The sequence below is a fragment of the Moschus berezovskii genome, chromosome 1 (genome assembly GCF_049115385.1).
Source record: "Moschus berezovskii isolate FMDL1 chromosome 1, NW_MosBer_1.0, whole genome shotgun sequence".
NCBI lineage: Eukaryota > Metazoa > Chordata > Mammalia > Artiodactyla > Moschidae > Moschus > Moschus berezovskii.
In genome coordinates, this window is record NC_142460.1 from 158,559,047 (window position 1) to 158,614,548 (window position 55,502).

Sequence of the window (55,502 nt, forward strand, 5' to 3'; positions counted from 1 at the left end):
GAGGAGCTAAACCCATGTGCCTTAACTACTGAGCCTGCGCGCTAGAGCCTGGGAGCCACAAATACCAAGCTCCTGTGCTGCAGCTACTGAAGCCTGTACATCTAGAGCCTATGTTCTGCAACAAGAGAAGCCCCTGCTCTCCACAACTAGAGGAAGCCCACGTGCAGCAATAAAGACTCAGCACCACCAAAAATAATAAAATAACAAATTATTTAAAAATAAGTAGATAAAAGGACATACTTTGATAAACGTAGGCATGCGCACACCATAATCAACATAGTGAACATATGTAGCCCACCCCCAAAGTTTTCTCATGTCCCTTTGCAGTCCCTCCCTCCCAGGATCACTCCTGGACAGGGACATATGGGTGGCTGGGAGTCAGAATCCACCTGTAAAGGGCTTAACACCTCCTGCTTGTTTTGGTGAAACAGTGAGTCTTTGCTTCTAGTGAAGGTTCTCCAGATGCCAGGCTGGGAAAGATCTCGCAGGCCACCCTGGCCTTCAGCATTCAGTTTGAGAAGCACCTCCTTGTGGAAAGCTGCCTGACTTCCTCCTCGTGCCCAGATCCTCTCCTCCAGAACTCTCTTCTCTGCAATGTACTGGCCTCTTTCTCCCCGGCCTCCAGTGTCCCACGAGCTCTGCAAGGATGGAGACCCTTCGATTCAGAGGGCCTGGCTTAGAGCAGGGGCTCAGAAAATATTTGTTGAATGAATGCATGAAATATAAGACAAAAGAGATAAATGGAAGAGTGAACAGGTGAGCAAATAAAAGGTATTTTCCCAACATCAATGATACGATTGTACTAAAGATATAGAAAAGCAACAGGAGAGGCTGAGATGGAAGGAAAACTCAGAAGCACAACTGGAGCCATTCATTCCTTCTTAGAGGGGCCTGGGAGGTACATGTCCCTGGGATAAAACCTTGTCCCCAACATCCCCCCTGACCCTCTGGGACCCCAGGTCCACCTTGGGAGCCCTGGGCGGAGCTGTCCCTGGCAGCCAGGGATGAGGCTCACTAGGGGGCACCCTTCCATCACACTGGCCCTGCCCCAGCAGACACCGAAACCTACCCGGGCTCTTATCTACAAGGAACCTTGCAAATCTTGGGGCCTCCTCCCATTGCCTGTGGATTCTGACCAAGAGGGTCTTTCCAACCAGTGGTGAGCGTCTACCAAATCAGTATCTACTCAGAACTAGGTAGCTTTGCAGAAAAGGCAAGTGTCTGGGGTGAAGCTGACATTTCAAAATGATCTTCCCTCCTTTACTGCTTCAAATACACCAGCTCTGAGACCTCCATCCCATCACCTCCCTCAGCCTAAGGGCTGCCCAGATAAGAATACACTGAGGAGTGGACTCCTGCAGTTTTCTGTTTATTCACAATATCCACCTCTTTGTGGGGTGGGGCCGGTGGAGGTTCTGGGCAGTTATAGACCCCAGAGCAGGGGGAGTACATGGGGGTGGAGTACAGAGGCCCCTCCTCAGTGGGCCTTCACAGCCCACAGGAGTCATCTCAGCCCTGGGCCTGCAGGAGCTTCAGAAGCCAAGGGACACGGAGGGAGGTCAGGGGCTCAAGGGTGTGTATAATTTGGAAAGTCAGGGCTTCTTCAATTTTTAGGACTACACCCTCTTACCTCAATCATTGTGAGGTCTAATTTCAAAAATGTTCCAGCACTCTCCCAGCAGTCCAATGGTTAAGACTCCATGCTTCCATTGCAAGGGGCGTGGGTTTGATCCCTGGTCGGAGACTAAGATCCTGCATGCCACACATGGCTCAGATTTAATGTAAAAAAAAATAAAACAACAAAGACACGGACCAAGTGAAGCAACTGGTGCCTGATGGAGATTTGGGCCTGATGCCTGGAGTAGAAGGAGGGGTGGTGGGCGAAGGAGAGAGTTGGAGGGAAACCTGGGGTGGGGGAAGGTGGAGAATGGATCAGAAAGTAGACCACGGTGACTTGCAAAAGGACAAAGAGAAGAGGGCCCCCAGCTTAACTCTTGGAAGTAGAAATGGGAACTTCCATCCCAGTGTCCATGCTCTTCTCAGGAATTTGTTCCCTGCTCCGGATTCTGGTGGGCATCTTGCAACCCATAACTGGTCAAAGGACGTGTCCAGAAGGGAGGATTTCACAACTAGAGGTCTTGTTTTGATGTTGGTGCCTCTCCTCCACCAATCAACCATTTGGGAAGTAAGGGGACCATTCCCTTTTCAGCACAATGGGGGACCCAGGCTGCTAGAGTCCAGCTCAGAACTTGCCTTTATTTTTTCTGTGGGGTGCAGTGCAACACAGCTGCAGGGCCAGACTGAATCCATATCACACACGCAGACTCAGGCCTGAGCCCAGGCCCAGGTTATGTACGGATGAGGGTGTGTTCACCTAAGTTATGTACACACCTATGAGCCAGCCACTCCTCTGGGAGCCACACTCTCCAGAGCAAAGGCATCAAGCCTGGCTCACTCTGATACCTGGGTTACTTCTGCACCTTCTCTTTGCAGGCTTCTGGGTCCAGCCAGCCACACTGTCACCTGGGGAGAATCGTTGCCTGCAGGAAGAGGGGTTAAGGCAGAGGGGTCGGTGTGGACAGAGAGGACAAACCTGGGGGTTAGAAAGCACTGACTTTCTCGGCAACCCGCTTTTTCCTTGCTGTGTGTGTGTGTGCTGGCCGGCCAGCCAGCCTAGCACCCATTTCTGCACACCTGCCTCCGGCATATCTGAGCTGTGATGACCCTCTTACCCAACCACCCTGCAGAGCCAGATGTGGCTGCCAGCTCAGGCAGGCTCCACTGAGGCCCCTGCTCTTTGCCCTGCTCTTCCTGGGAGGCCCTGCCCTCCATCCTTCCCATGCAAAGAGAAGGCCAAAAGAAGAACAAAAATGTGTGTAAATTTCCCATCCAGGCTTTGGGAGCCCTCTCCCCATTCTGTCTCAAGAACACAGAGGTAAGCAGTCAAGGGGTCCCTTTTGGGGCTACTGTGGGCTTGCTCAATCCAAGATGTACCTCCCACCTCCAGGCACCTTGAGTAGACCCTTTCTGCAACCATTTCAAGAATGTTTGCAAAGCTTTTTGTCCAGTCTTCCCAAATGCTCCTGAAACACAGAACTGATCTATGCAATCTTTTCCCTGATTTTGTAACCAAAATGCACATGCCCACACCCATTCTCACACCTCCACCAAGTGTTTCCAAGAAGAACACTGTCCACAGGGTAAGAGGCCACCTGGGGACCTCTTCTTTCTTTCATTTCTAAAATCCGCACCTAGTGTATCCAGTTAGGACAGTAGCATGTTGGTCACAGCTCCTCTTGGTGAAGTGGTCCTTGGATGGTCAAATATCTCCTAACTCTGTACAAATAACATATTCTTTCATTTTTCTCAGCCAGTCACTTCAGGAATACCTTGAAAATACTGCCGGTTCCATTCTAGACCACCACAGTAAAGTGAATAATGCAATAAAACAAATTCTTTGGTTTCCCAGAGCAGGTAAAAGTTATGTTTCCACTATACTGCTGTTTGTTGTGTTGCAATAGCATTGTCTAAATTAACCATAAAAAAGCTGGCTTAAAACTCAACATTCAAAAAATTAAGATCATGGCATCCAGTGCCATCACTTCATGGCAAATTGATGAGGAAACAATGGAAACAGTGTCAGACTTTATTTTCTTGAGCTCCAAAATCACTGCAGATGGTGTCTGCAGCCATGAAATTAAAAGACGCTTGCTCCTTGAAAGAAAAGTTATGACAAACCTAGACAGCATATTAAAAAGCAGAGACATTACTTTGCCAACAAAGGTCTGTCTAGTCAAAGCTATAGTTTTTCCAGTAGGCATGTATGGATGTGAGAGTTGGACAATAAAGAAAGCTGAGCACCGAAGAACTGATGCTTTTGAACTATGGTGTTGGAGAAGACTCTTGAGAGTCCCTTGGACTGCAAGGAGATCCAACCAGTCCATTCTAAAGGAGATCAATCCTGGGTGTTCATTGGAAGGAATGATGCTAAAACTGAAACTCCAATACTTTGGCCACTTCATGCGAAGAACTGAGTCATTGGAAAAGACCCTGATGCTGGAAAAGATTGTGAAGGCAGGAGGAGAAGGAGATGACAAAGAAAAGATGGTTGGATGGCATCACCAACTCAAGGACATGAGTTTGAGCAAGCTCCGGGAGTTGGTGATAGACAGGGAAGATAGGCGTGCTGCAGTCCATGAGGTCGCAAAGAGTTGGACATGACTGAGCAATTGAACTGAACTGGACTGAACAATGTACAAACCTTAATTAAAGAATACTCTATTGCTCATCATCTGAGCCTTCAGCAAGTCATAATCTTTTTGCAACAGCAATACCAAAAATCACACATTACCATAACAAACATAATAAAAGTTGAACTATTGCTGGAATTACCCACAGACACACAATGTGAGCAAATGCTGCTAGGAAAAATGGTACAATGAAAGGTTACCACAAACCTTCAATTTGTGAAAAATGCAGAATCTGTGAAGTGCAATAAAGCACAGCACACTAAAACAAGGTACTCTTGTGTTTCAGATACAATGTTTGGCTTCCAAGTAAATCACACACACATACACACATTTGGGGGGAGAGTTTTATTAAAAATTAACAATGTCCCTGGATAGTAAATAGCTCTTTGAACTTATCAAGTTTTCTTGTCCCAATCCCCTCCAGCGGATCTGGCAATTGCAAACTCCACAGTGAGGGGAAGTAGAGAGGACCGGGCTGGGGTGAAAGTCAGCCTTGATTCTCAGGTCGGACAGGGCCCTGGGCTTTACACATAGAGGTGCGGAGAGACCGAGTGTGGTCAGGGCCCAGGAATGGCACACGGAGTTGGGGAAGTGCCTGCAGGTGGGGAGGGTCTGGCAGAGCAGGCTTTCTGAAGAAGGGGTTTCCACCAGAGCAGATGAACCAGCCTAGTGCCAAAGGCTGGGGAGGAAGGGTCGGAGGACAGAATTCCATCCAGAGGAGGAAGAGCAAGAGCATCAACAGCGGACCTAAGAGAGGGCCCCTGGCTGACAGGGGTGTGGAGGGAAATGAAGAAATCAAAAAAGAGAAGGAGCAGACGGAGAGAGGCGAGCTCCCAGAGTCTGCCCCGTCCACCCAAGTAACTTGGATTCTGGTGGCCACGGAAAAATTTTGGTTACCTGGCTTCATCACTTACTCTCTGTGTGACCTTGGCAAGCTAATTAATCTCTCTGAGCCTTGGTTTCCTCATTTATAAGACAGGGATGATAAAACAAAATCCCTGGGAGGATGACTGGAAGGGCTGGCGGGATGACCAGGCGGTAAGCGGGTGCTGGCACACCCTGCGCTCTCCGCAAAGGGGTGCCCCTTACTACCTCCTTTGGGAAGAGCTGGACAGATCGCCTGGCGGCGGGTGATTCAGCTGGTAAAGTGGGTCAAATTAGCCGGAAGATTTTTCATCCCAGATTCACACTTCCTGTGGAGACAGATCCGAAAAGGGCTGGCGAAGGTGTTTGTAAACAATAAAAGTGCAATTCAAAGGCTGCCGCCGGCGACAACCAGCGAGGCTCCCGGCTGGAAGCAAGAGTCATCTCTTCGCTTGGGGCACGGTCTGAATCGGGCAGATATGGACATCTTTCCAGTCTTCCCTCCCTGTACAACGCACACACACTAAGCCCCTCTCACCCCCAACCACGTCCAGCAGCAACACCCAGGGTCTCTCTCGAGGGCAGGCCATGCACATTCTCGGTGTCGTCCAGCCGATGGAGCTGGAGGAGTGAGAGGAAGGCCGGGTACGGGGCTGAGGGCGGTAAGGGGACTAGATGGATTCCAGCAGCTCCTAAGGAGAGCGGGGGTCGCTGGCCGGGGAGGGGCGCAGAGAGTCCAGGAGGCAGGGGCGGCCGGTCAACAGCGCCGCCTTCCCGGAGGAAGGCGGGGGCGGGGAGGAGGGCGCTGGAGGAGGCGGAGAGCTGAGGAGGGCGGCGCGCTACGAGGTTATTTGTGGTTCTCTTTGATCCCGAGGGGGAACCTGAAACTCTCGCATTCCTGGCATAGCAGCCGCCTCCGGCGCGAGCCGACCCTGGGGCTGCGCGCTGGGGCTGAGCCGCCAGAGCGTCGGCGCCTCCGCCGAGAGCACACCTCCGCCGCCGAGCCGAGCCGGGCCGGGCCGGGCAGGGCCGTCGGATTTGACCGCTCGGAGCACCCGCGGGCCGCTCGGAGCACCCGCGGTAAGAAAGGCCTCTCGGCGCTTCGGGGAGCGCGCGGGGCCGCAGAGACGCGCTCCAGCCCGGCCTTTTCCGGGAGAGGGCGCAGAAGCCGAGCGGACCCTGAGGGGCAAGGGCAGCTCCGTCGGGGGGCGCCTCGCAGGTCCCCTGGGAGCTCTCGCAGGCGGCGCGGGTCCGCTGGGGCTGAAGGACGGGACAGCCCGTGGGCAGATAGGAGTGGATGTCTGCGAGCGCGGATCTGGAAGGGAGGCGCCGCTTGGAGCTCAAGCTGCAGCGCCCGGGGGCTAATTTGGTTCGGGGGGGGGGGGTGGGCAGCGGTTACAGGTGTCTTTCCTCCCTAACTAGCCCAAGAATTCCTCTTTGTCTTCCTTGGAAAATCCTCTCCGGAGCCACGGTCTGGCTCTCACTTAGAAAGAATGCTGCCTGCAGTCCAGCCCGGTGACGTCAGCGCTGGGGCATTTGGAAAACAAAGAGGGCTCGGGAGGGAGGGGGAGGCGGATCCTTGACGCTTAAAGACCTCTCCGGACCACGGCTACCGTCGTCCGGCGGCTCCAGGCGCTGCGGCGGCCGCGGGGTGCTCGTGGTGAGCCAGGAGTCCGGGTAGGGCGGGATCCCTGGCTGGGGTGCTACCTGGCTTAGAGACCCTCGCTTTGGTTCCTTGGGCCAGAGTGAGCCAAGGTAAAGGCCGGAGTTGTGTGGTTGCTTAGAAGCGGGTGTTTCAGAGAGCCCCGCGCGCTAGCGCAGCAGGGGTGCACGATCCGGGTCGGGGGCGCGGATTTTAGTAACAGTTTAGCTGTGTGCATCTGAGAGATTTGACTGAGACAAACGAGGGGTGTAAGGCGCGGGAAGTGTTCCCTGCTCCCAGGCACACTGTTGGGGGAGGAGGAGGGCTGGAATCTGTCCGGAAAACTGCATTCCCCGGTCCTTCTCGGCTGGAGTCAGCCCAGACAGTGTTTAACTTAGGAAATGCCCCGTGGAGGAAACGCTAGGGCGAACTGATTGCTGTTTGTTTTGCCTCGGGTGACTTTAGAATCTTGCATCTTCTCTGTGTATGTGTGTGTCCTGTGTATGTGTGTGCCCCCTGTGTGTTGGGGGGGGGAATGATGGGGTCCCTGGAAGTCTGAACACAGAGATATCCTCCAGACCCACCTCCCTCTCCCCACTTCTGGCCAGCTGGGAGGAGGGAGTGGGTTGGGAATGGCTGCTCTGCCAGCCAGCCAAGCCCTAACTGGCGCAGGGCACTGGGGCTAGCTTTGTGGCGGAGGAGGGGCCACACGCCTCCCACTGTCCTCCTGTATACACAGGACCCGTGGAGGTGTGGGTTTTGTTTGGTCTTCCCTGAATCCCAGTTTGGAGGTTTGTGTTGGAGAAGGCTGTGGAAAGGAAGCCAGGTGAGGCCGGCAGCCTTCCAGGCCTTGAGCCACTGGGAGCGCAGGCTCAGAAGGGAACACCTTCCTCAGGAGTCGGTCTCCCTGCAGTTTAGGCACAGAGTCACCAGCCCCGGGTGCCTGCAGCCAAGAGCCTCCCGCTTGGTCCCGCACTCCTTCTGTCAGCTCAAGCAGTCTTACCCATGTCGAGATGCTGAGTGTCCATCCCCTCGTGCCTAGAGGACCATCAGGCACTTCCAAGGAGCAAGTGTGTGTGTGGCTGGGGTGGTAATCATAAAGTCAGAGACATCGTGCCACCCTTTCTTCTTCCTGGAGCACATGTGCACAGTGTGTGACTGGCCCACAAGCCTTGACGGGTGGCACCTTTTTGCCTCCTCTGCACAACCGCTCCTAGTGCAGTCTCTCTCATCTTTCATCCCTTATCCACCAATCCAGATGCATTTTCTCCTTCCTGTTCACCTTGCAGAGTGACTGCCAAGGTCATCCCACGACAGAGAGGGCTCAGCAGGGTAAAGGGTGGTGAGTTAGCTGTGCCAAGGCCATGGCTCAGGCATGCTTCATGATGTGGGGGCTGTTTGCCTAGCGCTTCTACCCGGCTGGCGCGTGCATGCATGTATGCTCAGTTGTGTCCAATTGTTTGCAACCCTGTGGACTGTAGCCCACCAGGCTCCTCTGACCCTGGGATTTTCCAGGCAAGAATACTGGAGTGGGTTGCCATTTCCTACTCCAGGGAATCTTCCTAACCCAGGGATCCATCCCACGTCTCTTGTGTCTCCTGCATTAGCAGGCAGATTCTTTACCACCTCTACTGGGTGGGACTCATGCTTTATCACCTTTGATAAAGTAGAGGTGGTGCAGTGGTAAAAAATCTGCCTGATAATGCAGGAGACACAAGAGCTTAGTGTTTAAAGCTGAACTAGGCCTGCCCTGGTGGCTCAGAGGTTAAAGCGTCTGCCTCCAATGCTGGAGACCCAGGTTCGATCCCTGGGTCGGGAAGATGCCCTGGAGAAGGAAACGGTAACCCACTCCAGTATTCTTGCCTGGAGAATCCCATGGACGGAGAAGCCTGGTAGGGTACAGTCCACGGGGTCGCATAGAGTTGGACACGACTGAGCGACGGAACGGAACGGAACAGGCCTGCCCTGGACTTTCTCATCATTCTCTCTGATGGGAAGCTGACTGTAGAAGCCTGAGGTTCCTGGTGTCTAGGTTCCTAGTATCTTTCTCTAGGCACAGTAAGTCTCCATGAATATGATTGTAATGGCAGTCCTTTGCCAAGAATTTACAGCTCACTGGGAGCTCAATAGCCATTGCCTCTTAATTCTCAACTCCACGAAGCTAGCATTATTTCCATATTTCCGATGGAGAAACTGAGGCTCAGAAGTTAGGTGACTTGCCTTAATCAGTAGGTGGCAGCATTAGCAGTCTGACAGACACGTGTGCCCCTCCGTCGCCTTGCCCTTAACCAGACAGTGATGGGAAGTCCCCGCCTTTCCCAGGCACTCCCACTGAGTGCTCTTCTTTTTCTCCTCCGCAGGTGCCACTGGCCTTTGTCCAGGCGGGTGTGCGCAAGCCCAGGGAGCATGAGGACGCTGGAAGATTCCTCAGGTACGGTCCTGCACCGTCTCATCCAGGAGCAGCTGCGCTATGGCAACCTGACTGAGACCCGCACGCTGCTGGCCATCCAGCAACAGGCCCTGCGCGGTGGGGCCGGGGCTGGGGGCACAGGAAGCCCCCAGGCCCCCCTGGAGATCGTGGCACCAGAGGACAGTCAGGTGCTGCAGCAGGCCACGAGGCAGGAACCCCAGGGCCAGGAGCACCAGGGCACCGAGGCCCACCTGGCAGAGAACGGCCTCTACCACCTGTGCCCACAGCCTGGCAAGGGCGAGGAGCTGCCCACCTATGAGGAGGCCAAAGCCCACTCACAGTACTATGCCTCCCAGCAGGCGGGGCCCTGGCCACACGTGGGGGACCGGGATCCCCGCGGGCCCCCGGGAGGCAGCCGGAGGCAGGATGAAGCCCTGCGCGAGCTGAGGCACGGGCACGTGCGCTCCCTGAGCGAGCGCCTCCTGCAGCTGTCCCTGGAGAGGAACGGGGCCCGCACCCCCAGCCACATGAGTGCCTCTCACAGCTTCCCCCAGCTGGCCCGCAACCAGCAGGGCCCCCCGGCCAGGGGCGCCCCCACTGCCGAGGGCCCGGAGCCGCGAGGACCTCCACCTCAGTACCCACACGTCATGCTAGCTCACGAGACCACCTCTGCCGTCACTGACCCACGGTACCGTGCCCGTGGCAGTCCACACTTCCAGCATGCGGAAGTCAGGTAACTGCCCACCTTGGTCTTCAGGCTCTTGGCTTCCTTCCAGTGTAGTTTTCCCAGGGTGTAGAGCCTCCAGGAGGCTGGTGAGCTCCAGAGGAAGGCCAGTGATACCCTCTCCCTTCCAAGATAGGAGCTAATGCTGGAAGGAAAGAGGGATTTAGCCAGGGTCACATGAGACCTTAGCAGCATCCCTTGCTTTAATTTGCAGACAGACACCATTGCCTAATTGGCTGTAGCCTTCAAGTAACTGGGCTTCCCTGGTGGCTCAGAGGTTAAAGCATCTGCCTTAGGGTTCTCAGAGGCTGTCAATTAGAGCAGGGTGCTAAAGGTTAGATTTCAGAAAGAACTTGCAAGGACTAGAGTTGGGAATCTTTCCCAAGTTAAGTGGGAAGACGGTGAGAACTCCTCTGGAGGCTTCTAAAAACAGAAGAAGTCTTTTCTTCTTTGCTGTCCATGATTTTTGGGAGGCATTCCTAAGTGGAGGCAAGGAAGAAAGGACCAGATGGCCTCTGTAGAGACCTCTCCTCTCCTACACAGGGGTGGGAGCTGCCCTGGCACTGCCATTCATTTCCGTTCATGTTCTTCTGTGTGGTCCATGGGGCAGGAGCCTGGAAGAAGGTTCTTGTTCCAGGTGAGCCCCTTTATGTAGAGGCTCCAGAGTAGCTGCGGTGGGGAATTCAGCTTTTAATTCTGAGAGTGAAGGGAAGCCTTTAGAGGATGTGATTTGGTGTCCCTTTTCAAAAAGTTTCCTCTGTTGCTTGTAGAGAATAGATTCTAGGGGCATGAATGGAAGCAGGGATACTCAGCGGGTGCAGGAAGCCCAGAGAGTTTTCAGAAATCAGGTTCCTAGAAATGAGGCTCTTGTTTGGCCCAGGACCTTCTCCTAAGAAGCTGGCACACGCCCTTTTCACATGCCCTTAATTCCCCCCACCCCACACACAGGGGTCCAGGAACCCCAGTAGAGGCCTGCTGAGTACTCAGTCACCTGCTTTCCCACCATGCAACCTTTCCCAGGAAAGATGCCTTTCTCTGCTCTCGAGAAATGAGTGATGTGATGGCTCTGGAATGGAGGCACCAGAGGACCGAGCCTGTGGGGTTTTGCCAGCCTCAAGGTCCCTCTGCCTTATCTCCCTTCTCAGGACTTGGTCCTGGAAGAGTTTCAGAAGCTGAGTCGTGGTTTCTTCTTTGGACCACGCTTATTGAGCCCTGTCAGGAAAAGATAATGTCGTGGAAAGGAAGTCAACTGTTTGCAGAACAAAAAATGTGGGGGGGTGGGGAGCAAGTGTGAAGGAAAGGAGGCTCTATTCTTTCTGAGAGCCCAGTCATCCCCAAAGAATGCCATTTGTGTCTGCCTGGCCTGCAAGTTGGAGGAAGCAACCCCAAGGTGCCACATTTAGCAGCACAGGGAGAGTTTGCATATTCCAGTGGGGTACCCTCTCAGCTCTCACTGGAAGCTCTACCTTGGGCAGGAAAAGAAATACATCTGCCAGCCTCTCCTTCAGCTAATCTGGTGAAGATTGTTTGCTGGGAACTGGCGGTGGGACTTAGCCTTAGGTCTAAGAAGAGCAGGGGAGCTGGAGTCTGGAGGGGGAAGGATGAGGGGAGGGATAGGGGAAGGGCAGGCATGGGTTCTGAGGCTATGGATTCGTCTGGGGCTTCTGGGACTTGGGAAAGCTCCTGGCGAAACTGAGATAGTCTAATTCTCTTACATCTGGAGCCACAGGGCCCCAGAAAAGCTGTGTAACCCCACATGCTCCTTCCCTTGACATGGGACCTTAAGGATGAAGACCTTGACATGGGACCCCAGTACCAGAGGCCAGGTGAACACTGTCCCTGACCTCAGGCAATTGTAATAGTTCACAGGTGGCCCCTTCACCCTGGATAATCCACTGTTTGGGTCACATTTACTCTTTGAGCAGAGAGTAGGCTGTGGTCTCCACTGGAAGAGACAGAGGGTGGGCTGCCACTGTGGAGACGCCCGCTGCAGGCCCAGCACTCCGCCAGGCAGATGTGGCCCTGACAACCTGCCTGAGGCTATAGACTCTCACCCTCCCGACTGAGCATGGTCCCATGCACCATGGACTCAAACACTGGAGCCAGAATTTGAATGCCTGATCTGTCAGACTCTGGAGCCCAGACTCAGCCTGACGTCTGTCTCACCACTCTAACCTTAGCCACAGTCTTCTAAAAATGTTTCTTCAAGGGGTGACGGGACTCAAAATAGGAGGGAGAAAAGCGAGTGTGCCGCGTGGGCAGGTGTGCGTGGAGGGCCTGATACCAGCACTGGGAACAGACACAGGGTAGCTGCTGGGGCCCCGGGGCCTGGAAGGTTGTGAGTTCAATCATGATGAGTGTGACCTCCAGAATCAAAAAAGAGCTGCCCTTGGCTGAGACTATTCAGGCTGATCCCCAAGGCCTGGACCATAGGAGGCTGGGCATGGAATAAGTGTGCTGATGGTAATGCCCTGCAGCCCTGCTTCCCTGGCCCTTGAGGGTCTTGGGGACATCACGTGGAAAGGCCTTCCCCAGCAGTTACTGCCTAATGCTGCAGGAAAGCTGTCTGCTCGGGAGGGCTGGGGCAATTGTGTGTGGCTCCGTGGTCTCTGAGGACCATCTCTTCTGTTCCCCAGGATCCTGCAGGCCCAGGTGCCCCCTGTGTTCCTCCCGCAGCAGCAGCAGCAGCAGTACCAATACTTGCAGCAGCCTCAGGAGCGCCACCCGTCCCCACACCTGGCCACCCTCAGCCCTCCTGGGGTGGAGGGCCCGGCAAGCACCCAGGCCTCTTTGGCCACCTCGGGCAGCGCCCACATGGCCCAGATGGAGACCCTGCTGAGGGAGAACGCCAGGCTGCAGAGGGACAATGAGAGATTGCAGAGAGAGCTGGAGAGCACGGCAGAGAAGGCTGGCCGCATTGAGAAGGTAGGCCCTGCTGAGGCCTCAGAGAAGCAGCGGGGGCAAGAAGGGAACCCCAATAGAGCTGACCAGGGAGGGGGCTGTCAGAAGGGAGGCAGAGGAGTCTGAAAGCTGGTCTGGCTGGGCTCCTCAGCTGCCCCTCGGGCCCCCCACCCCATCCCTCCTGCACCCCTCCCTGGCTGACTCCAGACAGCTGGGGAGCAGCCGGCAGAGCAGGCCCAGAGCACGAGCAGTTGCTGCCCAGTGGTGGTTAGAAAGAACCCATTCACCGACTCCCTTATGGTCGCACCCTTTCTGCACACGCCCCCTCCTGTGGACACCTCCCACAGAGAGCCCTTTGTATCCCCCACACAACAGCAAGTCTGTTCCAGGCCAGCCTTGCTCACAGAGAAAGCCCCTCCTCTTGGCAAAAAATGAGCGACTTATTGGAATCACGGGCCAGCTAGGAGCACGTGCAGATCCTGCCAGTTGCCAAGTAGGTGGGGCATCTGGGGCCAGGCTGGCCCTGTGGGGTGATGGCTGGAAAGGCACATACTCCAGGCAGCTCAGGCTGGATCCGGTGCTCCCTTCTTATGAGGGGTCACCAGCTGTGCACTCAGCAGGTAGCCTTAGGCTTTCTGTGACTGTCCCGTGATCTCCAAGATAGGTCCACTCGCCAGACCACGGTTGGAGCCTCAGTGCCTGATCCTGGTCCACTGTGCTCAAATTTCTCACTAGAAGCCAAACAAAAGGAAAATGCTTCTTTCTGGACACTAGGCACCAGGATGCTGCCCTTGGTCACTCTGGAGGCAGCCCCTTCCAGAGAACATGGACTTGTGTTCACTCAGGATCTTGGGACAGTTGAAGGGACCCTGGCTTGCCTGTTCCAGCAAGCCCTCTCTGGAGGCTACAGGCTGCAGCCTGTCCCATTCAGGCTAGATGGGTTTTCTGCTGTGGCTTTGTATCTTCTCTCACCCTTTCTGATGGAGAGTCAGCAATCAACCCTGGCCTAAGGAGGGGACCTTGATGCCACTGCCACCCTGGGAGCTCTTCCCTTCCTTCAGCTCTGCTTTCTGCCTCCTGCAGCTGGAGAGTGAAATCCAGCGGCTCTCCGAGGCCCACGAGAGCCTGACGAGGGCCTCTTCCAAGCGAGAGGCCCTGGAGAAGACCATGCGGAACAAGATGGACAGTGAGATGAGGCGGCTGCAGGACTTCAACCGGGATCTTAGAGGTGAGGACCGCTCACGCAGGTGGAGGGGCAGGGAACACCTCTGGACTGCTTGATTCCACTGTTCTAGGACATCATTCAGAATCTCTTGCCTCTGCAAAAATAGTACAAATCAACTCAAAGGGGACTAGACTGAGATTCCTTGGGGGCCACCTTAATAGAGAGATGCTTGTCTCTGTGTTCTAGACCTTGGGACCCCTCCTGGAGCTCTCACCCATGTGGCCCAGGGCGACCCGGGGCTTCCCTATGAGCCCACCCCCAGCTTGGAGAACGCAGCCTGACAGATAGTTCCCTGGTAGTGGTGGGCACCTCGGCAGGCAGCTTCACCTGTACTCAAACCTTTCTCCTTAAAACGTGTTTTCTTCATTTGAAACAGAAAGATTAGAATCTGCAAACCGCCGCCTGGCAAGCAAGACGCAGGAGGCCCAGGCAGGCAGTCAGGACATGGTGGCCAAGCTGCTGGCTCAGAGTAAGTAGGGGGCCCACTCAGGAGCCCAAACAGAGGTGTGGCTGGTGGAACTAGGAGAGCTCCTCTTGAGGAAGGGTTGGCCTCCCCTGCCAAAGCAGGGGTTGGAGTGTGGGTTTACTGAATGCCCACTATGCACCCATCACTGGACTGGACTCAGGGGGTGGGGGAGGGGGGGCAGCCTCCCAAAGGGAGCAGGATCTGGTTCCCTGTGTACTGGGGAGATCAGTGGGTAGAGGGACAGCTGGGGAGGTGTGCTGACCGTCAGTTCGGTGTCCTTTAGAAGCACTTGAGGGGAGCCGAGCACTCTGGAAACAAGTGGGATGAGAGAGCAGGAAGAGCCTGAGTCTCCTGGGGGGTGGACATGTGGAAAGCTGGGGAGCATGGTGAGGCTGGGCCATAACAAGTGAAAAATGGAGCTTCACGAACAGGGAAGCCTAAAGAAGGAGGTCAGGAGGATCCCCTAAAAAGGATAGTCAAAGGCTTCTTGAAGAGTGGATGAGTTCATTGTTGACTGGTCCATGCAGTCGCTCATTTGTTCCTAGCACAGCTGTGCTGAGCCCCTGGCAGGTGTGCAGCAGAGTGGGAACAAGTCAGGAAGGTGCCAGGACAAGGTCAAGACAGGTGGGGAGCTTGAGGAAGGAGCAGGGTCTTCCCACCATGGATTCCAGGGAACAAGCATGGTCTGGCCCTGGAGGCCAGTAATGGGGCGAGGGTCGGTCCCCAGGACCCTGAGAGAGAGGTTTTGTGGGGTGGCAGGTGAAGCAGCAGCAGGATAGCTCCAGTGGAGGTGGAAGCAGTTTGAAGGAAAGGGGGACAAAGGAAGCCACCAACTCAATAGTAGGAAGAAGCTGTAGCCGTCAGAGAGGCGGTTATGATAAGCTCCTCCTGTATGCTCTTACTGCCTGCTATAGTGATGTTTGAGTGTTTGCAAAGGAGTGCGCTGGGGTGGCTGGTGTCTGGGCAAGGGTGCCTTCGAGGAAGGAGGAACCCATCCAAAAGCTTACTGAGCTTAAGCTAGATGGCTGGGGGATCTGGAAGCAGAGAGGCAGCTTGAAGACTGAGTTCTGGCTAGCAGCACCTACCTCCTCGAGCAAGGCTCAGGCCTGGACAGGGTGGCCCCCAATGGGGATGGGGGAGTGCAACACTGCAGGGCTGAGGGTTGAGGGTGGGCAGGAGGTAGGAGATGACTGCAGGTCTCTGGGAAGGAGGGGATGGTGGTAAGGGCTGGGGAGTGGGGATAGCCCTGGGGGGAGCGGGAGTCTCATCATTGCGTCGGGAGAGGATGGGTTGCTGGAAAGGGGCAGAATGGGGCCAGGCTTTGCCAAAGAAAGGAAGTCACGGGCGGGTTCCTGGGAGCAGGCAGGGGAGGGGCCCGGGGCTGGCCAGCCTGGAGGCGTTTCCGCTCCCTGGGGAGTGAGGCTGTTCTTGGCTCCCGACTGGAGCCATTAATCTCGGAGCGGCGGGTGACCTGGATGCCGGGCATTCCTGAGCCGGGGCGTTCCGCTGCGCGCGCCTCCCCCTCCCCCCGCACTCCTGCCTGCGCCCCGCCCGCCACGCTGCGGGAGGAGGGACAGTGGGACAAAGGGACTGGGACTTGCTGGTGGGGCCTCGCTTTCCCCATGGAAGGCCTCCTGCTCCCTCCACTGCTCCCCAGCCCATGGTCCCCCTCTGTGTCTCCCAAATCTGCTCCCACCCCAGCCTGGAGGCGGCGGCACCCTCCCCCCAGAGTTTTATCCTGGTGGCTGGGGATGGCCAAGGTCTCAAGCCTCTGAGTTCTCCCAGGGCCTTCAAAGTCAAAGTGTTAAGTTACTCAGTCGCTTATGACTCTTTGTGATCCCATAGACTGTAGTCGGCCAGGCTCCTCTGTCCATGGGATTTCTCAGGCAAGAATAATGGACTGGGTTGCCATTCCCTTCTCCAGGGGACCTTCCTGACCCAGGGATCGAACCTGAGTCTCCTGCATTTTGGCTGATTCTTTACTGTCCGAACCACCAGGGAAGCCACTAGGGCGTTAGAGGTGTGCAAGGCAGCAGGAACCTTCTGGAAGCCAAAGGCTGGGTCCTTGGTACCCTCCCCGAGGGCTGAGGAAAGCCACACTACCCTTGCTTGCTCCTTACATCCAGGAGCAAGAATCCTCAGGAAACCAGAATCCTCAGGGAAAATGTCTGTAGTTGATCTCACCTTTTTTCCAGAGTCAGCGCTAGTAGGAAAGTGTGGCCCCTATCACCGGTGCCATCTGCTTTCCTACTAGGCAAGTAGGACAGACTCCCATCTCTGTTCAGGCCCTGCCCACCCTGGGCATCTGGCCGTGAGTCCTGAGGCCTGGTTCTCCCAGCCCAGTCCCTCTTGGACAGTTTCTTCTCACCCGAACCCCAGATTCTGAGGCTGTAAGATGGGACCATCTAAGACTGGGATGAGCTGCCAGCCTCCAGCTAACTCTATAAGCTGTCCATCTCTATGAAGCCTCCCAGGACAGGGCTATTGTCTCTGGGTCCAAAGTCCCAGTCAGCACTCCTGCCTGCCCCCTCCATCCCATTCAGGTGTCAGGCCAGCTCAGGATGAGAGGCCCAGTGTTAGTGAGTTTCACCAGCATTTCCCTTCACCCCAAAGAATGAGGTGGGCCTGGGCCCAGCCTTCAAAAATTCAGAGTGAACCAGAGGTGACCTGGGTGGCCTGTGTCCTCCTTCTCTGCCCCAGGGCCCTGTGTAATTCTCTTCTGTTCCAGAGTCTATACTGTCCTATCTGATAGGTATTTAGCCACACGTGGCCCAAAGATTAAAATTACTTAAATAAAATGAAAAATTTGACTCCTCCCTGGCACTAGCCACATTGCAAGTGCTCACTGACATATGCCTAGTGGCTGCTGCCCTGCTTGGCACAGTGTTGAGCAAGTCCATTACAGCAGAAAATCCCACTGTGCTGTGACACTGCTGCTCTAGAGATGGTGTCTTTGAGTCCATCAGGCAGGCCCCAGACTGGTCCCCCTCTGCCTTCCAGCAAGGCAGGCAGCCTGCACACTAGGAGTGAGGGTGGGGGTGCCTGGTTTCACAGAATAAGCTCTGAGGCCTCTGAGTACGAGGGCCTCATGCCGTAGCCAAGCAGCCTGGTTCTTCAGAGGCAGGCTAACTTTGATCCCCACCTGGTAGCACCATTCACCTCCTATGTTTCCTCCTCTTTAAGGTGGGGATCACAGATCCCAGACTGTCATTGGAGGCTTCAGGGGAATAAGATGTGTAAATGCCTGACTCCTGGGGCAGCACACGGTGGTTCTTCCACTTTAATGATGACCACATGACAGTTTACCTGAGCCTCTGTTTTATCTGGAGATGGGCATCGCGGTTCCTGCCGGCCCAGTCTCTAGTATCACCATGAGGCTGGAGGGAATTTGTGAATGTGTTTTGGAGATGGTGACACCCAGCGTAGGTGGACAGGGCTCTCTCCTGGCAAGGCCGTGTCCCAGCAGAGGAGCAGTGTGGCCCAGTCATCACTGCAAGGGCCCTGGCCTGACATTACCATTTGCTCAGGGCTTAACCTGAACTTCAGTTTCCCGGCCCATACAGCGGGGTTACTAACTCTTGTGTTACTGAGAAGATGCAGTCACGCTTGAGCAGCGGTCAGCACTGAGCGTGGCACATGGTGGGTGCTCTGTGGGGCAGCGAGGGAGCTGCCGTGCCTGACCGGGCCCCTCCCTCTCTCTCTGAAGGCTACGAGCAGCAGCAGGAGCAGGAGAAGCTGGAGCGGGAGATGGCACTGCTGCGCGGAGCCATCGAGGACCAGCGGCGGCGGGCCGAGCTGCTGGAGCAGGCCCTGAGCAACGCACAGGGCCGTGCGGCAAGAGCTGAGGAGGAGCTACGGAAGAAGCAGGCCTACGTGGAGAAGGTGGAGCGGCTCCAGCAGGCCCTGGGGCAGCTGCAGGCTGCCTGCGAGAAGCGTGAGCAGCTGGAGCTACGTCTGCGGACGCGCCTGGAGCAGGAACTCAAGGCCCTTCGTGCACAGCAGGTGAGCTGGGAAGACCCCAGGAGCCCCTGTTGAGATCCAGGCCGAGCCCTCTTGGAAAGTTAGGACCACCTGGGCCAGCCTTGTGGAAGTCCCCTCCCGGCCCATCGGTCTCAGCAGAGGCCTTGCCCCTTGGCCATGTGCCGACCCCAGGGACTCGAGCCTTGGGCCTCTATCCTCAGCAGCAGCCAGGACTGGCACCCTTGGTCTCTGGAGAAAGTCTCTCAGGAGCTGTGATGGAGGGGACTAGCCAGTTCTTATGTGTCTCCCCGAGATCGGGGGTGGGGAAGATAGTCACCCAGATCCTGGACCTTTATCCTCACTTTGGTCTGTGTAAATAGCTCTCGTGTTTACAGACCAGATGGAGTTCTGTCTCCACTCCTAACCTCACCCTTTCCACAGAGGTAGGGTGACCTGAGCTCCTGGATTGCCAGGGTCTGTCCTAGTTTACACCAGTTGTCCCGTGTCATTAAGTCACCCCTTCCCCGTTTGGAGGACAACACATACGGTCACTATGCCAAAGCAAACCCAATCTCCTCTGCACCCTTGGCCGCAGGATTTGGGGCAAGGGTGTGGGGACCTGTGGCTCCCCTTTGTCTCCGGCTGGAAGCAGGCTGTGCAGAGTGGCGTGGTGCCAGCTGACCAATCACTGGCCTCAGTGAGATTCCTCACGTGGCAGTGAGGACCTGCAGCCAACACCCCACCCTCCACCCCTGACCACGGTACCCCTCTCTCTACAGAGACAGGCAGGCACCCCCGGAGGTGGCAGTGGCAGTGGTGGGACTCCGGAGCTCAGTGCACTGCGGCTGTCGGAGCAGTTGCGGGAGAAGGAGGAGCAGGTGCTGGCGCTGGAAGCTGACATGACGAAGTGGGAACAGAAGTACTTGGAGGAACGTGCCATGAGGCAGTTCGCCATGGATGCGGCCGCCACGGCCGCTGCCCAGCGCGACACCACTCTCATCCGGCACTCGCCCCAGCCCTCGCCCAGCAGCAGCTTCAATGAGGGCCTGCTCACCGGTGGCCACAGGCATCAGGAGATGGAAAGCAGGTTGGACACTGCAGGCCGGGTACCTGGGGCAGGGGGTAGGGGTAGGGTGGGATTTGTCCAGCCCTTCCTTGGTTCTTAGGTCTTCCCTGGTGTCTCAGATGGTTAAGAGTCTGCCTGCCGTGCAGGAGACTGGGGTTCAGTCCCTGGGTTGGGAAGATCCCCTGGAGAAAGAAGAAAATGGCAACCTACTCCGGTATTCTGGCCTAGAGAATTCCATGGACAGGAGCCTGGCGGGCTACAGTCCTTGGGGTCGCAGAGTTGGACATGACTGAGCAACTTCATTTCTTTTCTTTGCCTGGTCTTTAGTCCATGATAATCCATGATAAACACCCCTCACTGTGCCCAGTCTAACAATCCCTCCTACTTCTGAGCTGACCCCCTGCTTTTGGCACAGCTGGCATTACAGGCTATTCTTTCTCAGAGGTGCCAACTGAGTTGTTGGTCTGCCCAGGAGACTCCACTCTTGGATGACACCCAAGGCTCCAGGCCTCTACCTGCTCCCCCACTCCCACCATGTAAATCAGAGAATTAGACTTTCCTACCCTACCTGCCTGGTGGCTCAGAGGTTAAAGCGTCTGCCGCCAATGCGGGAGACCCGGGTTCGATCCCTGGGTCGGGAAGATCCCCTGGAGAAGGAAACGGTAACCCACTCCGGTATTCTTGCCTGGAGAAGCCTGGTAGGCTACAGTCCACGGGGTCGCAAAGAGTCGGACACGACTGAGCGACGGAACGGAACGGAACCCTACCTGCCGGGTACCACCCCAGAACGAATGTGGCCTAGGCCCCTGGCCTCTGGTATTTTCTCTCCAGAGACAACTCAGGCCCCACAAGATTTCCATTTGACCTCTTCCTGGCTCAAAAACACAAGCAATTGACTTAGCTCCCTTGATCAACAGCCCTGGGGATGGCCCAGGACAGGGTTTGTGCCACTACCATCATCAGATGAACCCAGAACCAACCCCTGGGTTTGCCAGTGTGGGAATGGCCTAGCCTCTCATGCACTGGTAGTTTTCAAAGTATCCTGTTGCAGAGCTCTGATGGCACTTCTGAAGGCCCCATCCTGGCCCCTGCTGCAAGGCCAGGAGAACCCAGCCCGGCTTTAAGGAAGGCTTTCCCTACAACTTCGAGGCGGGGAGGGCGGAGGCCACAGGATCTGTGGGTCTGAAGATGTAAACATGGCCTCTCACCCCTCAGGTTAAAGGTGCTCCATGCTCAGATCCTGGAGAAGGATGCTGTGATCAAGGTCCTTCAGCAGCGCTCCAGGAAAGACCCTGGCAAGGTCACCCCGGGCTCCCTGAGGCCTGCCAAGTCAGTGCCGTCTATCTTTGTGGCTGCAGCAGCGGGGACCCAGGGCTGGCAAGGACACTCCTCCGGCGAGCGGCAGGTGGATGCCTCTGCCCAACTGGCTGCAGGTGAGAGGAGGTGGGTGGGCAGCAGAGGCTAGGTTGTTCTCAGGCCTTTCCTTCCAGAACTGAAGCTCAGAGGAGCTAGGCATCCCAACTCCTCACCCAGGGGAGCCAGCTTACACTCTGGCTCCAGTGACCTTGCGGCCGGCAGCTGTCCCCTGGTGTGACAAGGCAGGCTGTAGCCCCCGTCTCTGAAAATTCCACTACCCAGGCCCCAGCCACTTACCATCAAAGTTAAAATAAGCTTCCCCTGCCAGAGGTACCTTCTGGGCCAACACTTCAGACGCGACAGAAATCCAGGAATTCTTACTTTTTTAAGATTTAATCTACAACCTTTGAAGAAGGCTTCTTCTACTCCAAGCTTTTGCAACCCAATCCTATTTGGAAACAGGAGTGTAATCAAAGTTCTTGCAAATCAAGAGCAACTAGCATCCCCAGGAGGTGTGGTTAAGTTAGGGTATTCTTCATGGGGGCTACATATTGTGGACAGAGCAGTAACTGAAACTCCTGCCTTCCTAGCAGACAGAGCCCCGCTGGAGGAGCCTGGGGCTGTGGCTCCCCTCGCAGCTCACGCCAAACATGGGAGCAGGGATGGGAGCACCCAGACTGATGGCCCCCTGGACAGCCTGGAGCCTGACAACCTTTTGGGGTGCAGCAGTGGCCAGAGAACAGCCTCACTGGGTAAGTCTCCCCCAACTTTTGTGAGGGGCTGAGGGCACCCTGGGGTGTGAGTCCCACCCCCACTCATTGCCCACACTCCTCGGGGAGCCCTGCACAGGGAGGGTGAGCAGGATGTGGGACCCACCTCAGTACAGGGGAGAGAGCTGGTTGGATATAGGAATAGGGGATCTGAAAACCCTAATTACAAACAGATCTACCTAGGAGGCCCTTTATCTCCTCTTCAGAAGTCTTCCTTGCATCTTTTATGGCCAATCTGAACATCTAAAATCGTAGAGCTGGCACTCCCAAGTTAGAAGGCTTTGTTTTAAAAGAGTCCAGGAAGGAGAAATTTGAGAAGATGCCATTGAACGTGTTTGCTCTCTTTCACATTAGCCTTTGCATAGTTGCCTGTGCCTCACCGGCTCAGAAAACCACAGGCATGAAAAGAATGTGGCAGCCTCTCTCCCTCAGGGCTCTCCACCCTCCCTCCAAGCCCTCCAACCAGTTCCTAGTTATAAACATTTGCATCTTCCACTCTGGAGGCTGGTGGTCCTGATGGAGAGCTGGAAGGGAACAGAACTCTGTGATTGGTTGGCCAAGTTATGGGCCTGGGCAGCTGAGGTGGGAACAGTTGGTGAAGATCGAGCCTATCTTTCAAGTGTTACCAGATTTAAGAGTAGTCTTGTAACCCTCATTGGTTTGTGCCTGTGCTCTTATCTCTCCAGATTCGGTTGCTACATCCAGAGTCCAGGACTTTTCCGACATGGTGGAGATACTGATCTGAAGGAGGTGGTGCCTTGGGGACTCTAAACCATATCCTGCTGCCCTCTGCCACACGGCCATTCCAGCAGGATGCTGCATGGCAGAGGGGCGCTGTGAGCACCCGTCCCCTCAAAAGACCCTGTTCCTTAGCCCCATGCTCCTCCTGGGCCCATGCACCGTGAGGACCGGACCTTTTCCTGGCTTGCTGCAAGGGTAGCAATTGAAAGCTCAGAAGGGAGTAGCGCACCCACACTGGGCACTTAGGCAGGGAGAGGATGTGTTGATTTGGGGGCTGATTTCCAAGGATGGCTGCCCATGGACTCCAGGTGTACTGGTTTAATAGGCCTGGCTCAGTGTGGTCCCTCCAGCTCCATCTGCTCCTCAGCTGCTCACTGCCTCCCGGGCACCACCCGGACTTGAATCTTGGCGGCCTGTTGAGTGTGTTAGTCCCGCAGAGGCCACAGCGTCACCCGCACTGTGGAGAAGACTGGGATGTGTCATGCAGTTTGTACATAATTCCCTTTCTTGTGAAACAGAAGATTGAAGTGGGCTGCTTCAGATTCGCCCCCTCATTCCATGCTCCCAGCCCGGCTGCCTCGGTTCCTCCCAGTTATCTCCCCTTCTCAAGTCCTTGGTCCATGGATTTTGTTACTGCTTGATCCACGGGACATTGGCTGCTTATTCCCCATCTTGAGCCCTGTTTGAAATGCCCAAGGGACCTCACCACCACCAGCCTCTTGAAATGGCTCCGCAGCTCCTGTCCCTGGGACATTTTGTCAGTTTGGTTATGTACCCTGAGCTACATGAAGTCCACACAGATCTGCCATGGTGGGCTTCCCTGCACCAGTTCTCTGAAAGGAAACTGGAGAGATGGCCTTGTTCTCATCAGAGTCTTTGTTCCCCCTGGAGGCATTGGGAGAGGGAGCTATGCTGGTGAAAACTAGTCCATGAGCTGTAAGACATGACTCAGATGGTCCTCGGAATGGAGCCCCTGTCACAGCATGGCGCCCTGAGGCTGGCTCCTCAAGCCGCCAGCAAGCAGCACCCTGAAACAGGGCCAGCACTTGGGAACTGGAGTGAAGTATCCGATGGCAGCCTGCCAGTAGCAGTGACTTTTACTTCTGGTCTTAAGGAGTCTCCCAACTCAGCCCCATGAGTGACTGGTGGGTTTTAGTGGTTTGTCTCGGCTGTTTTTAGTTCTCCTTGAGTCTTTGTTTTTGTTTTTCTTTTACTGTTTTTAGGTTTTCGTATGTGTTATTTTATTCCTATGGTTCCTCAAGTTTTCTTTTTAAACATTCGCATTTGCTGGACAATTGCATATTTTTTTAAATCCCCCTACCCCTCTGTAAAACTGAAAAATGCATTTGGTTCATGTGCATTGTTTACAAAACAAAAAGAAAAAAAGAGAGAAAAAGGCAAAAAAATATTGTGAAAGAAAAAAAAAACAACTTAATATATTTTGGATTAATATTTGGTATTTCTTTTTAAAGTATTTTTTTGTGCTGTGAACATTTTCTGCCAAAGACCATGATGTGTGTCTGTATGTTTAAGTTATCGTGAATATTTAAAATGTAAACATGGCTGTTTTGTTATGCCACCCTGTACCAGGATTGCTGCTGCATTCCACTGGGTATAACAGTATTTTAATAAAAAAATGTTTTTTTAATTAAAAGCACTGTGTTTGTACAAGTGAGAGACTGCACTGAGGGGTCAAGGAGAGAGGGAAGGGACTTCGGGAGGGGGCCTCCCATGTCATAGTCCCCGACCACTCTCAACACCGAGCTGCACCCCCACAGGTCTGCCCTGTGCTTCTGGGTGCCTTGGTCCTTAAACACTGACCAGAGTATGTCCACAGCCACCAGCTCAGTAACTGCTGTCTCTCATAGGAGAGGAGTGAAGGGTGCTAGTTTCCATTTTCTGATAGTGGGAAATCTTTGGACAAGGCAGGTCCCTCCTTAATTGCAAAGCTTGGAGGATACACAGTGTAATCTCTTTGAGGATCCAAAATGCCTGTGAATTTTGTGAGGCTGCCTGAAGTGGAAGGTTGGAATGAGGAAGTGGTTGGCTTTCCACTTTCCAGAGAACATTTTTCTCAATCTGGGAGGGCCCGGCAGAGGGGCAGCCTCCTCAGGTAGAGTTGTCCTAAACAGCTTTGGCCTCATGCTGTGGTTACTCCACAGTAGGCCAAGGTGTCCGAAGGTGGCTTTATCCTTCCCTCCCCGCCCCCAGCACAGAGTCCTTGTCTGGGACCATTAGAGGGACAGGGTTCTTTGCTATGTGTACACTGGCAGAGGGTCTTCATGTGCATGACATAGTTTTGGGCACTGCCTCCTTCCCAAGCTGTGGCATCACCACTCCTGCCCCAGGCCCAGCAAAGCACAAAAGAAAACCATCCACAAAAGAAAACCATCCTTGTATCAGAAATAAAGCCCCTGCCTCTGTGGGCCAGTTGACACACTAAGGTTCCCCACCAGGTTGTGGGCAGCCAGACAGACCAGTGATGGGAACAGTCACCCCCATGGCCATGAGTGAAGTATTTTCAGGGTAGATGTAGGGACTCAGCAGCCATGTTGGTTTTGTTTTTTTTTTAATTGGAGGATAATTGCTTTCCAATGTTGTGCTAGTTTCTGCCATACAACATGAATCAGCTGTCAGTTCAGTTCAGTTCAGTTGCTCAGTTGTCTCCAACTCTTTGCGACCCCATGGACTGCAGCACGCCAGGCTTACCTGTCCGTCACCAACTCCTGGAGCTTGCTCAAACTCATGTCTGTTGACTTGGTGATGCCATCCAACCATCTCATCCTCTGTCATCCCCTTCTCCTGCCTTCAATCTTTCCCAGCATAGGGTCTTTTCCAATGACTAGTTCTTCGCATCAGGTGGCCAAAGTATTGGAGCTTCAGCTTCAGCATCAGTCCTTCCAATGAATATTTAGGACTGACTTCCTTTATGATTGACTGGTTTGATCTCCTTGCTGTCCAAGGGACTCTCAAGAATCTTCTGCACCACAGTTCAAAAAGCATCAATTCTTAGGCACTCAGCTTTCTTTATCATCCAACTTTCACATCCATACATGACTATTGGAAAAAGTTTTGACTAGATAGACCTTTGTTGACAAAGTAATGTCTCTGATTTTTAATATGCTGTCTAGGTTTGTCATAGCTTTTCTTCCAAGGAGCAAGTGTCTTTTAATTTCATGGCTGAAGTGACCATCTGCAGTGATTTTGGAGCCCAAGAAAATTAAAGTCTCTCACTGTTTCCATTGTTTCCCATCTATTTGCCATGAAGTGATGGGACTGGATGCCATGATCTTAGTTTTCTGAACGTTGAGTTCTAAGCCAGCTCTTTCACTCTCCTCTTTCACTTTCATCAAGAGGCTCTTCAGTTCCTCTTCACTTTCTATCGTAAGGGTGGTGTCATCTGCATATCTGAGGTCATTAATATTTCTCTTGGCAATCTTGATTCCACCTTGTGTTTCATCCAGCCCGGCATTTCACATGATGTACTCTGTACATAAGCATGAATCAGCTATATATATACATATATCCTCTCCCAGCCCCCCAACCCCACCCCTCTATGTCATCACAGACTACCAAGTTAAGCTCCCTGTGCTATACAGCAGCTTTCCACTAGCTATCTATTTTACACATGGTAATGTATATATGGGGGCTTCCCAGATGGCACAGTGGTAAAAAAAAAGTCCACCTGCCAATGCAGGAGACACAAGAGATACAAGTTCAATCCCTGGGTTGGGAAGATCCCCTGGAGAAGGGCATGGCAACCCACTCCAATATTTTTGCCTGGAAAAGTCCACGGCCAGAGGAGACTGGCAAGCTACAGTCCATGGCGTTGCAGAGCTGGACATGACTGAGCGAACCCTATTCTCTCAATTCATCCCACCCTCTCCCGCCACTGTGTCCATGTCTGTTCTTTACGTCTGCATCTCTCTTCCTGCCCTCAGCATTCATGTTGATGAGTATCTGAGGCAGGATCCTAGAGACTGACCTCCTGAGCCGGCCTTACCTGCCAAAAAGAGATGGAACCAAACAGATAGAGGAATTTGGGACATTCAAGGACTTTTTAGCAACTTTGCTGATAGCATGACCCAACACAAGGCACCCCATGTCCATGCTTCCACTCCAGCCCCCACAGGCCACCTCCCACCAGGCAGGCAGTACAGATGCCCATCTCTCCCTAGATTAGGATTTGCTGTGTGAAGTGTGAGTAGGTTGCCCTCCTCAGATGCAGGCCTGGTCCTTGGAGGTGGCCTGAAGAGCAGAGCTGCTGCTCCCATCGGCTTCTCCTGGCCACACCATCCCACAGAAACATTTGCTAAGGTGTCTCCAGACAAAACAGCAGCACCTGTGGCAGCGCGTTCCAAAGAACAGCCTGGCAACAAGGTCCACCTCCACCTGCCCCCAAAGAGCCCTGGAGGGCAGCTCAGACCCAGTGCAGTAAGGCCTGATGAGGGCACCATCCCATCCCCAGCACCTTGGTCAGGGGCTTGCAAAGCATCTTTAGGGCCTTTTATAAGAATTCAGTCCATCAAGAGTCACTTTAGTTTTTCCTCTGCATAGACCAGGCGGTCGAAGAAACCAGTGTTCCTGGCATACGTACGTGTGTGTGTATGCGTCTATACATGTAAGTGCCTGAGTCTGTCCCACAGAGAAAGACGAGAAGGACAGCTATTTCTGGCTGGTGTCCTTCCTGGGTCACCACAGTGTCCAGTGACAGGGTCACAATTGGGTGTAAAGAGCCATGTCTTCTCAAGCAAGGGGTTGGGTCAACTTCTCACTGCCATTTAAAATACAGGCCTAGAGATTTCCCTGATGGTCCAGTCGCTAGGGCTCCAAGCTCCCAATACAGGGGACCTGGGTTTGACCCCTGGACAGGAAACTAGATCCCACCTGCTTCAACAAAGATCAAAGACCCCGCATGCTGCAACTAAGACTCAGAACAGCCAAATAAAGTTAAAAAAAAAAAAAAAAGAGGAAAGAAAGGCAGCCTGGCAAAGCTGTGGAGCAGGTGAGCCACAGGCTGGTGTGGGTGGGGGGAAGGGCGGCTGGCCCTGGGGAGGGGAGTGTCTGCCCACGTGCCTGGGCACTGGTGAGAAGGGGGCCTGGGCCATGATGAGACCAGTCCCTGAGTCCCACTGGTATCTCTGCTTAGCCCTTAGAGCCCCAGTTCCTCTCTGAGGGACAGCTCTGCTCTGCCCGCCCAGCCCCCACCCAGCTCCTTGGCCCACAGGGCTGGGAATCAGGAGGGGCCCCCACCACCCAGAGGGCCGGAAGGCTGCCTGTGGGTGGGTGCTATCCCAACCCTCTCCTTTCTCTCACCTCTGAGTTAATGGTTAACTCTTCCCCGTCCCCAGCAGTGTCGGCAGCAGGCTCAGAGGGCTTGGTAAATATGCCAAGATGGGGGCAGCAAAAGGGGACCCAGGAGCCCAGAAGTGGCTGAAGCCCCTCCACCAGCCCCAGGGACCCAAGCCGGACAGGAACCTTGTCTGCGGTACCAGCATCTTGTCCCCCAGCTCAGTGAGGACCCAGCTAGGATGTCACAGCCCCTGAACACTTGTCCTTGTGTGAGATGCTTCAAGAAGCAGCCCAGAAGCCCCGGCACCAAGCTGTGCCCTCTAGAGCCAAGCCATCAGGAAAGCGCCACAGCCACTGAGCTCTCAGTATTCTTTGTTATTATTAATATGAAGATATAATTCACATGCCATAAAACCCACCCTTTCAAAGCATACAGTTCAGGGTATTTTATATCACAGCATCTGTTTGAAACCAGCAGTCAGCCATGGGTCAACACCAAATGCCCCACCAGTGGACCATATGGATGCAAAGAGAAGCGTTATTTCATCTGGTGCATTCACACTTGTCGGCTCCTTCTTCTCAGGATGACACTTTGATCTTTCTATAGCTGACAATCTCCTTCCACTGGGCTGGCCCAGAGATTCCAACACACCCGCCCTCGCTACAAAGAGGACACTGCCTGCTCTGAGCTGGAGCCCTCCGCCATCTGACACCCAGGCTGCAGGACAGACCTCCTGGCCTGAGATTTGGGCAGAAGACCCATGAGCCCGAGCCCCCAGGCACCCATTGTCTGCTCAAGGTTCTCCAGAGTCAAGGAGCACTGGCAGAAGTGGGTCCAGTTTTGTGGGACCTGAAGTTTATATAATTGAGGGAGATCCTCTTTAGGAAGAAGAATGAAAAATGGCAAAGACAAAGAGGTCTAGAGTCTCGGAAGGGGCTTGTTCAAGTGAGCGCCTCAAGGCACAGGCTTCATTAACTTCCCAATCAATCTGCATCTGAGTATCCTCAAAGAAATAGTGCTCTGGGAGATGTGTGTTTCAATTTGGGCTCCTCCTTCTCCTCCCTGATGAAGCTTGGAGCTGGGGATCAATGAAGCTGCAGTTATTCCAACCCCAGGGCACAAGGAATGGCTGCTTCTGGGTCCCCTCTCTTACCCCATCCCTCCCGCTGGGGCAAAGATGCCCACAACCAAGGGGCCTGGAGTCTGGTGGGGAGATGTCACCACAGCTCCTGTACAATAGGGCTGACCAGTGTGCAGAAGACCAGACCATAGCTGGTCCATGTCCACCCGCTGCCCTCACCCACTAAGCAGAGCTCTAGCCCCCTGCCAGTGTTGGTGCAGCTACGGGGTGGGGGTGGGGACACATGGACCTCTGAGAGTTGGCTGGAGAGCCACGAGACTCGGTGCAGGGCCTGACTATCGGCTTTCGATTCTAAGCTGGCCAAAAGTCACGAGCTGTCCTCAGATAAACGCCTCTTGTGAGTCCAAAGGCTCCTACCTGGGGCCACATTCCAGGTGTGGTTAGGCAACAATGGACAGTTCCCTGCCTCAATGTGGCTTCTTTCCCAGCTCCAGTAGGCCCTGCCCCATCCCTCCTCTGCATGCTTTTCTTGCTCGACACAATGTTCTGTGGAAATCCTCACAGCTTGTTGCATCAGTGGCAAAAACACCAAAATTGCAACCATGGGGTGACTTAACTGCACAAGCCACAGTTGAGGTTCACTGTGAAAACTACAACAACCTTCTCTAAAATAAAAATAGTCCTCCTTCCCAGAGAATCTTCTCTAAGGCTTGGGTTCTCTGCCTCAGCAAAACTGACTTTTCTTTAACCTATTTCACTGTCAGTGACCCGGCCATCCCCTCATTTGTTCATTCATTCGTGTTACAGATGTTTACTGAGTGCCCTTCTTGTTCCCAGCACTGGGGTGGGCACTGGGGTTCCAGGGGTGAATAAGGCAAATTGTGTGTCCAAACATCCTTGTGTTCCCAGCACCTCTTTTACCATTATATCCCATCCTAAGCTGAGCACAGAGGCGGTCAAAGATGCTGACTAAACGAGAACTGCTCCCGTCTACTTTCCTGGCTCTGGATTCCCCCACTTTCCCGTGCACACCCAGCCACACAAACAACGGATCTGTAGTTTCGAGGGCACTGTGGTCTCTCTCACCAGCGAGCCTTGGCCCACCCTATTCCTTTTCTCTGGAATGCTTTTCTCATTTCCTTTCTCTTCTCTCGGACTGTTTAGCTCAAAAGTCATCCTTCAAAACCAAGCTTGAGCATCACTTACTCCCCCTCCACAGCATCCTGTGTGTTTCCCAGGACAAGGAAAGGGAAGAGAGTGAAACCTGCAGACTGTGGGACCCTTGTTAGCAGACATTAGTCTGTGGCTCTGCTGGTCAAGAGGGAGCAGGTAAGAAGGTTTAACTGACGTTTTTAACTACACAGAGGTTCCTCCTGTTCCCATGCTGAGGTCACAAGTGGCCCTGAACACTGTCTGGACATCCCTAGGATGTTTTGGCCAGAGGGCCCACCCTCCCCTCTTCCTGGGCCAGACCCGCCACCATTCTGATGAGATTGGGTGTGTTCAGGGAAGTATGACTGTAGACAGTCACCCCCCTGCCCCTACCCACCACCACCATTCTGGAGCTAGAGGAGGACCAAAAAGATTCCGTGGGTGGAGTCTCGGGGTCAGAGAAGGAGAGGTTGAGCCTGAGGGCTCTGGCCAAGGTGGAGGGGAGTAGCTATGCAGGCAGCTATGGGTGTGTGAGCCCAGAACCAGCCCTGCAGGATGGCTGGCCCATGAGGCAGGCCCAGGCACTGCAGGCCACGAGCCCAGCCGTGGGAATAGCTGGTAGAACCAAACCTCGCCCACCTCCAAAAGAACTGCTCCTGCCTGGCCTTGCCAGCCCCAGGCTTCTTCTGGGTAAGGGCAGGGTGGAAATCTTCTGATCAGGATGGCAGCTCTCAGCCATGCCCTGTGATACTGAAGTCCCAAGAAAATTCACAAGAGATAAGACCATAGCCCTGTGCTCATGGCCAGCAGCCAGGGATGGGGCTCAGGGAGCATTTGCTGCCCTCCCGCCTGTATCCAGCTGATGATGCTTCATCGACTCATTCCACCTTTGCCACATTCACTTATTCAACACATAACCATTAAGCCCCCACTATGTGCCAGACACTATTCTAGGTCCTGGGAGAACGTGGGGAAGAAAGCAGACCAAGCACCTGCCCATGGAGCTCGCGTTGAAGCAGCGATAGGCTGAGAAGAAGACAAACAGAAAATTGAATACATTTTATAGAGTGTGTTAGAACAGTGATTCTTAAATCCTCTGCGGCAAAAAGTCAGTTTATTTTTTTTTTCCAATCTGCATTTTGATTTCTAGACAATGTCAAACTGCTATAGATTCTGAAGTAGCTATAGAAGTTTCTAAATTTTTACTTTCCATGTCTGCACTCACATCCGCTCCTGCTGCTGGTCACACTGTATGAGAAGCTGACAAAGCTTTGGGAAAAACAGGAGGGCAAGAGAGATGAGGAGCTGAAAGCAGGGCAGTTGAGTAAGTGAGTGAACATCGCTCAGTCGTGTCTGAGTCTTTGTGACCCTATGGACTATACAGTCCACGGAATTCTCCAGGCCAGAATACTGGAATGGGTAGCCTTTTCCTTCTCCAGGGGATCTTCCCATCCCCGGAATCTAACCCAGGTCTCCCGTGCTGCAGGAGGATTCTTTATCAGCTGAGCCACAAGGGAAGCCCCAAAGGGGTGGTTATTGAGAAGCTAATACCTGAGCAAAGATTTGAAGGAGGTGAGGGGGACAGCCACACACGTGTCTGAAGTCTGGACTTTGGTTGAAGCCTTCTTGAGGGGCAAGGGGCGGAGGGCAGGAAGTGAGGGGGGCATTATAAGGGAGGAAAATGGGGATCCCCACAGATGACCCTGAATCTTCACAGGATCTATAGCTCCATGAGGTGTATCTCCCCTAAGGTGGGCCTGGGGTGATCCACACCCTCTCAGCATCCATCTTGAGCCCAGGAAGAGCCTCCCTGAAGCCACTGTGATCCTAATGGGAGCACAGTTTCCCTGTAAATGGTCTCCTCTCCCTTTTTAGGACTTTCTTCCTCCATAAGCCAGCTCTCCACACCTGCCACAGGACATTCTCTTGGCCATGCTCAGTGCATCCACTTCCAGCTTTGCACAAAAGAGGTGCTTCCAGCCTAGGAGGTGATCTGAGCCCCACTCCTGTGTCCACAAAAGTGCAGGGCCATGACTGCAGGAAAGGTTCTTCTGATTTGTTTCTGCATCTGAGCCCAGGGTATGTGGCAGGGGACATGTGGAGACATGTGGATATGTGGAGATATGTGGATATGTGTTCTCTTGTTGAACACACTTTCACACCCATAAATGCACACCCAGTCATATATACACACTTCCATACCAAATACACACCCAGACTTGAAATATACTCACAGGCTTAGCCACATGCACTCGTGCCCACCAACATCCTGCATAAACATTCAGGTACACTAATGTGGGCATGCACACTTTTACACACACTTGAAGACACACACACAGGCACAGTCTTGTGGGCCCACATCCATACCAACATGCACACCACAGACATACTTCCAGAAATGCACACGTGCTCCTTGAATCCAGACCCACTCCTTTCCAAGATAATTTTTACTAGGAACCAACACCCAGTGTCTGCAGTGAGTGGCAGACAGACAGATGGGACAGAGTTCATCCATGTGTTCAGGTGGCCCTGCCAACACAGCTCCACAGGAGCATACAGCAAGCCTATACCCTTACCACCAAGCCTTCAGGAGGACAAGGCCAAGGTGGGGTCAGGTTTGGGCAAGAGTATGTCAGAGCTCCCAGGAGCCAACTCAAGGCCAGGAGCAGAGAGCCTATGCATTCCTGACATGCAGATCACCATGATGTTAAGTACCAGCCTGCATTCTGGCACCCAAGGTCAACTGGAACAGACCTAGGGAAAACCCAGTTGTCATGGGGTAGAAGGTGTTAAATAGATGTTTCCTTTTATTCCAACCCTTTGGTTAGGTTTATACAGCCCTGGAGATTGTGTGTCAGGGGGCCGGCACCCTTGTTGTATACAGTAATTTATTATTATGTATTTTTAGTGGATTCCTTAGAATTGTCTATATACAAGATTATATCATTAGAGATAGTTTTATGTTTTCCTTTCCAATCTGGATGCCTTGCATTTAATTTTCTTGCCTAATTGTGCTGGCTACAACTTCCAGCACAGTACTGAATAGAAGCAGTGAAAGTAGATATCCTTCTCTTGATCTTAGGGGGAAAGCATTCAACTTTTTACCATTAAGCATGATACTAGGTATCAGGTTTTGGAGATCCCCTTTATCAAGTTCAGGAAGTTCTTTTCTATTTCTGGTTTGTTATGTGTTTTTATCATAAGAGACTGTTAAATTTTATCAAAGGCATTTTCTGCAAATATTGAAATGATCATACAATTTTTGTCATGAAATCTATTGATATGGAGAATGACATTGATTTCTAAACTAAGCTTGCATTCCTGGGATAAATCCCACTTGGTCATAGTATACAATCTTTTTATATGGATTCATTTTGTTAGTATTTCATTGAGAATTTTCCCCGCAGGAATATATGTCCAGCAAGGCTGGGGACATATCATTGCAGTATTTCCAGTCCCACAAGCAGGACCAGGTGCAGTGAATACCTACTGAGCCCCAAGAAATGAATGAAAAAAATGGATCTATAAAGCATAGGATCTCAAGAGTATGAAGGCTCTTGTTAGAAATAGTGACCATTGTATTATTACAAATGCTGAATATGCATTATCCTTGCAAATCACAGAGGCAGTGGAGACTATGAAAAATCAAAAACTAGAATGAAGCCCTTCACACTGGGTATCTTGGTCCATGAGTCAAGAGTACCTCACCTGGGGGCCCAGACTTAGGGGGGGCAGAAGCTTCTGGAAATTTATTCCAGAATCTTCCCTCCATGGGAAGTCCCTTCTCAAACAAGGGAAACATGGCAAGGACCCAGGGTGGTGGCATATGTCCTCGGGCTCCTAAGAGCATACACAAGGCAGATGAATGGGTGTGCAGTGGACAGTGGGATCTTATCCACTGTAATCCAGGTGGGGATTTCTGGATGCTGTGGCAGCCAAGCCTGTCACCACTCACAGATCTGGCTTTAATACAGCTTCTGAGTAGGTTTTTAAACTCACCCTGAACACAGGGCTGGCATGTGGGTTAAATGAGATAATGCATGAAGAGCTCTTAGTTCTGGCATAGAATAGGTGTTTGGTAAATGGGGACATTGTTATTTCTATGGTCATTTTTTAAACTTTTAAATTTATTCTAGAAGGAAGTCCACTGACAGCCAGACTATCTTGTAGCTTTGTTCTATTCATAACTTCAAAAATCCTCCAGTAGGTGCCACTTAGACCAATCTAAGAACAAAGAAAATGATGTCTCCCCCACCTCACCACCTAGGAGTTGTCATCAGGGCTCCACTCTCACCTCTTACCTGGACACAGATGAAGCCTTCTTCAAAACAAGCAGAAAAGAAAGTCTCACTGAGTAGGAGCTTTAAGGGAAAGGAAAGGTGCCCTTTTTTTACCCTCTCCTCCCACCATGTATTGGCTGGCTTTTGACACACACCATAAGAACAGCCCAGTCACAACACCAAGGCTCAAGAGGGCACCATTGGAGGAAAGCTGGGCATGTCCAGAAAATTGGGGCAATGAGCCCTGTCTGCCAGCTCAAGGAGTGGAGCCCAAGTTCTTCCTTCTTGTATGTTGGGAATTCATCTCTGGATTCTGGCATCAGGCCTAAACTCCTTATCTCCCCCATACCAGTCTTATCAAAGCAATTCGGTGAATCTACCCGGAATGTATTTGCTGCCCTTTCAACAACCAGAACACTTGCAGAGCTGGCCTTGGGCCCTGCTCTTCCAGGAAGCAGAGCAGCATAATTAGCCAGGCCAGAGCTCCAGCCTGAAATGCCACCAAGACAGGACCAGTAGTGCCCCTCTACCCAGGTGAGAGCTAGGACCTTCTACGGGACCACAACACAGGTCACCTCACAGATTCTACTAATGGTGTGAACTCCGGGACAGTCTCAGTCAACTCTGGCTTGAATGAAACTATAGCAGAGTCAGAAAAGAAGTCTCAGGCATGGAGGGTTGGCGGAGAACAGGCCTAGAAAATCCATGGGTCTGGTAATGAAGAGGCTGCTGCTGCTGCTGCTAAGTTTCTTCAGTCATGTCTGACTCTGTGTGACCCCATAGATGGCAGCCCACCAGGCTCCCCTGTCCCTGGGATTCTCCAGGTGAGAACACTGGAGTGGGTTGCCATTTCCTTCTCCAATAATGAAGAGGCTACAGGCTACAGGTGACTATTTAGAGCAAACCTTCTTAGCTAGAGAAGGTGCCAAGGTTGTCAACAGTGAAAAAGTGAAAATAAGTTCAAGGTCCAGCCATAGGATAGAGATAAGTAAATTATGATTCAGCCATGTACAGGTAAAGACTGACAGCTGGGGCTGGAAGGGAGGGGAGAGGGAAGGGGTAAAGAGACAGAACACAGGATTTTTAGGGCAATGACACTACTCTGTATGATGCTATCATGGTGAATACAGATGATCTCCTACTTGTCAAAACCCATAGAGTGTACAATACCAGGAGTGACCCTAATGTGAAATTGGGACTTAGGGTGATCATGATGTATGTTCAGTAGATAAAACAAACATACCACTGTGGTGAGGGGTATTGATAATGAGGAAGCTGTGTGTGGGGGTGGGGGCAGGGGGCATATGGGACATCTCTGTACTTTCCCCTCAATATTGCTCTGAGCCAAACATTGCTCTAAAATAATAAAGTCTTATAAAAAAAAAAAAGTCCAAAACTCTGATAGCTCACAGGTTTCATCTGACTTTTAAGGAGAATGGGATTATTTGCCAACATTAAAAAGAAAATTTTTATGGAAAAAAAAAAATACCGATGTCTAGCTTCTCTTGAACTCCAGAAATTCTGGCAATTCTAGGCCCTCATTTCCACCTGGGAAGGCTTTGCTGGAGTAAAGAGCAGTGCTCCCCTCAACTGAGGAAGCACCTCCAGGTGGCCAAGGTTAATCATGCGATTTTATATAGTCTCCTTCAGCTTTGGGAGTAAATCGCTTCTTCATGCTATTCCCTGTGCCTGAAACATCCCGTGAGCCCTGGTAAGTTATTTTGATCCTGCAGGAATTTCTCAAATGTCACCTCCCCAGGGCAGACTTCACTGACTACCCCAGACTAAGTTAAGTCTCTCTCTTTCATTCTCATTGCATCCTTGTAAAACTCTTCACTGCTGTCATAGAAGAAGTATTTGTGACAACTCTCCCTTACAGGAGAATTCTACTTGCTAAATATGGAAGGAATGAGGAAATACAAAACTACTATTAGAACACCAGATCTCCATAGGCAAGATCCACCCCTAGATGTTAAAGTTAGTGGGCAAAAGTTAAAAGAAGAAACATGTTATTAACATAGTTTCAAAATTCTCTTCCAAAACCAAATTTTTATGAATGACAGAGGGGAAATAGCAAAATTGGAGTGGAGAAACCTGGCAGATTTATGAACACCCAGGACTGATCTCCTTTAGAATGGACTGGTTGGATCTCCTTGCAGTCCAAGGGATTCTCAAGAGTCTTCTCCAACACCACAGTTCAAAAGCATCAATTCTTTGGCGATGAGCTTTCTTCACAGTCCAAGTCTCACATCCATACACGACCAGTAGTCTTAAAAAGTCTCAAGATCAGGAAGGACTAAAAACTGTCACAGATTGGAGGTGATTAAGGAAAAATGACAACTAAATATAACATGACACACTGGGTTAAATTCTGGAACAGAAAAAAAAAACAGAATAAGAAAGTCTGTTCTAGATAGCTTAGCTCAGTTCAGTTCATTTGCTCAGTCGTGTCCAGCTCTTTGCAATCCCTTGGACTGAAGCCCACCAGGCCTCCCTGTCCATCACCAGCTCCCAGTTGCTCAAACTCATGTCCATCAGTCAGTGATGCCATCCAACCATCGCATCCTCTGTCGTCCCCTTCTCCTCCCGCCCCCAATCCTTTCCAGCATCAGGGTCTTTTCAAATGAGTCAGTTCTTTGCATCAGGTGGTCAAAGATTGGAGCTTCAGCTTCAGCGTCAGTCCTTCCAATGAATATTCAGAACTGATTTACTTTCGGATTGACTGGTTGGATCTCCTTGCAGTCCCAGGGACTCTCAAGAATCTTCTCCAACACCACAGTTCAAAAGCATCAATTCTTCCACGGTCAGCTTTCTTTATGGTCCAACTATCACATCCATACATGACTACTGGAAAAACCATAGCTTTTTTTTTTTTATTGGAGGCTAATTATTTTACAATATTATATTGGTTGGTTTTGCCATACATTGACATGAATCCGCCCCGGGTGTACATGAGTTCCCTTTTACTAGACAGGTTTTTGTCAGCAAAGTAATATCTCTGCTTTTTAATAGGTATTGAACCAATATTAACTTCTTAGTCTTCAAAACTATAATAATAGCTGTGGGAGAGGTCAATATCAGGGGGAACTGAGCTGGGTGGTGGATATTTGAGAACTCTGCTTCATTTTGCAAGTCTTCTGTAATTCTAAAATGGTGACAAAATAGAAAATCAAAAAAGTATTTGTGCATTTATTTTCTTGAGGCCTCTGTCCCCTGCTAGGCTGCAAACTTCACGACGACAGGGACTGAGAACACTGGCATTTTCGTCACTGCACAGTTGCATGTGTCTGACACGCAGAGGGTATTCAAGTAACACATGCTGAATAAACAGACCTGTGGTTAGTGACACAGAAAAAGTCTATGGCATATTATTGAGTGGAATACATAGGACACAAAGCAGCACACATGTCAAAATGTGTATAAACAAGGAGACTAAGGATTTACAAACCAATATTGATTGTGGCCATCCCTGGAAGATTAAGTTATAGGTAATTTTTCTTTTCTTCTTTTTACTTTATTATATTTTCTAAGCATATGTAACTACTTTTATGTGCACCCAAATACACACACACACCCTGCATCTTCATTTCAGTGAAAGCAGTGAGCAACATGCCTGGCAGATCTGGAGCCATCCCCAGTTGGCTGAGCAGGAGATGTGTGTGTCTGAGGCCCAGGTGGTGGTGGTGACCCAGCCACACAGTGACTGCAGCCAGCGTGGAGAAGAGGTTTCCACAAGGGTGACCTTCTCTGCTTCTCAGCTTCTTTTTTTTTTTTTTAATCAAATACACATTTAATTAAGAAACTAATAATGCAGTATTACCCAAATAAAATGTAAGCACGTATTCAATTATCATGTTCCATATTTCAGAGAAGAGGCGTTAAGGATTTATGCCATGTTTATTTACAAATATATCTAGGATGCTGAGTTCAAGGGTTTGATCCTTTTAAGAGACTGTACCTCTTAATATGCTCCTCTTCCTATCTGTCTCATGGATTACTTTTTAAGCAGTTGGTGTCTTACTATAAACAAAGATGCAGCAAATCCAGACCCAAAGAACAAAGTCATCATAGCTAGTAATCTCCACTTGTTTTCCACTGAAAATGGTATATTCTTCCCTGGACCCTCCTCGTAGTGGCTCCGACGAACCACAGAGGTTGTGAACCTCCGGATGCTCTGTCCCACCATAGCGCTGTTGGAAGAAATGGCGGCTGCAAACAGCGCGCTGCTTGCCTCACGACCTTGTTCCCCTCTGCTACTCAGCGTCTCAGGCTCTCTGCGTAGCCAGCCAGCACTCCCTGAGCAAAACCATCGATTTGCAAGTTTTACCATCATCTTCAAAAACGTGTGTTGCTCTTGGCTCCTTCATTGATTCGTTCACTCACTGATGCGATGTTTAACTTTGTCCAAGGAAGAACTCTCCTCCTAGGATCTGCTTTTCACCCTTCTTCAACCTAGGCCCCCTGTTGTGGTGGCTGTTCAGTCGCCCTAATGCAAACCCCATGAAAGCTGTCAGACCTTGCCTGGACATCGTGAGCAAGAACCCACAGCTAGGCTCAGGGAGCCCCCGGGAGCAGGATGAGAATTCCACACTTAGGAAGGCTGGGTAAGTGGCTCCTGGGAGAGCCAGGTGGCCCCTGGCCCAAGTAGAGCCAGTTGCTCAGGTAGGTGAATGGGTACAGGTGCCTGCAGGCTGGGAAGGTATTATGGAGAAGCTCCTGGGGGGTCCTCAGCACTGTGGTCAAGAGTGTGACATGTGTGCCCACTCAGCAGTGCGCTGAGCTGGCGGCCGGTGGGAGCTGTGAGGCTGCGTGGAGGAACCAGATGGGAATCAGAGTCATGGTCCTGGAGCAGCAAGTAAAGCACACCCAGGACTGAGCTGAGTGCTGGCACCCAGCCTTCAGGGCAGAGGGTACAGAAGCAGCTCACAGGTGAAGAAAAGTGAGAGGTGAGCAGTGTGAAGAGCAGATCCTAGGAAGAGGGCTCTTTCCTGGAAGTGAGGCTAGACAGAGTGTCAAGACTGCATCACAGGAGGTAACGGTTGCCTCTCACTCTGACCGCCTAGAGGGCACAGGGAAGGATGCAAGGCAGGGAATGGCAGGGTCAGATTGCATTTTAGGAGGAGCTGGAGACTCATTCTGCAGCCCCACCATTCCTACTTCAAGGTCCGCAGTGCTGGGCACCCTGGTATTTCTTTGGCAGCTCTGTCCCTAAGTTTCCAACAGTGACCTACCAGAGGGCTGGGAAAGACAGCCAGGGGCCCCAGCGGGCAAGTTACCCATGGGAGATTCCCTGCTAGACACTGACCATGGGGGCCATCAAGCCCAGGGTCACATCGATCTAGGATCCCCAAGCAGGGGAGGAAGCGTGGCCCTCAGGCCTCACCCAGAATGGAGCCTCTTAGCAGGTCACTGACTCCCCAAGGCACTGGGTCTGGCCTGCATGCCTGTCCATCCCGCCCTGCTTTCCTGCCTTGACTGCCCATTGGGCTGCTCTGGTGTAGCTAGAAGGCCCCAGGGCCCTGTCCTGCATCAAGTTTGCCACCCACCTCCCACCCCAGGCTTAAGGAGGGGATGACTGGGCCTTGGCTCCTCACCAACTTCCAGGGGCTCGCTGATCCCATGAGTGTCAGGCAGTCTGGGCTGGGCGTCCTCCTCCATCATCTGCCAGGGATGCCCAGGCCCCCAGGGCCCATCTCAGATGAGGGCCACACCACTGCCCCTCTGCACAGCCCCTGCTGGCAGAAAAAAAGGAGATGCTCAGGGAGGAGGTGGACTCCCACCCTTTCCCCCCTGCACAGGCACCTCCCACCCAATGCTCCCTTCCTCCCTATGACAGGGCCCAGCCACTGTCTGCAGCACTTCCTCCATGCTCCTGGGAGGGGCTTCTCACCACCTGCTGCTGACGCGGGGACAGGTGAGTCATCACTTTCAGCAGCAGCTTACTGACATGGTCTCCAGCTCCTGCCGGAGGAAGGAGGAAGACGCCAGAACAGGCCCAGAGTGGGTGAGAGGGATTCACCAGTCCAAGCAGCATTTTGGCACCTCCTCTACTGTTGCGCTGGCCACAGACGGTGCGGCAGACCTGCCTCAGAGGAGTTCAAGCCAGCTGGAGGAGGTGATAAAAAACAACTCACAACAGGTGGAGCAAGCATCCGTGAAGTTGGTGAAGGGGAAGCAGAGATTCTACAGGAACCCAAGGCAGAGACCCATGATCTGGGGGAAGCAGGAAAATCTCACAGAGGAAGAGCAGCTCAGCTGAGGCCTGTAGGTTGAACTGGCCAGTAAGAGAAGGGGTGTGAGAGCAGAAGGTGGGTGGCTGCGGTGAGAGGGGAGAGCTGTGCATGGGGGGACCAGCAGCCATTCTACATGGCCAGAGAGCAGAGGGCCAAGGGGTACTAGATGGCCTGGAGAAAGGGAAATGCCGGCTGCCTAGAAGGGGGCTCTTTGTTCAGATGGCCGCTGGGTGGGTCAGAAGCGGGTTCCTGGGCCTAATCCTGAGGACCATGCCCTCCAGAGCACTCATGCCTGCTTCTGCCCTGTAAGCCCTAGCCCATAACAACAAGGCTAGACCCACAATGTGTCCTCCTGGAACTCCCAGCCAAACCTGGACTCACTCTCACTGGCCACACGAGGAAAACTTAATCTGCTAATAGACATCTGAGGCTCAGACCATCCAAGGAACTTGCCTGAAGTCAGGTGGTGGCATCAGGCAGGTGGTGGAAGGAACCCTGGGCCATGTTAATGGGCCTCACACTCTGTGTCCCACAGGCAGGCAACAGAGCCCCTGGTCTCATCAACTTGAGAAGCATGGACTTCAACAACAACAGACACTTTCTTGCAGGACTTTTCAGAACCCTTAATGTGCTAATGGGCATAAAGCATGTAGAGCATGGAGAGACTCTGAAATGCATTTGGCATGGAATCCTCTTGTCCCTGCCAGAGCCGCTGTCTCCAAGGGACCACCCTGGGGCCTGCTGGTCTGGATGGTACAGTCAGGGACTGGGCTCTGGAAGTCTCCCTGCCTTATGCTTTGTTTTCGCTCATTTTCCCTTTGGTGCTGTCCGTGTGTTTGAGAGACTTGGTACACGAACTTGGGCAGAGGAAAATGGGAAAGCCGGGCTCCCCGGGCCCAGCCTTCCACTCTGTGCCCATTGCCTATCTCTGGTTAGAGAAGGGACACTCCCAGATGGAAGAGCCATCCCAGGTCACCAAGGACACTGGCATGTTTGGGAAAGGTTTCTGGGAAGTGGCGACACTTTACGATGAGGGATGAGTGACAAGCGAGGAAGCGCCAAGGAAGAAGCTGCGGTGATGAGAAGCGGCGGGAGAGGCCAGGAGAGAGAGTGGGTGCCTGTGCTCGGGTTTCGAAGGCTGGACTTGGATCTGGGGCATCAGAACCACAGAAGGGGCTTGAGCCAGGGATGACCTGATGGATCCACACGCAATTCTGGCCTGGAGTCGCTCCCAGCAGATGTCCAGCTTTTCTTCCTCCCATGGGCTCCTGGGCTCCGCACCCACATCATCCCCACCATGTGGCCTCAGTCACTGTCTTGGACCCCCATCCCACATCTGCTGGAGTATGTCAGCTGTGACCCAGTTATGTCACCTCTGACCTTGGCCCCCCTCCTGCAGCCTCCCTGGCCTGATGTCTTGGTCTCCATAGGCCCCCACAGGCCAGCAGTGGCCTCACATCACCGTGGCAGAGAACTGTGTGCTTGGCTTTCCCAAGGTTCCTGCCCTAGAGAGCAGAGGGCCAAGGGGTACTAGGTGGCCTGGAAAGAGAGTGGCCAGTACAGCTCAGACCCCGGGAAATGCCTGCTGCCTGGAAGGGGACTCTTTGCTCAGATGGACATGGGGATGGGGGAAGTTTCCCCGGTGGCTTAGCAGGTAAAGAATCCACCTGCAATGCAGGAGATGAGGGTTTGATCCCTGGGTTGGCAAGATCCCCTGGAGGAGGGCATGGCATCCCACTCCAGTATTCTTGCTTGGAGAATCCCACGGACAGAGGAGCCTGGTGGACTACAGTCCACCAGTGGTGGGCTCAAGCCCTTCATCCCTGACTCGCAAAGAGTCAGACGTGACTGAAGCAACTGAGCATAGCTCACAACAGCTCTGGGACACCATGGTATCTGAGCATGGAGAAAAGGCTGGGGATGGCCTCTGCTCCAGAGAGCACAGGAAGGCATGCTCTCCATGGGCCAGTCCGCTCTTCATCCCAGCTTTCCTGGAGCCTGTCTCTGCCTCTCTGGGGAAGGGGCTCATCAGCCAGACCAAAGACTGGCCCTCATGTACTGGCACCCTGACCAGGATGCCGGGCACTTGCTTCTCTCATAATAGGCAAATGCCAAAATCCACCTACAGAGATGGGGGCAGACAGAGATAGGGGCCTGAGAGACTCAGACTTCACTGACCTGCTGCCCCCACCCCATCCCTAGGAAGGTTAAGTGTCCATGTGGCTGAGCTAAGGCTGCTGTCCCCTCTGCTTTCTGTGTCAGAACAGGGACGGGGCTAGCTCCCTCCAGGGCTCTGAATGATATCCTTTCTCTGATGGTTTAGGCCTTGGATGTGATTCTCCTTCTGTTACAGAGGGGTGGCTTTTCTGATCTCTGCTGGGTTCTGGGAGTGGGATCATGGTGCCAGCTTCTGTTACGCAAATACAGGCACACATACACATGTAATACCTGGCACCCTGGAGCACTTTCTTTGGAATTCTCCTTTCCTTGGCTTCCATGGAAGGTCAGAAGCCTTAGCACCTCTTGAACCCACAGATCCATTCCCCGTTGGCATGTTAGGTATTTTTACAATTGTTCTAAAATCCTGTTATCTCTTCCCTCTAGACAGCCTTTGTGACTGGTTCTGCCTGAATACGTGACTGGCCGCTGGCCACCCACCGGTCCCCTGCTGCCCTCACTCCCAGGAACCCTGGGGCAGCGGAGAGAACTTTGAATCTTCACATACTTCCCCTGCCTGCGGCCTGAGCTATGGGAAAAACACAGCGATAACAAAAATAGAAAAGAGCCGTCTGGACCACATGGGATAATTGTAAACACGAAATGACATTTCAAAGAAATACAGAAGTAAAATTATAGAGTTGAGACAAGTTCAGAGATAATTTTGCTCATTCTTTCTAGCCAGCACTTACCACATTAGTAATTTTATAGTTATCTGTGTTATTATTTGCTTAATTCATTCAACAAATATTTACTGAGCACCCATTCTATGCCAGGTACTGGTCTGGATCCCTGAAAAGCAAAGTCGCTGCCCTCTAGGTGCTTGCATTTCATCGGGGACGGGGAGAGTCTGACACCAAGAGTGGTATTCATAACAAGTAAGCGAACGATAGAGGACGTTAGGAGGTGATCTGTGCTGAGGTGAGCGGAAGCTGGAGAGCAGGGAGAGCAGTGCTCGGGTGGGGGCAAGCGGGAGCCTTGTGTAGAGTCAGCAGAGGGGACCTCAAGGAGGAGCTTGGCAGTGGAAGCTGCCACTAGAACCAAGGCCTGAGCAGGGCTGGGGCAGTGGGGGAGGTACAAAGGAAGACACCCTATGGGGCTTGATCACCGGCTCACTGTAAGGATTCTGGCTTTTATGAAAATAAAGTAGGGAGCTCTGCAGAGGAGAGGGGTGGCTCAATGAGCCCTCACACTGTGAGAGCCCCGGGGAACCAGGATCAATCTGCGACCCCAGGCCTAGCATTCAAGAAATACTAAACACCAGTGAAATATCCTATTTTATAGAAAAAGCACCTTATTCCAGGTATATGCAAATAGGGAATTCCCTGGTGGCCTGGTGGTTGGGGCCTCATTGCCGAGGGCTCGGGTTCGATCCCTGGTCAGGGAACTAAGATCCCACAAGCAGGGTGGCATGGCCAAATAAATAAATACAAATACAAGAACACGTGGTGTTGGTATACATACATATCTATACACACAGATACGTGTGTGTGACATACCTCTCCAAGCTTAGAAATGTGTCTAAAAGGTGCTCAATATACTGATGACAGTATCTCCAAGGAGGGGAGTATGGTTGTGATGGAGTAAAAGGGGAATTTTCTTTTAAAAAATATTTTATTTATTTGGCTGTGCTGGGTCTCAGTTGTGGCACGCAGGATCTTTACTTGTAGCACACAAACTCTCAGTTGCAGTGTGTGGGGTCTAGTTCCCTGACCAGGGCTTGAACCTTGGCCGCCTACATTGGGACCTCAGAGTCTTAGCCACTGGAACACCAGGGAAGTCCCGGGAATTTTCTATTTGAGTTCTTTGGCACTCTGGATTGGCTTTTTTTAACAATAAGAGTGGATTTATATATTACTTATATAACTTAAAAACAAATAAGCTTAAGTTAAAAAAAATAAAAACACTAAATACCAGTGGAATGAATGAATGAATCCGCGCCGGAGATCATGCCTCCACCTTTCCAGAGAGATAGGAATGTGAACAAAAATGCTTCCAGTCTGGTCACTGTATCTGAGCCAGACATTCTGCTCCATATTATTTGAGGAGTTTTTCAAATTCTTCAGGCCCAGACCTCTCTCCAAAAGTCCCAATTCCTAGATTAGGTGGGGCCCAGCACGTGCATGCGAAAAACTTCAATCTAGACCTTCCCAGATGCCTCCAACTCCTCAGCACCTGACAGTACATCCAGCCCCAGGGCACACATCAAATGAAGGAATAAATGTTCATTGACTGAACTCATGGATGTGCACGTGCTTGAAGATACCTAATGAACTGCCCTTCTCAATGTGTTTCTCTGGACCTCTGAGTGGCGGGGCCTCTTCTCAGAGAGGGTTGCTGAGGAATGGGGGTGGACTAGACACCCCAGTGCCCCCAAGAGCAAGGAAGCCCAGCCACAGTGGAGGCTTGGAGGGAGGTGGCCATTCACTTCCCCTTCCTTGCAGGAGGGGCCACCCACATTCCAGAGACAAGGACCGCATTCTTCCGGCAGGAAATGCCAGGGCTGGGAGGACTGTCCTGTCCACTCCTTTCCCTTCTTGCTTCCTCCCTCTTGGCCAGCTGCCAGCCCTGGGATCCTGGGGCCCCAGATCAGAGCATCTGGGTTTCAGATTCCTGGCCTCTAGCTTGCAGGTGTCACCTGCCAGAAATTTTTGCACGTGAACAGTAGGTAGCCCCTTATTAGTTTGACATACTTGGAATAAGCATGGCCATTTATTTTCTCTTCCCAGAATTCAAAAAAGGTTAGAAATTCCACAAGGCATCTGACTCAACTCTATTTTCTCCTTCCTCTTGCTTTTCCTAGTGCTGTTTATAAAGCAGCCCAGGAGCCTGAGTGTTCCAGCCCTGGGGGCTGTGGCCACACCTGGTGGCCGGAAGGAGTCCCATGACCCAAGTGGGGCCAGAGGCCTGCCTGGTGCCCTCTACCGAGGGGCAGCTCTGACTGCAGGAGAGCAGATGCTGATGAGCTAAGGGTCCAGCACAAGTCAGGCAGCCTGGGTTCGAATCCTGCCACTTCTCAGCTTTGCAGCAAATGAGTTACATCTCTGAGCCTCAGGTCTAAGATGGGTGTGTCAATAGTTTCTTTCTCAGAAGGAGGCTGTGAGGATTAAATGAGATAATACCTGAAAAACACTTCACAAGTAGTAGCTGTAATTATCATGTATTTTTAATATTGAGCACCTGTCAGCTCAGCTCAGTTCAGTCACTTGGTCAGGTCGGACTCTTTGCGACCCCATGGACCACAGCACACCAGGCTTCCCTGTCCATCACCAGCTCCCGGAGCCTACTCAAACTCATGCCCATCGAGTCAGTATGCCATCCAACCATCTCATCCTCTGTTGTCCCCTTCTCCTCCCACCTTCAATCTTGCCCAGCATCAGGGTCTTTTCAAATGAGTCAGTTCTTTGCACCAGGTGGCCAAACTGTTGGAGTTTCAGCTTCAGCGTCAGTCCTTCCAAAGAATATTCAGAAGTGATTTCCTTTCGGATTGACTGGTTGGATCTCCTTGCAGTCCAAGGGACTCTCAAGAGTCTTCTCCAACACCACAGTTCAAAGGCATCAGTTCTTCAGCACTCAACTTTCTTTATACTCCAACTCTCACATCCATACATGACTACTGGAAAAACCATGGCTTTTACTAAACAAACCTTTGTTGGCAAAATAATATGCTGTCGGTCATAACTTTTCTTCCAAGGAGCAAGCGTCTTTTAATTTCATGGCTGTAGTCACCATCTGCAGTGATTTTGGAGACCCCCAAAATAAAGTCTGTCACTGTTTCCATTGTTTCCCTATCTATTTGCCATGAAGTGATGGGACCAGATGCTATTATCTTAGTTTTCTGAATGTTGAGCTTTAAGCCAACTTTTTCACTCTCCTGTTTCACTTTCATCAAGAGGCTCTTTAGTTCTTCCTTGCTTTCTACCATAAGGGTGGTGTCATCTGCATATCTGAGATTATTGATATTTCTCCCAGAAATCTTGATTCCAGCTTGTGCTTCGCTCAGCCCAGCATTTTTCATGATGTACTCTGCATATAAGTTAAATAAGCAGGATGACAATATACAACCTTGATGTACTCATTTCTCGGTTTGGAACCAGTCTGTTGTTGCATGTCTGGTTCTAACTGTTGCTTCTTGACCTGCATACAGGTTTCTCAGGAGGCAGGTCAGGTGGTCTGGTATTCCCATCTCTTGAAGAATTTTCCACAGTTTGTTGTGATCCACACAGTGAAAGGCTTTGGCATAGTCAATAAAGCAGAAGTAGATGTTTTTCTGGAACTCTCTTGTTTTTTTGATCTCTGGTTCCTCTACGTCTTCGAAATCCAGCTTGAACGTCTGGAAGTTCACAGTTCACGTACTGTTGAAGCCTGGCTAGGAGAACTTTGAACGTTACTTTGCTAACATGTGAGATGAGTGCAATTGTGCAGTAGTTTGAACTTTCTTTGGCATTGTCTTTTTTGGGGATTGGCATAAATACTGACCTTTTCCAGTCCTGTGGCCACTGCTGAGTTTTCCAAATTCGCTGGCATATTGAGTGCAGCACTTTCACAACATCATCTTTCAAGATTTGAAATAGCTCAACTGGAATTCCATCACCTCCCCAGCTTTGTTCATAGTGATGGCCCACTTTAAAGTGGGCATAGTAAGGCCCACTTTACTTCGCATTCCAGGATGTCTGGCTCTAGGTGAGTGATCACACCATCGTGGTAATCTGGGTCATGAAGATCTTTTTTGTATAGTTCTTCTGTGTATTCTTGCCATCTCTTCTTAATATCTTCTGCTTCTGTTAGGTCCATACCATTTCTGTCCCTTCTTTTGCCCATCTTTCATGAAATGTCCCCTTGGTATCTCTAATTTTCTTGAGATCTCTAGTCTTTCCCATCCTATTGTTTTCCTCTATTTCTTTGCATTTATCACTGAGGAAGGCTTTCTTATCTCTCCTTGCTATTCTTTGGAACTATGCATTCAGATGGGCATATCTTTCTTTTTCTCCTTTGCCTTTAGCTTCTCTTCTTTTCTCAGCTATTTATAAGTCCTCCTCAGACCACCAATTTGCTTTTTTGCATTTCTTTTCCTTGGGGATGGTTTTGACATTGTACAGGAGCACCTGTCATATACCTACTAATGTACAAAGTTCCAGAACTCTGAACTAAAAGTTCAGGACCCACAGAGATCTCCTTATTGAGGAGACAGTCAGGGAAGCAGCAGCTCTGGGCTCCCTGTCATAAAACAGTTTTCAAGATAGAAGTGGGTTTAACCCTTTGCAATAGACCAGTTTCACAGAGGAAAGAGACCCTTGAAAAGGCTTTGAAGATTGAATAGTAGCTCTTAAGACAGGAAGAAAGGACGTTACAGGAAGGGGGGTCAACACATCCCAAGACTCAGAGATGCAGCTGGTAGGCTGGGTTTGGAGATCCATGTATAGGAATCTAAAGTGGAAAAGGATGACGGTAGCAGAGGGGTTCATGAAATGGGCAGAGAAAGTCACAGGACGGGCAGAGACCATCCTAGAAGGCCTTGGAGGCCTTGCCAAGGAGCAGTCCAGACTTCTCCCTGAGGGTACCACCTTGTAGCAAAGGTTTCCTTCTAGGAAGATCTCTCTGCTGTAGTGAGAGGGAGTCAGGGCAGACACTGGAAGAGACAAAGCTGAGTCAGAATTGGAGGATAGATGCAAGAGGGCAGGGAGTGGCCCCCAAGCTTCAGTCATTCCCTGGCTCCTTCTTGGTATTTGACATATTTGAGTACAACCCCAACTATTATTAATGCAATGTTTCCCTTTGTGTTAGTTTAGTTTTCTGTCACTTCCGTTATACCATTATACCACTGCTTGAAATGAAACATGTATGTCCACTTGCCACTGGAAATAGTCTTTGCCCTGCGGGGCACCTGCTTTGGGAACCATGAATCCAGCTAGAGCCCAACAGCAGAGAAGGGAAAGGGATCATTTCAGTGTATGGTGTCAGCCAAGCAGCAGGAGATTGGTTCCAAACCCCTGTTTCAAACCCTATGGCCTTTATGACTTTACTTGGGGGCCAGAGGTGGGGTTGCAGCTCTGAAAGCAAAGACAAAACAGACCTCCCCAGTCCCTGGTGGTCTGGACTCTAGTCCTTCCTTATCAGAGCTTGTGGGCTCCAGCTCTGCTTGGGCACAAACAGGCAGATGCACTTCTCTAAGAGAGAGAGAGCGTTAGGCAGATCTAACGATGACTCAGTGGTGGAATTCTTTGTGGGTAATTGCATGGTGCTGTGTTAGTGAAACATATGCAGGGGGAGGGAGAGAGGGAGAGGAGGGAAGAAGGCAAGAAGGAAGGAAATGCATCATCTCATTTATCTTCACAGGAATCTTGTAAGGCAGGAATTTTTATGCCCATTTTACAGATGAGGAACCAGTCTCAGAGATAATAAGCTAACTGCCAAGGTCACTTCTAATGAGAACTATAACTAAGCCAATAGTTCAGATCTGTCGGACTTTAAAGCCACTCCTTTCTTTTAAAAGAATGATATCCATAATCACACCATGGTAGCCACTGTTATTTTTTTAATCCCTTTCTAGTCTCTTCTTTTTGGTGTGTCAAAAATATGCATCTCTCCCTTTTATTCACCTAGCATCATATCATGAACATTTGTAATGTTGTTGAACAGTATTTACAAAAATGATTTTTACATGATATGTCCACCCTGTGGGCATATCGTGATTCTGAGACATCCCTGAACGTTGCGGTTGTTCCAACATCTCAGGATTATCAATTCTCCCCACCCTCTACCCTTCCCAAGTCAGACTCCCCTGGAATGAGTCAGGACTCCCCCTGCCCTACGTCTGGAAGGTAATGTAGGTCACTGGGGTCCAATCATGCCTGGAGTGGTGCAGCAAGGCATGCTAGAGCCTCTCAGAAGGTGAGAGCGACTCAGAAAGTCAAATCTTCTGCCTCCCCTCACAATCTGCCAACCCCTGCCACTGCCCCACCCCATCAGGTCACAAAAGGAAGTGCTGTGAACTGGGCAGGCCAAAGGCTGTTCCAGGTGGCTTCTTAATGCTGGTGAAGGCAGCTCAGACATCTCAGGGGCCAAAAGGCACCTGGATGACCCCAAAATAAGAATAGAAGCCAGATCTCTGCAAAAAACCTGGGTCATTACTTGGTCCTCATTTTCCTGAGAGGTTCTGTCCAGAGAGTTCTCTGTTCTCTGCCCCGTTGGGGAACTCGCCACATCCCAAGCTGGCTCCCTAACAACTCCAAGATGGACTCTCAAAGCAGAAACACTCCTGGCAGGCGAGCAGATGTACACACTGCCTAAGGTGAAGGGCCTAAGATCACATTTTCAGGATGCTTCCCTGCTTTATCTGTTTGCAAAGCAGATATTTGGGGAGGTTGGGCTCAGAACTGCTTCTCAGTTGCCAGCCCCATGGGAAATGGTTCGCATTCTTAGCATAGCTGGAGGACTGTGAGGCAAGGGAGCTGACTGCATATGACTGCCAGGAGGCTGCTCCGACCAGACCCGAGGAAGATGAGCCACCACCTCGGCATCCTCTCTGCCTGGACCGGTTCCGGTGTGGGCACGCTGGACATTCTTCCCAAGAAGGCAGGGGAGTGGGAAGTCTCTAGGGGGGGGCTACAGGGAGAGAGAGTCATCGCATCACTGAAGCAGACCCAGGACTGAGAGGGCTTGCAGAGATCAAGTTCATCAGGCCCCTGCCTGGTGCCCTCACCAGAACCAGCAGCACTGACCTTGGAAGATGCTCCCCAAGTGTTAAAGAGACTGACTTTCCTGACCCAGTGGGATTTCAGTGTCTGCTGGGTACGTTGCTCTTTGCATTTTTTCTTTTAACAAGGAACATGCATCATTTAAAAACAAAATCAAGGTTACTTTAGAATAAATAACTTGATAAAAAGGCTTCTGAGCTAAGGCATTTCATCTCTCACCTTGATTATCAACCCCAGCATATAGCAATCTTTCTTATCAGAAAATCATGATGTCACCCCTCTGTGCCCTTTCCCGCAGTTGCTTGGACATGCGGATGAGCTGCTGAAAGGAAGCGGGGCTGTGGCCTCCTTGGCTCGAACCTGTGACTGGCTCCCAGTCCTCACCTGGCCCGCTGGCTTGCAGCCACCAGCCACACCTACAGAATTCTCTGAAATGAGGAACAGCATTCTTGAGACCAGTGAATGGAGAAAGCCTCAAACTGCAAGCTGGAGTTCGTTCAGGCCCTGTTCTGTGCCAGGAAACACAGGGAGAGAAATTGGCTCTGGCACCGCCTCTGTGGTCCAAGCCAGACCCCTGCCCAGCCTGTGAGCGTCGGTGTGTCTGTGGGGAACCTTCCAGGAGTGCTGTCCTGGGAGCTGGGCCCCAGACGGCTGCAGCTTCAGGGCTTCAGGAAGCCTCTAGGAGAGAGGCACTGAGGGCAGAGGGAAAGCCCAGCAGTTCGCAGCCTGCTCGACAACCACATGACTGCTTAGTGTGAAAGTTGGTAGAGAAATAATCCTGGGAACCAGGTGTGTGAGTCGGATTGAAGCCCCGGGCCCCTCCCTGGAGTGGCCACTGTCCAGGAGGATGAAATGAGCGGCATGCCTCAGAAGTGCCAGAGCCCAACAGTTGTGTGTGCCTGAGGGTTGAAGACCTGACAGCCTGCACTGCCTGAACTTCCTGTGCAGCCCAGGTGTTCAGCCCCAGCTACACACCACACATCACCAGGATAGCTTTCTAAATTCCCGACACCCGGGCCACACCCCAGGCCAATTCAGTCAAGCTCCTTGGAGGTGAGACCCAGATACTAGCATTTTTTCAAGCTTCCAAGTAATTAAAATGTTAGCCATGGTTGACAACCAGTGCTTTATAGAGATATCTGATGCATCCCAGACTCATCAAACAAAATAAGTAGGGTTCCTACTGAGTGATTCATGGAGCCACCGTCTCCTGAGAGGCCCTCCTCACTAAGAGAGAGAGGACAGTCACTCTTCAGACACCATCTCAACACCCCCCTCCTGTGGGAGGTGCTCTCTGGCTGCCTCCGCTGTCCCTCAGGACCTGTATCACCTACCACACATAGCCATTGGTTGACTGATATCTGCTGTGCCCACAAATGGGGCAATCTGTTACTGTGGGAGCAGGTCATGGGTTGCATATTATGCTTCCTGGTAACCCACTGACCTTCCACCTACCACCGCTCATCACCCATATTACATGCTCAGCAAGTGTTTTCAGGCTGACTTATATTCTATCGCATTTTAACATTTCAGGCAATCTTGAAATGACGAAATTTGACACAAATGAGTGGTTTTAATGTTGATCAATGATTGTGGCCAAGGAGGAAACAGGGGTGGCCCACAGCGAGTGAAAACGGGAAGAATGGCCAAGAACTGCCTGTTAGACTGTCTTCCAGGAATGAATGTGTAACCCATATAACCCAACTCTCATGTGGTCCAGGCTCCACACTGAGAAGACGTGGCAGTTCCGTGGGTTAGTAGGTAGGAGAGAGAGGTTTTCTAATTCAGAGCACTGTGAATATTTACTGCAGCCTCTTAAGGAAATCTGAACATGGCAAATGAAAGCCACACTTTACTATCTCCTTTTTACCTCTCTCCCTGGAATTCACATCTGAGGAGCAGATATATCAGCTAGGCCTTAACGGGTAGAGACAGAAGGAAAGGGTGTTTCAGGCAGACAGACTAACTGCGTTTTCAGACTGGCCAGTGGTCCTGTGAATGTGGGATGGAGGATGTGGGTGGTTAAAAAGTGACTGGAAAGGAGGAGCATGGCCAGTGTATGAAGGGCCTTGAATTGCAGGTCAGGCAGATGAACTCTAGGTTTTAACATCCAAAGCTTAAGGCCAAGATGTAGTATAATAGGGTCACTCTGGCACCATGCAGAGGGTGGGACGCCAGTCAGGACATGACAGCAGGCCCAGGAGAGACGGTTGGGCCAGAGAAAGGCTGGCCATGAGGGCAGCACGGTCAGGTCCACCTGTAGCTGCTGGGGAAGACTGTTCTGAGCCCCACATCCCGTGTGATGTGTTCTCAAACTTGGGGCCAGTGATGGAGGTGCTCCCACATTCCTTACTCCACAGACCTGTCCAGAGGTCCTGGCCTACATGGTCAGTCACCCCAGACCCAAACCAGCCACTCCACACTGCCTCTCCAGCCCCTGAGCTGAGATCAGAAACCCCCCTCCAGGTGTTGGCAGATCCAACTATCTTCACCCACAGGCCAACATGTTTGCTTTATGTCCAATCCAAAGGACACTTACAGTCATCACCAAATAGAAAACAAACAAATCTTTAGACTTAGATATGAAATGCATTTCAGTGAAATTTTTTAAACTGAGGAATAGCTCTTGAATTCTAAAGTTAAATTTACGTCAATTTTTAACCAGAAGATTTCAGGAGTCTGGACTGCAAATGTTTACCAGGGAGCTGATGCTGAGATAGAGTTAGGAATGCAAGATGACTTATAGGGGAAGCGTGGCAGAGGAGATAAAGCCTCTAAAAGAAGGGAGAGAAACACGATCGGAGCTTTCAGACTGCAGGCAGACCTAGCATTGTCTGCCAGCCCACCAGGGGCCAGAAGAGCCCAGGGCTGCCCAGGGTTGGTGGGGGAAGCTTGAAAATGCCCGGGCCCTTGTACCACCACCTCGCTCAGTTGTTTGCCAAGGCCACCCCAAGAAGACCTTAAACTTGTTCTGAAAACTGGGTGAACCCAGGAGAAGCCCACAATTCTACAGCTTTGAGCTGACCATAGCCTTGCCACCAGACATTCCTTTCTTGAAGAGACATCTCTGCATCTGCCATGGAGTCCCTCTTCCTCCCATCTGCTGGTTTGAGTGGACCATACCTGAGGCCTGGCTTCAGTCTCCACAAGCAGTCCATTCAATCTCGCCATCACCTTCCTCCCCTCCTGGCTCTGAGAATCTGTTCTGTCTTCTCCCTCCCTCCACTTGTCAATGCTGAAGGCTTTTCCTTCATTCACCTCCTCACAATATTCTGCCCCAAATTTGCCACATGCAAAATCAAAAGATGAACAACCATCTGGGAAATGCTCTGTGTAACTGGAATCACCAAGAATTCATCTTTCCAAGACATAAAAAACTCAACAAAAATCAAAGACATAACCAAACAGAAAAATGAGCAAAAGATATGAATGGATAGCTCAAAATGGCCCTTAGATGAAGAGATGCTCAACCTGACTCACAGTAAAAGAAATTCAAAGTATGACTATACAGAGACACCATTTTCACCTATCAGATTGGCAAAGATCAAAACATCTGATTCAGCACAGCGTTGGTGTGAAAATAGGGCACTCACCCTGCTGGTGAGAATGGAAATTGGTCACACTGTTTGGAAGGTGATTTGGTAACACCCTTCTAAGTGACAAATTCCCATGATAGAACGATTAAGAGAATGAACTGGAATCCCAGAAACTTGGTTTGAATCTTAGATGTTCAGGTAGCCTACTTTTCTGTGCCTCAGTTTTTCTCATCTGTAAAATGGGACGATAATAGTACCTACCTTTGGAGATGCTCAAGAGAATTAAAATATATTAGTAATTGTAAAGCACCTACTCTAGTGCCACACTCTTAGTAAATGCCATGCAAGTGTTAGCTAACACTATTATTTATTGCCCCAGCAATTTCACTGCTAGGAAATTATCCTACAGATATGCTTGCATATGTGCTAAATGAGTACACAGTATATTCACTGCAGTATTGGTGCAGCTGGGAAGAAATCTGCAAACAACCCAAATATCCTTTAAAAGACTAAATTGATTGGTGCATGTGTAGAATGGAATACCATGCAGATGAAAAAGAATAACAAAGAAGCTCTTTTGTACTGATCCCGCGTGTACAGGATACTACCATAAGCTTTTAAATGAGTTGTATATGCGCAAGTCCAAATACCCTTATCCACAATTTTGAAATTCAAAACTCTAAAAAACTAAGCTTTTATTTGTTTTAGGAAATTGGGCACAAATATATGTGGTAGCAAAATTTGAACTGAACTGAACTGACTTAAGGCTGATAGTCTCTATCAGTCTTCACATGTTTTATCACAGACTTTGCTGGGGATGTGACATAATATATACATATTACCTTTGTAAATTCTGAATTCTCAAACTCATCTGCCCCCAGGGGTTCCAGAGAAGGAAGTGTGGATTTTCTCTGACCTTTTCTTCTCTTTAAAGTATCTCTTTAAGAATGCACAAGAAACTAGCACCAGTTTGCTCTAATGAAGAGCTTCTTGGCTGTGCTACAGAAATGTGAGGGACAATTTCACCATGTTCAAATCCAAGAATGTGAAGAGTCTGAGGATATCTTACTTATTCAAGAAACAAATAAATGCCATTGAAGACCTCCTCAGGTCAGGCTGTCAGGTCGCCTTACAGTCTGGCTGCCCTTTCACTGGCATGTCTGTGGCAGCCTGCCCAGAACTCGGACCTGGGAACCGGGGCTGGAGAGTGGAGGCAGGTGGGACAGGAGCTTCATCTCTGACTCAGGGTGCTGCCCTAGGCAGGTGGCGAGGCCTCCTCCCTAGAAAAGTAGAGATAATGGGAGTGACTCAGTGTCAGGCACTGCGATGGGCTGATTGGCAGGGAAGCCAGGTCCCTCACCAACACCCTGCTGCACACCTATCCTCTCCCTGAAGGGCAAGAGCCACCCTCTAACTCTATCTCCAAACATCTCCTAGCAGAGACATGGTGTGAAGGCCTCCAATCAGTAGGGTCCTGAAAACTGAGGCTCAAGTACACTACCCCAGACACACAGGAAGCTCCCAGCATCCCTGGTTCAGGGCTGAAGATTCTGAACAAGATCCTGCATGTGGACGTGGTAAAGGGATAGTTAAATACATCTAAGACCTGAGCATGCAGTACAGAACGATGCCCATGAC

At 51.4% G+C, this 55,502-nt stretch overlaps 1 protein-coding gene, 1 long non-coding RNA gene and 1 pseudogene across 5 annotated transcripts; 1 reads left to right on the top strand and 2 right to left on the bottom strand.

Moving 5' to 3' along the window:
* Positions 1–4,589: 4,589 nt before the first annotated feature.
* On the bottom strand, positions 4,590–5,875 carry LOC129547654 (uncharacterized). The gene is made up of 3 exons (XR_008684113.2): positions 5,653–5,875; positions 5,343–5,443; positions 4,590–5,015 (listed from the first exon to the last, which is right to left on the bottom strand). It is a non-coding gene; the product is annotated as an uncharacterized LOC129547654 (long non-coding RNA).
* A 101-nt stretch (positions 5,876–5,976) lies between these two features.
* Positions 5,977–24,032, top strand: AMOTL2 (angiomotin like 2). 4 transcript variants are annotated; one of them, XM_055413369.2, is made up of 10 exons: positions 5,977–6,194; positions 9,117–9,899; positions 12,527–12,815; positions 13,875–14,019; positions 14,393–14,485; positions 18,189–18,484; positions 19,222–19,529; positions 20,724–20,941; positions 21,455–21,616; positions 22,321–24,032. In XM_055413369.2, exons 2-10 carry the CDS (start codon positions 9,163–9,165, stop codon positions 22,377–22,379), a joined length of 2,307 nt encoding a protein of 768 aa, XP_055269344.2. In that variant the 5' UTR covers positions 5,977–6,194; positions 9,117–9,162; the 3' UTR covers positions 22,380–24,032. The 4 variants fall into 4 exon arrangements, with proteins under 4 accessions (XP_055269344.2, XP_055269361.2, XP_055269357.2 ...); XM_055413386.2 differs by having other exon boundaries at positions 21,458–21,616; XM_055413382.2 differs by lacking the exon at positions 5,977–6,194 and adding an exon at positions 6,670–6,774.
* A 14,114-nt stretch (positions 24,033–38,146) lies between these two features.
* On the bottom strand, positions 38,147–38,367 carry LOC148778881 (cytochrome c oxidase subunit 7C, mitochondrial pseudogene; annotated as a pseudogene).
* Positions 38,368–55,502: the final 17,135 nt, after the last annotated feature.

Bases quoted from the DNA above. Each gene is read 5' to 3' on its own strand.
- AMOTL2 (XM_055413369.2), top strand. From the start codon at position 9,163: ATGAGGACGCTGGAAGATTCCTCAGGTACGGTCCTGCACCGTCTCATC. The intron at 9,900-12,526 runs GTAACTGCCCAC...TCTGTTCCCCAG, and splicing joins TTCCAGCATGCGGAAGTCAG to GATCCTGCAGGCCCAGGTGC. The intron at 18,485-19,221 runs GTGAGCTGGGAA...CTCTCTCTACAG, and splicing joins AGGCCCTTCGTGCACAGCAG to AGACAGGCAGGCACCCCCGG.